The 62,489-nt window shown below is 32.3% G+C and overlaps 1 protein-coding gene and 2 long non-coding RNA genes across 3 annotated transcripts; 1 reads left to right on the top strand and 2 right to left on the bottom strand.

The window, feature by feature from the left end:
• Window positions 1-1,835: 1,835 nt before the first annotated feature.
• LOC127724832 (uncharacterized) lies at window positions 1,836-37,576 on the bottom strand. The gene is made up of 2 exons (XR_007992747.1): window positions 37,518-37,576; window positions 1,836-2,285 (listed from the first exon to the last, which is right to left on the bottom strand). It is a non-coding gene; the product is annotated as an uncharacterized LOC127724832 (long non-coding RNA).
• Window positions 16,796-23,923, top strand: LOC127724683 (uncharacterized). The gene is made up of 4 exons (XM_052231732.1): window positions 16,796-18,391; window positions 18,699-18,851; window positions 21,817-21,937; window positions 22,201-23,923. The coding sequence occupies exons 1-4, from the start codon at window positions 17,230-17,232 to the stop codon at window positions 22,292-22,294; spliced, it is 1,530 nt and encodes a 509-aa protein (XP_052087692.1). The 5' UTR covers window positions 16,796-17,229; the 3' UTR covers window positions 22,295-23,923.
• Window positions 37,577-45,722: 8,146 nt separating the features above from the next.
• On the bottom strand, window positions 45,723-52,271 carry LOC127724803 (uncharacterized). The gene is made up of 4 exons (XR_007992711.1): window positions 52,148-52,271; window positions 50,687-51,103; window positions 48,636-48,804; window positions 45,723-46,337 (listed from the first exon to the last, which is right to left on the bottom strand). It is a non-coding gene; the product is annotated as an uncharacterized LOC127724803 (long non-coding RNA).
• Between the last annotated feature and the right edge of the window lie 10,218 nt (window positions 52,272-62,489).

The raw sequence follows: 62,489 nt of genomic DNA, 5'->3' as shown, positions 1-62,489 counted from the left end.
ATGGTATAGCGCAAATATGAGGTGCAAAAATTTGTACACCATATCCGGATTTCGACAATTAATGTCTCTTCAGTAATGTTAGGAATCGAAACGGTATTTGGAAGGCCATTATAATTTACCTCAGTTTAGGATAGACTCTTGAATTTTGAAGAGTCGAAATAAGATGAACGGATCATATAAACCCGAAGGCAAATATAATACAAGCCCAAAAGAAAAAATATAAACAAGTCTAAATTGAAAACAATGTTCAAACCTATGATTGCGTTGGATAAAAACAGCAATTTTTATACGTGTGCATGCAAAACAAATTTCTTGGTATATATAAGTCTAAATTGAAAGCAACGTTCAAACCTATGATTGCGTTGAATAAAAACCGCAATTTTTATACGTGTGTATGCAAAACAAATTTTTTGGTAGAGGGGTCTAAATACAGCACAAACAACATTTTCCAAAAGACCAAAAAAGTGAAAAGTATATTTTAACAAAACGCATTTGACTAGTAGGTCAAACAACGGATGTTCTTAAATCCTGCTGACGGCCATGGCGATTGCCAAATATACGGATCACCAGATGTAACAAAATGGATCTTAATTATAAATTTTATACCAAATAGAAAACAATAAACTTGCGGAAAAGATTGTTTACCGCAAACATGAGGTGCAAAAAATTGTACACCATATTCGGATTTAGACAATTAATGTCTCTTCAGTGATGTTAGGAATCGAAACGGTATTCAAAACAAATTTCCTGGTAGAGGGATATATGTATATATATATATATATATATTTGGCACAACAGAATGATACTTTTATTGGTTTTTTGATGGGTACATGTTAATCTACTTCAATAATATTCTCAATGAAATTATTTTATCTCTAAGCTCATTTCTCTTATAAATTTTATTTAGCTGATGTCACTTAATGAATAAGTGATCCATTGTTTGTTCTTGGTTTTTGTTTTATTCGTGCTTTATTTAAGAAATTTATGTGTTTCGTTCAGATAAGTCAATTTAGGTAAACTTCAAGAACATGTAACAGACATTCATTTTTCCTTTAATCATAAGATATGTCAATCTTTACTTCCTACTTCACAGACAATTAATAAATGTTGTTTCCATTGCAGTTATCATATTCAATGCATGCCTAAATTAAAATTTATGATAAAAAAATGTTTTTAATATAAAATTATCGAGAACTGGTTACTTTTATATTATGAACCAACTTCACGTACGTTAATAATGTAAAGACACATAATTCATTCGTATTAACCTCAACAGCTATATTGTAAACAGATGATTAAAATATTGATGACAAATGTTGTACTGTTGTCGGGAAAAGGGGAACCAAATCAATTAAGCCAGAAGATGCGGAAAAAAAAAACAATTTGATAAGAATTTCGTTCACTGAAATTGCACGAGCAAACACAACTCTTCAGCTACTCACTTCTTGCCCTTTAGAGGATGTGCTGTACATATCCGAAGGTGACGGGTATATAATGACATCAGCCAAATGATTCACCTTTGCATAATATGGGGCGATTTAACATTTGACTTACCGTAAGTATGTTGTCCGAGTATTGACATCTTGATGTCGTTTGATGTTGTTTTTCTTTTAGTCTTTCTGTTACTTCTCTTATACTTTTTTTATTTTCTACCTTTGAAGATGTTCTGATTATTTTATTCTTCAGATATAAACGAATGTTTACTACATAATGGTGGTTGTGGCCAAACATGTGTGAATGAATACCAGTCCTACCACTGCGCTTGTAATAATGGATTTCAGTTAGGTTCTGACAGGAAACGTTGCGACGGTAAATACATATATAAGATCTCCACATCTCTTATCTTAATTTAATCTATAAAAAATATTTTTATTTTTACATTTTGTGGATGATTTTTGAGAGAGAAAAGAACAAATCAGAAAGCAAAAATTAAAAGAACTTTCATGTCGAACTTTAGTATTCAACATTCAGTAATCATTTATAGAATTATGAACGGTGCTTGAAGTGATCATGGGGTGTTACCAGGTTGTTAAAACACCTGTCTCTGTATATTTCATAAATGTAATATAATGTATATCAAATTATAGTCTGTTTTCAAGTTCTTTTTTATAATTTTTAGATATTGATGAATGTACAACGAATTCAAAATGCGCCCATTTCTGTTCGAACACTGTTGGCTCATATCGATGCAGCTACAGATCTGGATACCAACTCGCATTGGATAGACTATCTTGCTCAGGTGATTTTACGTTTATGCTTTGTATTGGCTATGCATTTTTTCAGTGCTGAAAAAGATATTGTTCCTCTAAAGTAATATGAAAGGAGTTTCCTTAAATTATACTGCTAAGAAAATTATTAAGCCAATGCATGTATATATACTTTACAAAGTCCTCTATGCACATTTATTTTTACATTTATTACGAATCCCTAACATGTAATCGACAAACTAATATCTCATTCAGTAAAAGCTTGCCTTCTCTTTAATTTTCGAGTTTTATTACCGAAGTTTACCGAACCTTAGTAAATAATAATCACGGAGCACGTGAAAAATAAGTGAGACGATAGACATGCAATAGAGCAATGATTGTTTTTTCCAATGCGTTTATATTTGTTAATTAAACTTTGTCATAATAATTGTGAAACATGTTAAATAATTTTATGTATAAAACTTTTTTCTTTCAGAATCAATTAACTATCTAACTTCTACCTTTGTTTACCTTTTCTTTCAGCACGGTTTTTTCCCTTCCCAATTACTATTATTAAAAGTATTAAAATTACCCAAATATTTTATCAATTTACAAAGCTACAGCTATGTACAGGATTTATTTTGTTTAAAATATGTGCTACTTTTCTGCATATTCTTCCTTTTTTCTTGTATGTTCTTTCAGGGTCCGAATAACTGGTTCTATCTCTATAATAATATAAGTTATCATTTAATGTATATCAGCCTTTATGGTCAAGCGATATCATGCACAGACCTAAATCTATGGTGACTATTGAAGAAAATGCAAGCAAGTTCGAACCCTCAATGGAATTTAGTTTTTGAGAGGTGAAAAGATCGTAAGTTAAAAGTTGAACTGAAGTTAACGAAGTAAACACAGAGGGTCAGTTGGTTCTACAGTTAAATCAAGAGATTAACGTCAGACAAATAGGTTAATGTATGCACATGACAAGTAAGAAAACAAGTATTTCCCCAAATTTCATATTGGCTTGTCGATTTAGATGCAATAACTATGCACGAGCATCGTTTGAAAAAAAAATTATTTACTTGGTCGTTATCAAATAATGTCGATATTTTATGGATGGTCTTGTTGTGAACATTTTAAAAAATAGACAGTATTATATGTTACACAATTACAATAACAGAAGCAATAACTGTATGATTCATTGTAGATACTGACAATTGTGCTGGTGTTACCTGTCTCAATGTTGGCAGTTGTATAGATAACATTGGATCTTACAGTTGTAAATGTGCTCCCGGGTTTGATGGACAACACTGTGAAAATGGTACGTGTTTCATGTTTTACTTATACAATTTGTTTGCTTTGAGTTTTGTATTCCTCTCTACTATCGTAAATGGTAGCAGACCAATCTATATTTTTTACAAAGTTATTTGGGGCAGAATTTAAGCTCACTTGAAAGATACAGTATACGTTTTCTGTACAATATTTTCAACAGAGGTAGCCTGAGATCGTATACCTCTCCTATTTGATATTGATCGGAATAATTGAATCATACTTTATGTAAAAGTTGCTTTAAAAGATTGTTGCCTTTTCGTTTTGAAATACTTAGACAGACACGGTATATGTAATCTATACTCTTATTAAATCTCTGTATTTATCAAAATTATATTTTCTTATTTTTAAATCTCAGTATCGACGAGTTCTCGTTATCATGATTATCATGATTTTCTCGATCTCTTTTCGATTTATGAGTTTTGGTTCTCCTTCATTTATCTTCTGTTCCTTTTAATTCCGAGTAGTCAGCGCAATCCTAAACTTTGTTCAAAATTGATTGCATTGCATGTAATTTGAAAAAAAACAACTTCTTTATAATAACGGTATTACTCAACTATAAAAAATGTATGTATGAGATATATAACTCTAACATAATGACAGTGTTAAGAAACCCACAATTATAGCTATGGGTAGTTTTGCTTGATAATACACTAATCAATACTTATGAAACATACACATCACAAATTCTCATTTTTTAAAAGTTTAAAATGAATAAAATTTCAATGCAAGGTTTGTTTTTTAGATGTCAATGAATGCTTGTTTATTAATGGTGGTTGTGATGACATATGTGTCAATACACCTGGTTCCTATCAGTGTCAGTGTCAAAAAGGACAATCGTTGAACTCTGATGGTAGATGTTCAGGTATTTGTTTTTACATATAAAAAAAAGAGCCATACATATTTCATCTGCTATTGTATAAATTTACAAGGGTATTTTCACTTTTTTCGAATGCAATACCTTTTTGCGTGGTGTTACACGAGTACGAGTTGCTAGTTAAATGCAGATTTACTCCTTACTATTCATATTGGGAATAGCGTATGCCTTGCGCAGTCCATCAATTTATATGATAGATTTTAACATCTGCATTAGTTTTACAACAAAAAAGTAAAGGTATCTTATCTATTCTGCTTTGACTGACTAACACGTGTTTTATTCGATATACATACACTACAAACCAGTAAAAGTCTGAAATGGCCTATATCTGTACTCGACTGTACTGATGTTTACTCGACCAGTCTGAATTGGTCTGAATTTTACTTACTATCACTCGACCCAGTCTTAACAATACTCCACTGTACTGATTTGTACTTGACCCTTATCTTTGCTATTGAAAACTATCTCAACTATTACTCGACCAGTCTGAAACAGTCTTAACCTTTGCTCGACCTGTACTCGATTAATACTTGACCAGCTCTCGACCTATTTCTTCAGTCTGAACCGTACTCGACCAAATGTCTGAACAATACTTGACCAGTCTGAACCATACTTGACCAAATAACCTCTACTTTTTCTAGTTTTGATTGTTAAAATAACCTTTTTAACTGACATGACAACAGCCACAATAAAATAAAGATATATATAAAACCAGATTTTTACATCCTTACATGATTCTCTTAGATTTATCAATTCGAGATAGTTAAATTATCTAATTTTAAAGTCTGAGTCTTGTTTAATAAAAAGACTTTCTTTTACCTGAAAACCACACCTATACTGAGGGTAATAAAACCTTATCAAGGTTCTTTGGCATGTGTGTTTTTTTTTTAAACAAAACTTGATTTTCCTAAATTCCTAAATAAAAACTACTTAGGTTGCATGGTTACATACAATAATGAATAATGAGGTAATGACAGCCAACAAAATCACTAACATTGTTTAACCTTACATCAGAAATAAATCTATTCCTATTTATAATTTGGGATATATATATATTTTAAAAATGGATAAAAAATTAAAGAAATGATTAGGGGTAAACTATAAAGTAATACATCCTGCTTGGGGCACACTGATTAAAAAAGATCACACCTGGTCAGAGAGTAATAAATTTTAAATAACATCCATAGATAATTACAACATCCTGTAAAACTTAAATAACAAGGCCTTTTGAATTCACTAGATAAGTAATACATGAGTTTAAGAAAAATAGGGTTTTCTTTTTACCTGTAAAACAACCCTGTACTAAGGTAATTAAACTTTATTAAAGTGCTTCTTGTATGCCATGTCTTTAATTTTGACAAAACGTATATAAATTTAATTAAAATAAATTTCTACTGCAACTTTGGAATGTATTTCCTTTTTTAAAAGGTTATCAAGGATTGCTATGAAAATATTATTATTATTATCATATTAAATTCTTGGTTTTACAAAAGAAAGGTGTGAATTTTAACATTTATTACTATTTTATATATATTTTGATAAATATAAATCTTAATAACATTTAAGATATTTGAATAATGGTTGAAAGTTCTAGTATTTTTGATGTACATAGAGCAATGTGAACATGATATCATGTATATAAAAATTCATTTAACGAAAACTTAGTTTATTACACGATATTTTTTTAATCCAACCAGAAATTTGATTACCTTGTTTTATTTTAATTTCAAATGTGATATACATTGTGTATATATATATATATATATATATATGTATAACAGTTCCTAAATTGATGAAATACAATAGATAGATTCAAAAAAAAGGTCTAGGTTAAGACTTGGTTGAGTATGGTTCAGACTAGGTCGAGCATGGTTCAGACTTGGTCGAGAATGGTTAAGACTATGTCGATTATGGTTCAGACTCGTATAAAATGGTTAAGTACTGGTCGAGTAAAGGTCGAGTACCAGTTCAGACTGTTAAGTATGGTTCAGACTACAGTCGAGTAATATCAAGTAAATTTCAAACCAATTCAGACTGGTCGAGTAAAAATCAGTACAGTCGAGTACAGATATAGGCCATTTCAGACTTTTACTGGTTTGTAGCGATATAAAATAAAACATAACATAAATCTGCTGTCGAAATATAACGAAACATATGGAACCAAGAAACGATGTATTCGATAACACTTCGGGGGAGGAAACCCTAAGTAATTAAAAGCTCTTTGCTTGACCCTGACACAATGATTGCTGGAAATTTTTTTAACTTGTACCAGAAAAAGTTTCTTCTTCTTTACACAAAGCTAGTCTTACACACTAAAACTAAACAATATACGATTTACGAAGCTTATCATAACATGACACATCCTTCAAACGATAGACTTAAATGTTAAGTACAACCAGCAGTACTCAAAACTTAGGCTTAGGACACAAATTGACCTCTTTGTTTTAACACTAGCATGTAAAACCGAACACCTGTATCGCTTAATATCAACAACTTGAAGGTAATTTATAGCTTTACTATGAAAAAACCGTCATCAGTCGGTAAAGCATTTTTTTCGAAATACCCTGTTCATATAAAGGTTTTTGGAGTTCGGTATTTTTGTTTTTACGTTTTTCAGTTGTTTAACATGTATAATATAATACAATATAAAGGTTATGTTTTAGAAACAAAATTGTAGAATTTTACTGTTCAATCCTATAAGTGAGAAACAACCAATACAAGTAGTTACATGGAGCTTTAATAGAAATTCACCAGGCAGATTACAATTTAAGCGTTTCAAGAATTGCCTTCCTCAGACTTAGTGCAAATTATGCTGAAAAAGTCAGTCAAATATACATTTAACAATAATAAAAGTACCTAAGCAGAGTAGGCGAAATCGTCAAAGGCCAATTCAGCAATATAAATTTGCCATAATAAGCTATAAAATATCACATGTTTGTATACTCGATGCGTTGAGGTCACAACAATCCTTATAAAAAAATTATATCATCAAAATAGTGGACCTTTTGATCGACAACATATATTTGTTAAGTATTGTTAAAGAGAGTCAGTATTACAATTTGTGATTATTATGCACCTCTATTAGAAGAATTGTGTTTGTACTCAAATGAAACAGAATTCACACAGAGCTTCCTCAAAAAAATGTTGAATTTTTTTCATTATCACTTCATGATATGTTAATAATGTCTATTTCCGTGAGTGGATGCATCTCATATATCCAAGTGGACTAGAAATTAAGGATACTACCGAAACTAGAAGGTTTGCTTCATATTTTAGTCTTTCCTTGATGTTGACGGAAAGAGGCGACTTCAAACTAGAATCTATTAAAAACTTGGTGATTTTCAAATTTCCAATTGTTAACTTCACATTTCTTAGCAGTAATTAACATGCCTGTTGTCCCTTTGTATGGCAATGATATATCACAATTAATACATTACTCTTGTGTATCTGACCACTATACGAACTTCTTTAACGGGATTGTGCTCCTGCTCCTACAGAGTTATTGGGTAAAACGATATTTTAAGAATGGACAATAATGCGAGATGATATAATGCGATTTCAGGAAACTCCGAAAACAGATATAAGTATCAGATGTCAGAATGCGAGTTCTTAATTATTGCTATTCTTGACCAGTCGCATTATTCGCATTGATAAAAATCTCGCAATAATTTCTGAATTTACAATATTTGAATTAGTCAACTTAGTGGTAATAATACGATTTAATGTATAAGAAAACTTTCATTAAAGTTGTGCAGTGTTCATTCAAAACAGAGAACCGGTTAAATTCGCATTTCTTCATTATGAATCATAATTATATATAAAAACACTTAATTTATTTAATTTTTTTTATTTTATTAGGGAAAAAACCCGCAACTGGTGGATTACAACACACATTGTTTGAAGTTCATAAATTAGCACGTCGTTTGCTACCCAAAGGATGTGCTGTGCTCGAATTAGCATCATGTGGGGAAAAAGGAATAACAAAAAATATTATTTTGTCTTCGACATCGTCTTGGTATAAACTATCAAATAATTCAAGCATATATTTTACCATGGGAATTGTATTTGTTGAATCTGGAGATTTCTCATTGCCTGTTTCAATATCCGGGTTAGAAGTGATTTCAACTATCTCTAATTTCGAGTTAATTTTCGGATCTTTGAAGTACTCTAAAGCAAATGGAATTGAGTTATACAATAGACGAAATCATACGTGTTTATTTTTTGAAACTACACCAAGGGATGTACATGCCTTAATTGCATCTTTTGTACCAACAGTATTTGACAAACTGTACGGAGTGTTACCAAATTGGGTTCGTTTCAGCGAATCTGGGACAAGAGGACTCTCAATCACTGATTTAAAAACGGACTTGATGAAAGGAGAAGAATTGAGAGCTATGTCTGACTGTAAAGTGGCTCCAGTTAACGACGAACGTTTATACAGTGTATTTAGGTTTGGAACTAATATGTCAATATCTTTATTTGAGAACAAAGTCCATTTACCAGCCCCTTTTGCGGGGAATAAATTTTGCTTTGTGGTTGACATTTGTCAGGATAATGGAGGAACAGCATTTTTGCTCATACCACCAGAATCGCGCAGCTTTCTTGAAAAATTTGACATCTTCAAATCTTTACATCAGAATAATGGAGTGATATTTAGACCTTATGGGGTAGGATTGTCTTTGGCTAAAACCATAGATGTCACTCACAGTAAAAAACAAATGGTTGCATGGAATGGAGATAATTTTTTTCAATACCCGTAAGTACTCGATCATAGTTTCAATCATTCATCATACATTAGTTGTTTTATATTTTATTGGTCCAAACCATACGTGCTATAGCGAAACAATATTTGTTGTTAATTGTAACTGATTATGTATGGGAAAAAAAATATAACGTATAACAAATATTGTATTCATTTTACATATTAATAAAATGAAATAACTCTAAGTCTTCATACAGTTGATGCTTCCGAAACATTTTATTAGATTAACCCTCAACAGGAAAATTTGAATACTAAAAAAGTATGGGTACTTTAATACGCGAGAAGCTAAGGAACAGTATCCCTTGGAGTTCGATGTTTCTGTAATTTTACTTTTTAAAAGAATAGTCAATTCCAGTTTAGGTTAACTATGCTTGAAGGAGTTGAAACCTTAGTTTTTTTTACAAATTTCTAAATTTATCAATGGATAATCAATGAAAGTAATGTTTAGAATATGACAGTGCCGCAGCACAGAAACTGGAACGCTCGAAGCGAGACATTTTAAAATGTACGATGTATAAATGCTTAACAACATAATGAGCTATATGTCAAAAAGTGTCCCAAATGTTTTTATTTTCATTTAAGTGCAAATTGTTCGAAGGAGCTGGAACTTAGTTTCGTAAAAACAATCTAAATTTAGCAACGAGAAATTTATTAAAGGTTCATGTATGATACAAATAATGTCAGTACCGCGTTACCTACTAAAGACCTTTTTAAATCCATGTGAAACAGCAGTTAACAAGCAGCAGTATCAACCTGGGCTAAAAAAAAAAAAAACACTTTATCGATTTGATGTTTCCGACTCGCTTTTGTTGATTTACTTCCATAAGGAATGCACAAAATGGAATGTTCAAACCGAAATATTAAAAAAAGTGTTTGAAACAAAATTAATGGTATTCTTTTTTTTATCCTTTGCTTCTTGAATGAAAAGCTTTCTATGGCTGTATTTGATTTTAATTTAATTTGACTTTTACTTTTACAGCATTTTTCCATCTGCTAACGTATGGCTTCATAGTAACTTCGAATGGGGATTTAAAGCAGACTTCTTCAGCTTAAAAATCAAAGGAAAGACGGAAATATTCTTAGCAGGGCCAAGTATATCAAATGTATGAAACTATAATCAATATTTAATTTATATAATGTATAAATTATACGAATAATAACATGAATAATAAGATACAGGTTCAATTTAAGAAGTATGAGAGTAAAAACAGTAGTCTTTCCAATATACACTTTCCCAAAATAAATTCTTAATTAAACGTTTTCCGAAATATAACCTAATGTGAATATGTGTCACTGCACTAAATAAAGTGATTTTCATATACAATTCGTATATGAAAATCACTTTACAGGACTACAAAAAAAGGTTTTTGTTGAATAATGAAATAAATTACGAACTAGAACAAACGAACATTAATAATATTCGTGCTGTAATTTCGTGTTAAAATTTATTGTTGTGTTATCCGTTATGACGTACGACGAATATGAATGAGAATCATATCGTTTAATTCATTTTGCCTATCTCATTACGATATGAAAGGAATACCTGTCCATTCGTTTGACGATGCTAGGTTAACGATAGCTAGCTAATGTTATCATTTATTTGCAATTTCGTCCGCATTAACTCTTACTTGATCGATTAATTTCATAGTTTACATAAGATTTGCATTCCAAGATGGTAAAATATATCCATATCAACATAAATTTTAGTGGTAATCACTTAATTCAAAACATTCGTAGGTCTCCTTATATGAAAAATAAGTAAAAACAGGCAAACATTCACAAACAAGTAACATTTCTAAATAAATAAAACCAATTTAAACTATGTGTAGCCTCTCAGACATTGGTCATTTTATATAATCAGTCTGGTTCAGAGTTTTCATAGCTTAAATAAAGGTATAAAAACCGGTTGTGACTATATTGTGAGTACTTTTGCAAAGTAAAGACTCATTCTAAAATCAAATGGAACTACTGTAAGCCAACTTATTTTCGCGGATATATTTTACTTCGCGTTGAGCCCTTTCTAGTAAATTTCGCGGCGATTTATTTTTGCAATTTTCAAGTTGCCTTGATGTAGTTTGATAAGGAAAGATCCATGATTTCGCGACGATTTATATTCGCGTTATTTTCTACTCGCGAAAGTCGCAAAAATAAATTGCTTGCAAGAGTTAGTTGGTTAACAGTATCCAAATCAATAATCTTTAACCTTTAAAATGGAAGCACTTATAGTTTACATGACGCTGGATCTTTTATTAAATATTTATATTACTCATGTCTCAAAAGTCCCCGTAACAAAGGAACTGCCAAAACTCGTAACAATGACAGTAGAAAACACTATTGATTACGTACACGGAATAAAATTAGAACATCATTGTAGTGCCAAGGTCCGTACAAGTTCGATCAAATCAAAAGAGGCAATGGCTTTATAATGAATAATGATTAAGCTTAATGAAAGAGAGGCAAAATATACCAAACGGACATTCAAACTCATAAGTTGAAAATAAACTGACAATTCCATGGTAAAAAAAGAAAAACGGAAAAAACGTCAACGAAAGAATGGTTTTCAAATATATAAAAATATAAGTAATGTTCTATTATTTTCTATTTGCTACGTCGCCATTGAAAGCAAATTGATTTGGGAAATGCATTTTTTTGAATGGACACACATGAAACGAGCTATATACATGAGATGATATGTTTAAAATTATTCATTAATAGTGTGTGTGTTTGAGAAAACGATAAAATGCATTCACTACACCCTATTCATTGGCAAAACCTTTCGGTCCTCTATGCTCTTCAGCTTCGTTCTTTATTTGGCCTTAATAACTTGTTTGATACGAGCATCTCTGATCAGTCTTTTGTAGACTCACTAAAACTACAAGCATTAGAAAGTGTGCAGTGTGTAATACGTTTTTATTTAGTTTTTATTTTATCTCTAGTTGCTGACGGGTTTATTTGTTGACGAATGGAACGCCTTATTGCAGATTAAAGAATTGGGTCTTACACCTGCATTCACATTCAAAATGTTTAACCAGAATGTAACCTTAGCACTTAACGACATAGTGACTGCCAGCATAGAAGCTTATTTGTCAATTGGAGGTATTGTCTTTGTTTATTTAAATTTTCGCTATCATAATGTACTACTCCATCAATAAATTTCTGGGTTGCAGTCAATTACATCGGTTCAGTCTTTTTTCAGACTGATCAGTAGTTGTTATTTACCTGTACACATTAACAGCATACCGAATTGTCTAAAAAGCTACTGAACAATATTGAATTGACCCCAAGGGAATGGTCTAAAAAGTACTTAATTTTACCACGGTCGATAAATGAGAAAATTGAATGAAAGATTGAACATGATTTAATATTGCATTGTTTTCAGATGTTGTTAAGATCAGAATAACCGTTTAAGAATAAAATCATTTATCAATTTCCTCCATTTAATGTGATCCTTAAAGTATTTTATGATAGAACTGGGTAGGGGCAAGCATATTAACCTCGCATTAAAGTCGTTCGTTTACATTTCTACTCGATTTCTTGATTTACAACAAATTTGTTACGTAACAAATAATTGACATTCCTATGGGAACCAACTGTACTCCTCTTATTGCCGACAAAACCTTTATTCATATTAGTCAGATTGCATACAGGAACATCTTATTTAGAATGGAAAGAAGCTAGCATTATCCTTTATCTTTCACTTTCCGCTTTATAGATGATATGCTCTCACTAAATAATTCAAAGTTTGGTGACTATGTAACCGCAATCACGTCCTCTTTTCTGGTATGTGAGATCACACAATGAGACGTATCACCGAATATGTACTAAAATGGGCAACATGACAGGTTCCATATACGAAACAGGATTTGCTTACTCATCTGATGCACTTGAGATCACCCTGACTTTTGGTAGGGTTCGTGTTGCTTAGTCTTTTTCTATGTTTTGTTTTGTAGACTGTTGTTTGCGTTGTTTTTCATTTTTTTGCTATTGTGTTGTCAGTTTGTCTTTGACTTGTGCGTTAAAATATCAATTTGGTATCTTCCGCCTCTTTTCTACATTTAAGCAACAGCTCAAATTTGCACTGCCCAAAGGTGTCTTTTTTAATCAATCAATGTTCAGTCAGCTCCTTTTCAATCTGCACAATACGAACTTTTATTTTTGCAGAGTTTCGAACTATATCTAGTTGCTATGACTGAATCTCATATTATTTGTATATCGTCAATTAAAAAGTCTCTTATCTTTGTTTTATCAGATTTTTCTACCATTCTACTTGGTTTTTCTAGTTCCTATGAAGAGACTTAAATTTTCGAAATGGTTAGTTGTTGCAGTAGAAATGTATATCGTTAATGTTATATTAACAATACTTTACCGATGTTCATTTCTCATAAACCGATTAAAAGGATATAAGTCAAGGTAAGAAAATGACTCTGAAGGAATCGCATGAACTCCAAAAGGAACGAGACCAAGTGGAGTCCTCATGGAGTGTGTCTTCTGCTACGCATGTATTACAATCAGTCGTAATGTTGAAATCGTCAGTTAACATTATATTCGATTTTGATTAATATCCCTTGTCTTGTTACACATTTTCTGCTAATAATTTTTTTCTTCTCCAAAATAACTCTCGTGCAGAAATTTAAACTTACTATATTTAAAATCAGAATAAAACAAATTAGGGAGTGACATTTTTTTCGAAAAGCTTCGTAGTTAACGACTTTAATGCACCCATCTAATATAGGACTATATCATATACCATTTGGAAGCTTATTATCCCGGTATGTGTACTTTTTACGATCGTCGATAATTCGTAAAGTGAAATTTCCGTTAAATCAAGGTCAAAGGTAAAAAATGAACATTCGTAAATTTTGCAAAAAATAAGCGAAACAACCTTTTCAGGTTCTTGTATATGTATGATAATTATTTTCCTAAAATAGTATGAATATAACAGATCTGAATTAAATGAGTATAAAACAAAAGCAAATTAAGGAGTTAATCTCGTGATACATGTGATATTTACCCCAACAAATCCAATTCTTAAATATCATCTAGAAATGATAAAATTGCTCTAAAAAATCCTATTATTTTGGGGAAACAATATGTATATGCCAAAAAAAGGCGAATTTATATAGAGATATGCAAACCTGACCTTGCTTTAAATCGATGGCTAAGTTGAAATAAGTTTTCGTTGCATTTGGAAGTACTTGGTCGTCCTTTCCATACTGTAAACTAACCAGAAATAATTCTACTGCTGGTTTGGTTGAATAAGCGTGAAACATTTTAAGAAGTTTAATCTTGTTCAATACTCGAATGAATATTGTTTTCGTTTTGCGTTTTTAATCACAAATCCATGTAAGTGTATATGGTAACACGTAGTTAGGCAGTTTTTTCCTATTAAAGATTTTTGAAACTTTGTAATTTTAAGGATTGGATACAATTCCTGAGCCCCTGTAGTGTTTGCTTTTATATTTCGTTGTAGTGTTTTGACATAATATGCAAAAATGATGATTTCTTAAAAAAATGTCCTTGACCTTTGATCTTGATATGAAATTGCACATTCCGAATATTTGAAAACCGGGCAAAAAAGATAGTACAGATGATATGCGTTCGAAAGGTATATGATTTAGCCGTATATTAGGTAGGTTTATTAAAAATGAATTCCATGGTTAATGTCACTGGCGTAATTAATTATAATAATGGTAAGCCCATTTCCGATGTTAATGAGTTCCATACTTTCGTGAAAAATACTTCTGACATTTTGTATGAGATTTTCTGTGATGAAATCTTATTCACGATTTACACAATGTTAAAAGTGATAATGACATGGACGAGTAACTCATTTCTCATTTTTTTCAATATTATCGTTATATTGGTTTTGTTTTAAAGATGTGGGCTTTGTGTCAATGAAACAGCTTCGAAACAAATGACACATTGCAAAAAGATAACTCTTACTGCGATCATTTATGATATAAAGTGATTTCAAAATAAAGACAAAAAAGTATTTATCTGATCAAGTATAGATCGTACAGTTTTATTTGTACGTGGTTAAAATATATCATGTACGTGGTGAAATATATCATCGATATATTTTATATATTTCAGGACAAAAGGAACGGACTTGGTGTGGAAATGGTGCTAATCCAGAAGGCGTCTTTTTATCTTTCATGACGAATTTAAATCCATTCCGAGATATTCCGCTTGTAAAAGACTGGGTGTTTGATATGAATGTAAGATTGCATGCATTTTTTACTACGAGTCCAAACCATATTCCGACAACAAACAATACGATAAATATTCTGACTGATATAGAGGATTTCAGTGCAGCAATACAAAGATTTGGTGATGTATTAATAGATTTAATTAAAAGATTTGGGAAGGACTTGTCTAATACCGTTCGCACATTTTTGAGAGACTTGCAGATGTTAACACTGTCATTTGTTCAAATGCTAACAAATGTTATAAAAAGTGGACAGCTTGATATAAAACACATATCTAATATTGCTGGTAATATATGGACCACTTACATTGACAGTTTTAAAAGAAAAGGACAGGGTGTTCTAGATTTGTTAGAGTTTGAGAAAGATGTCGTTGCCTCTAACATATCTAGGTTTATCAAAGAAGAACAAAAAATCATAAGTCATAATGTCGATAAGTTATTGTCAAAAGTTAGTGGTCAAGTTTTCACTGCCATTAAAAATTTCGATGGATTCGGCCTAAGATTTTCGGTCGATTTGTATCTGATAAGATTAGGATTTGGGCAAATGGACATTGAGTTTATATATTCAGTTGACCGACTGGGTCTTTGCAGTAAAAGGTTGTATGAACTTTTGAATGGTGAACCATCTATAAAAGTTCTGGGCAGAGCTACCATTCAAAAACGATTAGGGAAAATGCCGAGTTTAGGAAAGTACAAAAGTTTAGGATATTTTCTTAAATTTGAACTCAGTTCCTCTTTAAGTATTGCTTTGAGTACAACATCGAATAAGTTTGTCGCCCATTTACGCGCACATGCTGCAGTCTTGGGAATGAAGGCGTCAGGTGACTTGTTCATCAGCAATAATAAGTTGTTTATAGCACTTGACGGAAATTTATGGAACGTATACTTTGCTCGACTATCTCTTTCTACAGAACTAGGAAAACATTGGTACGATCTAACTTTTTCTGTTAGAGGAGAACTAGTGGTAAAAAGAGGAGAGCATGATTTTGGAGGAAGTTATCTAGACGGATTGCGAATTTTATCACAAAAGGCAGCTGATGCTGCAAATAAACGTTTAAATGCAGCGAAAGATAAGTTAACATCTGCACAACATGGCATTTCCAAAGTTCAAGGAAAACTAACAGGGGCTCAACAAAAGGTACGGAATTGTAATTCTGCTTTTGATGCGGCTGTGTCTTCAATGAACCAAGCAAAACACACTTTAGACCGTGCGAAAGGTCCTTTTGAAAGGGCAATCCAAAAACTAAATAAAGCCCAAAAACACTTGAATAATTTGTGCAAAATAAAAACTTGCCGTAAGATATGTGTCCCTGGAATAAAGTTCAGAATGTGCAAAAAGGGATGGTTCCGTTATCCATGCATCAGAACCACCAGTTGTATGTGGCGAATACCAAATGTAGCATGTATGCTTGCTAATGTTGCATGTCGAGCTGTACGGGCAGTAGCGTATGTTGCGTTAGAAGCTGTTAAACTTTTTGTCCGCGTTCCAATACTGGCTTTAGATGTAGCTAAATCTGCAGTATCTGTTGCTCAATTTGTAGTAGACAAATCAAGAGTCGTTCTTGTTCTGGCGGAAGGTGTCCTTGAAGTTGCTAAACTTGGTCTGGAAACCGCTAAAGCGGTTCTTGAAATTGCAAAGTCTGGCATTGATGCCGTTAAGTTTATTGTAGGAGCAGCATTACATGTATTTGATTTAATTGTGAAATATGGTCTTCAATCCCTACTTGATGTCAGGAACTGTAGATTTGAGGTTGAACTTTCAACTGAAGACAAAGCTGCCTTTGAAGTATCGTGCGAACTTCAGGCGTTCCACCTCCTTTGGCATGAATTTACATTTGAATTTGATTTTAGATATCCAGCAGTCAGTATGTGGAGAATAGCTAAATCTACAATTAAAACCTTGTTGGAATTCGTGGGAGACATATTTGGAAAACGCAAAAGAAGGTCAATTTTGTATAAATCAATGTCTAAATTGCATCACATAATACACATTTATAAAAGGGATGTGACAAATCAGTCGGAATATTTTTCTAACGAACAAACAAATGGTTCCTTTCAACATTTTGATGACAGTTCTGAAGTACACTTCAAAAGCAAATTTAAAACACAGATTGAATACTTTGCCTTTAATTGTGAATCATTTCGTCACACATATTCATTTTTATCAGAATCAATTGAAAGCCTTTATATGATGACAAATGAATCCACTTCTGCTCTTAATGACGTAATTAATCTACAAAATACGATCAATGACATGAATATCCCAATAACAGCCGACAACTTAACAGCGGAGTCTCTTGGAATAAGCACCGACTACGCACTGCGAGAATTCAACCTTACAGATGAGGATATACGAAATGCTATTGAAAATGCTACAGATATGTTGTCGGATGATTCGTCTCTCTCGCAAATGGCAAATGCTACCAGTTTTGCAGCAGAGCTTCTTGATACACAGATGGCAGATGAAGATTCCATATCTGTAATTGATCACTGGATTCATGGAATGACGAATACTTCAAGAGACTATTTTGACGAAACAGAATGCTATGATTTTAAGGACTGCGTTTTATACTCGTTTTCTAATCTCCATGATCTATTTGATGATGACACACTTCCTGATATAGAATACAGCAGAAATGCAACCGCTATCCTTGAAGATCAGTTTTCAGAGCTTCTATTTAACAGCAGTAGATCAATCAAAGATACAAACAGACTTCTAGTCGAAGTTTCCGAATGGTTAACTAGACTAAATTATTCTAACGTATTTTGCGCAGTACCTCCAAATGTTTCAATTGAGGATCCGAATCAAATAGCTCTTCTCGGATCATCCATCAATATAATTTGTAATGTAATAGGTGACCCAAGACCTAGAATTAGCTGGTATCACAATGGAACTCTCCTTATTAGTGCCAATCAAGATGTACTTCTGCTAAACAATATTCAACAAATTCAAGGAGGAATATACAAATGTTTAGCAGAAAATGTTGTTGCTAATGTCTCCTCAAATGACGCCGAGGTATTTGTTAAAGGTAAATTTACTTCGTTTTTACTAACACTGTGAAATGTTAATGTCTACATATAGTATGTTTTCGCCTAAAACGTCATAGGTTTTTTTGCTCAAAGATGAAAGAAAACAAGAATTAAGTAACTTAAGAATAAAAAAAATCTAAAAATCAATACCACAGTGACCTAAGAAACAATTAATTCGCAACAGATAGTAATTTGGTTAAATAAAGAACGTAATGTTACGACTTCAACAATACTAAAAAGATATTTGAAGTTACGTAAAGAGGCAAGACAGAAAATTTAATGCAAAATGATATTTTGTCGTTGCAGAATGTCCCCCTGGTACGTTTTTTGGCAATGGAATGTGTTCGTTATGCGATATTGGTATGTATCAGCCCTCAAAGAATCAGCAAAAATGTATTGCTTGTGGATCAGGACTTAAAACGTCAGCAACAGGATCAAAAGACGTTTCCGGTTGTGTTGGTAATGTATCATGTGTATTTACAAAAGTATGATAAAGGCGCATATATTCAAGGAATTAACTTTTGAACATTTATATAAATAAAGTCTGGTTAATGGAGAAAAACAAACATGCAAAAGTTAATGTAAATGATAATTACAATGTAAGTTTCATTAAAATCAATTTCAGTTTTTTAATGACCTTACTTACTGTCTTAATTTTGTATTTTACAAACCTATGGACATTTGAAGCTTTATCGTCGAAACAGTTTCGAGATATGAAATTAACAAAGTTAACCTTTTCTAGTTTATACATTAATTTTTCTTCTGGGTTGAAATAAATATTGAAAGTGGCAGCATTAGCTAGGTTGAATCCCCGGGGAACCTATTTCAAGAATAAATATATTTTAAATCCCGAAGATACAGTTATGATAATAATAATGAATGAAATGACAATTTAGCAAACAAACATACAACGTTTGTAAGAATTATAAAGTAAACAAGAAAAAAATAACTGTAAAATACCAAACAAGGTAACATTATTATTTGATGAAACGCTTTGCTGACATATTTGTCTAAATGATGCAAATCGTCCTAAATAATTGACCTTTGGATGACACCCACTTTCATTCTGCATGAAATAAAATGTGGATTACATTTCAGATAATTAAAAAACATGACCTACACCTTAATGAAAAAAAAACTCAAAATAGGAAAATAATGTTTAAACCATCTTTTGGTTCTTAATATATGTACGCCTGAGATATTGAAAATATATTGATATGAAATAGTTGAAACTATATTTTATGAAAACAACACAATCAATCAATCAATTATCAACCAAAATACCTTATTTGACTGCTTTTGATTCAACAATTTACCTAAATGTTTGGTAATGAAATGTTCAAATGCGAACATGGGTGTACCAATACAAATGACAGTTTTGTTTGTAGTTGCCGTGATAGATATACACTTCATCATGATGGAAAAACATGTATAGGTATTATTTTTTACTGTCCGTATATATATATATACTAAACATTTGATGGGTGAAACAGGTTTTTGTTAGATATTAAACTTTTACAGCTTCCCCTTTTTATTTTCACTCAGTGGACTACATGTACCACAATGTTAATAACAGAGCATAATACAAAAAACAAAGTACAGTAATTGATATAAACGGAATACACACACTATTTTGGATGACATAAAATGCAATTCAAAACAAGACAATATCATAGCATGCTGCCAGGTACTAAATGGAAGCTACTTTACCTGCTGATATAAAACATGCCTTTCTAAACTTTTATATAAGTGGCTGGCCTCAAAAGTAGATTTCGTAGAGGAAGACACGACGTTTTGCAATGCTCAGAACAGCCCTCTTATGCAGGGAGCCAAACAATAGACAACCATGTCATTAGTTTTCCACCTAGCAGATTAGAATGTTTAAAACTGTTTCCTTACGGGATTTCTTATTTTTCATATATTGCATATTGTATCTAAGGAGATGCTAAATAACTTGACTATATCAAATAATACACAGAATGAAATAACAGGAATCACCACGTATATTGAATAGTACAATAGTCCACACCAATCCACCATCACCAAACCCTTGGCAAAAAATGTAGAAACGAAGACCAACTTAAACGTAAAATACATAGTCTATTAGCCTGGCGTTGGTTTGAATATGATTGGGTCAAACCAGTTTTGCATGAGAACCAACCTAGTTTGTCCTAAAAAGACCATATGTCGTAAAAGTAAACCAGAAGAACCATTTTTATAACATATATTGTTTTAATATTGAAGTATTTTTACGAAATGAGAATCATAAATGCTAAAATAATTATTTTCGATAAATATCTTGTTAACAGACAGGATGTTGATAACGACTATAAAGATGCTGATATGTCACTCTATTTTCTATATGTTCTAAAAGTTTCAGTCAAAGAAATAAAAAGTGTTTTAAATTTAATTTGTGACTTATTGATGGATCTACATGAGACATTACTTCTCAATAATGAACACATTGGTTCCTCCTCTATATAGTATAATGTGTTTATGTCCTTTAACTGATTAAATGTGTGACCAACTAATTGAACTTAGCTCGTGATATGCAGACGAAACGCATGTCTGGCGTACAAAATTTTAATCCTGGTATTTATGATGAGTTTATTTACTCAAGAAACACTCGGCTGTGTACTTTCATATATCATTTTTTTTAAAGATAAACAGTAAAATCCTAATTGAGTAATAGCATTGATACTGATAGATATGCCATACAGTTTTCTAGAAGACAGATAAAGTATGCCCATATATCTAAGCTACTGGAGACTAAAACTGCTAGAAAGTTCTCGTCCTCGATCTTTCTCTTCCAATACCCGTATGTGCGTTTTCCAAAAACGAAATCGATAAGTATGACTAATTTGTTCAGCTGCTATTTTTCTAGGTTGTGTAAACAATATTGTATTTGGAAAATAATAACATCAACATTACAAATATGGCCGCTTTTTTAGAATTGGAAAACAAGTGAATTTTCAAATTCCTCTCCTAAGTTTTTTTTCTAATTGCAAGGCAATAAAACATCTCAACGTGGTACATTGACAAAGACTATAAATAAGCATGCGACTGTCATAAAAATGAGAGTTTACGCTACTATAAAACCAGGTTTAATCCATCATTTTCTACATAAGGAAATGTCTGTACAAAGTCAGAAATGTGACAGTTGTTTTCCATTCGTTTGATGTGTTTTAGCTTTTGATTTTGCCCTTTGTTAAGGAACTTTCCGTTTTAAGTTTTCCTAAGAGTTCGGTAATTTTGTTATTTTATTTTTTACAGATAGCAGTGGTGTATATCAACAAAACCTTATGCTATCTTGTGGGGTAGTCGAAATTGATATTTAAGAAATAACCACAGGCTGACATAAACTGGATGATGAGTTTTGTACACAGCATGATCGAATGTATTATAAAATGTATTTCTTTTGCAGGTCGAGTAAAGAGCACGGATAAAGCGAAAATAGCTGCCGGTGTCATCGTAGGAATTGCTGTTGTTATAGCTGTTCTTTTCGTTTTCTTCAAATTAATGCAACCAAAGAAGACGAAAGTCAAGTAAGTTTAACCATAACGCAGATATATTTTAAAATTCATAAAACTTTAATATTTCTTACGTTCTGGTCACGTTGCTTTATTTATTTGTTTCCACGAGTTTTTGTTATAAAAGCTTACATGACTAACGTTATTAAGAAAACATGTATACTGCGGACTTTAATCAATATGATAATTATGTTTATATATATATCAATCGTATCTTATATATTCGAATAAATTCAAAGATGACAAAATAGATTCATTTTAACAAACTTTCATTTTAGGCCATATCCAGATGCAGTAAAAAGACCGGATTCCGTGCAGAAACCCGTGTTTAAGCATGCGTTTGTTGACCCAGTTCCCACAGGCAAAAACTAATAATCTATATATCTAAAACCTTATAATAGGTGTGCGTTTTTTTAGAATAGCATACAAATAATTAGAGTTTGAATTTTCATTTTTATTCCTGACGGCATCTTTCTTTTCAAAAACATTTAAATGAACAATCTTTGCATGTAAATAAACATGATTCCCGTTGAATTGAAACTGTTATAGACATTTATTTTTAAAGGTTTTATTTCATTCTGTTTTATTTGATCTTAATTACACAGAAAATATTTTTTCATGCGACTGTTATTTGATCTTTCATCCTCATTATGCATGTAATACTTTGCCAGACATAACATTTTCTGTACGTTCTGTCAGTTAAAAAAGTTTGAGAAGCATATGAAATGGAATGAAACGTAATATTGTATTTACTTTACACCTAATGTAGTTGAAAGCACCTCACATTTTTTTTACTAGTTTGAATAGGGATTTGGATCATAGGAAAACGGGTAAGAATGTAAACGCAAATATCATTTAAAATAAATATTTTTAGAATAGTTGGCCTCTTTTAATATTGGGAACGTCAACTTACATTCACAAACAGTACAAATTGCAAAAGAACCTATTTGGATTAACAGATGCAGTTTTACATATCATTATTGTATGTTTACTTTGAATGCATATTTTTTTGTGGATTCGCGTACCAATACATATACTTTGCTAGGTCTGCCTACGGGAAGTTTATAAACAAAAGCAAAACAAAACAATAACCATCTGATTTATAGAACAATACATATGTATGGATCCAATAAAATTATTATAAAGCATTATTGAAGACAAATTTCCTACAAATGTAAATATCTATCTAAAAAGGATACATCGCAAGACATCCTTCACTAAAATTAATGAATCGTCATCTTAAAGTAAATATAAACATGATAAACTTAAACGTACAGAAGAATTAAATCTGGGTTAGAGTGTGTATCTTTTTTTTAAATTTTGGATGAGTATTCAATTACTTATATATAAAACATGCAGATTTGGGTCATCGTGTTGCTTGGTCTTTCATTTTTTTTATGAAGCGTTTGATGGACTTGTTTGCCTTTACGTCGTTTTGTCTTTTTTCGTTTTTTGGGGTTTTTTTTTTGCAATCGCGTTGTCAGTTTTTCCTCGACTTATGAGTTTGAATGTCCCCTTGGTATCTTTTTTTATATGTAATATAATTTGGGAATATGTCCAGGAGTACACAATTACGCTGTTAAAATCTCAGGGTAACAAAACACAATAAGCTGTGATAATGTGATAATTAGTTTCGATTAAATGACTTATTTTGAAAATGTTTAATTTAAATTGACCCAGTATGTAATAAATTCAAGGGAAATTGGTCTTATCTCTTTGACAGAATTAGTTGAAAAAATAATATGTATATTTGCGTATTACAAAGTGTTGTGGTGATCCGCAACTCTAATTTGCAAGATCAAACTTTTTTAGTATACAAAACAAAATGTAGGAAACATAAACATCTACTTATGCATGGAAAAAAAAGTTTCATAAAAAAAAATTAGCAGTCGTGTATATAAAATGTTTACAATTTTTAAACACAAATGTATGTATTATATGTTCATTTATGTCATGATTTCTTTTTCATATTCCGTCCACTGTTTTAATAGATGTTATCACTTGTAGTATATTTCTAGTTTGTAATGTTTAAATAAACTTTTCTTTTGCTATTGTTTTTGTATATTTTTCTTAGAGGTTGTCCGTGACAGAATAATGTTTGACAGGTTTAAAACCGAGACAACATGGAACATTACGCTTGTGCAAAACCATTGCTGGATTTCATGCACGGGGGTCTCAACCTACAAATTTTGGTACAGATGTCCGTCTGGGGTTTGAAAAACACCCCCATTCATATATTGATTTATGCGAAAATCCCTACCCATTTAAATATAGCTATCATGACATCTTATATCAACGAGATGTTAACCACATTGAATCCGTGATTCATATTATGAAATAAAAAGATCAAAGCATAGTTATTACAGACATCTTAACAGAAAGGAAGATGTACGACCCATTGACATATAGGTTTCTTCCTTCATTCCTCAGTAAAGGACCTAAATATCGTTCCCCGTCAATTATTAATTGGAATGAGTGTCGTAATATCATCCACGACTCACTTCGTGCTTACTGTTTGAAATGGATAAAACGGGGAAAAGCTGACAAAAAATCTTTGGACTCTTTTTTTAATTCAGTAATGAAGATAGTTGATATACGTATACAACATTTTAAAGAACATTTAACTCTTAACAACAACCATAAAAATCCTATTTCTCGTATCAAACATAAACTAAAAGAACTAGCCAAGGAATTTGTTTTTGTCCCGGCTGATAAAGCTGCTAATAATATCATTATAGTTTGACGTAGATTTTACATTGAGGTTCTGCAAAAGGAAATCACGAATTCACCAACATTCCAACTGACTTCATTTTCAGAAAACGATATCTGTAACAAACATAAACTATTAGCTACTTCTTTACAAGCAGAACCAAATACAATGAAAGTCCCAACTATGTACTGGCTTCCGAAGCTACACAAATCACCTTACAAATATAGATTTATTTCGTCTTCAAGTCATTTTTCCACTACTAAATTGTCTATTCTACTTACTAGTACACTTGGTACAATCAAAAACCTGATAATAAATTGTTCAAATAAGGCCTTTAAAAATAGTGGAATTAACTACTTTTGGAGTGTCAAAAACTCGTTGGAAGTACTTGATAAATTGCATGCATATATTGGTGATTTTGAATCTGTTCAAAGTTTTGATTTTTCTACCCTATATACCACTTGCCTCATATTCTTATTAAGAAAAAATTCACACACCTAATTAAATGGGCATTTAAAAAGTCGGAATGCGAATACATATGTTCAAATTCTTTTAGGTCATTTTTTAGTAGCAACAAACAAAAGATATGTCAAGTGGACATGCTTTGATACTATATCTGCCCTTGAATTTTTACTTGATAACATTTTTGTTCGCTTTGGAGATTCCGTATATCGTCAAGTTATCGGAATTCCAATGGGGACTAACTGTGCACCACTTATTGCGGACCTGTTTTTGTATTGTTATGAGTTACAATTTATGACTAAAATCAGCAAAGATCCATCGAAACAACATCTAATACAAAAATTTAACAATAATTTTAGATATTTGGATGATATATTGGCTGTCAATAATGACGACTTCAGTCTGTATACTAAAGAAATTTATCCTGTTGAACTTACTTTAAATAAAGCTAATACTAACAATGACCACTGTTCTTTCCTCGATCTTGATATCTATATCATTAACGGGAAGCTTAATACAAAAATTTATGATAAAAGAGATGATTTTTCATTTCCTATCGTTAATTATCCATTTTTAGATGGTGACGTTCCCTTGTCACCATCTTATGGTGTTTATATATCTCAACTTGTACGATTCGCTCGTGTATGTAACAACGTATTAGATTTTAGCGAGAGAAATTTATGTACTAGTATTACTGAAAAATTATTACACCAGGGTTTTCGATATCATAAACTAGTCAAAATATTTACTAAATTTTATCATCGGTATAAGGACATCATTCGTAAATATAACTCAACATGCAGACATCTTATACGTTCGGGTATTTCACATCCAATCTTTTATGGTAATATTCTTTACAAAGCACAAAAATGTCAGTATTCACCTCTAAAGCTAACAAAACCTTTAAACAGACTTATTAAGAAGGGATATAGTTACGATACTGTTGTCAGGTCATTAAAGATTGCATATTTTGGCTTTAATATTGATTCACTTATAGGGTCTTTGCATCAAAATTAAACATATTTATTCTAAAACCAGTTGTTGGCATGACACGGGTTATGTTCTTCTCATATATTTTATGATGGTATAATCTTAAACTCCTAACAGGAGGGATTGTGCCTGATATTCATATGATGAAGACATAATCCTTCAATCAGTTTAATTGAGGTCTGGAGCTGGCATGTCAGTAACTGCTAGTAGTCTGTTGTTATTTATGTATTATTGTCATTTTGTTTATTTTCTTTTGTTTCTTATTCTGACATCAGACTCGGACTTCTCTTAAACTGAGTTTTACTGTGCATACTGTTGTACGTTTGTTTTTTCTACATTGGCTAGAGGTATAGGGGGAGGGTTGAGATCCAAAAAAACATGTTTAACCCCGCCGCATTTTTGCGCCTGTCCCAAGTCAGGAGCCTCTGGCCTTTGTTAGTCTTGTATCATTTTTAATTTTAGTTTCTTGTGTATAACTTGGAGTTTAGTATAACGTCCATTATCACTGAACTAGTTTAGGGGCCAGCTGAAGGACGCCTCCGGGTGCGGGAGATTCTCGCTGCATTGAAGACCCATTGGTGGCCTTCGGCTGTTGTTTGCTCTAAGGTCGGGTTGTTGTCTCTTTGACACATTTCCCATTTCCATTCTCAATTTTATTCTTCCCATCGATATATTACCTCTGTGAAATTGTACCCCATTGATATATTTGACATTCCAAAACAATGACTCATACTAGCGGCACGTCTGTGTACACAGGAAGAGGCATATTGATGAAAAAAATAGTGTTAGCTGTGTTTTTTACTCTTTGGTCGGGTTGAAGTCTCTTTGAAACATTCCCCATTTCCATTTTTTATTTTATTTAAACATATTTTTTTTTTAAATATGCAAAAGGGATGAGACACAAGTTAATCAAACTTATAAAGTCTTTTCCCAGAAGGTTAATCCAGAAAAGTGTGAAAAATCGAAAAAATAGTATAAGTATAGTTAACATAATTCTTAAGTGATACATGCAAGCATTTTTTTTGTACAGAAAGAAAATAACACTTTATATCTTTGGCACTTTTATGGATTAATCTTCATCAGGAATGATCTAACTAAAAAGGCTAAGGGTACATAAATACATGAAACGGAAGCAGCTATAAGGTCACCTTATATGAGTAACAAGACCATTTTTGCATGAAGACATTGGAGAAGTATTTTCTACACATTATTCTGTTTGTGTAATTTTAAGATTTAAGTCGAATTATAAATAGATATAGGAACATGTGGTATGAGTGCCAATGAGACAACTCTCCATCGAAGTAACAATTATAAAATTAAACCATTATAGGTCAAGGTACGGCCTTCAACACGGAGCATTGGCTCACACCGAACAGCAAGCTATAAAGGGCCCCAAAAATTACTAGTGTAAAACCATTCAAACGGGAAAACCAACGGTCTAATCTATATAAAAACGAGAAACGAGAAACACGTATGAACTACATAAACAGACGACAACTACTGTACATCAGATTCCTGACTTAGGACAGGTGCAAAAATTTGCAGCGGGATTAAACGTTTTATAGAGGTTATTTATGCGTTAGTGCGTTATGTAAAATGAAACAGCATTCTCATGCACAAACATTTAATTATATTTGCATTGAAAAAAATCATAATTATTTTTGAATTTGAAGACCACAATGGATGAAACGATGGAAAATAGTTTTACAAGAGCGAATGTAAAAATCATGTTTACTTTATCTAATTAGAAACAAAAGACAAACTCCTGACTTGGGTCAGGCATATAAAGAGTTGTTTATTCTCGATTGATATTCGAGGTTCGGTGAACTGTAATTTTCGTCTGTCTTTCCGTCCGTCCGTCCGATTTAATTTTCGACATTTTTATCATTACGTTCTAAGAAACCAGAATCAGAGATTTATGAAGTAATTTGATACCAAGTTTAATGTAAACAGGCTGGATAGGTTTAATGAGCTTGAACTCAATCGCTTTTTAACATTTGGTTTATAGAGCATTTTTATATTCTACTACTTATTGCCATGTAGGCATTTTGTCGCATTTATTTCAGAAACTACAGGGCTTCCCGAAAATGGGTATACAAACTAATCAAATTTTCTAGGCTTATAATTTGGTACACAAGAAGCGCGTTTTCTCAACATAAGACTGACCTGTTAGCGGGCTTTGAAAACGATAAAAATATATGCCTTGAGGTAAACATCCGAGGATGTTACTGCATGATGCGTTTTCACCTCCATCTATCATTAACAAATTTGCATCTGTTTGAATATGATATAAAATTATTGAATAAGTGTATTGTTTTCATGACTACAATGCATATTTATCTAATATAAAAGGAAAGTTCACAATTGAAATTCTGGAATCGCCCCTTTGACTTAAAATTTTGTTCACAACCGACCTTCTTTGGCAAGCTCTAAATCGTCCCGAGTCTAAAAGAAGTTGAAATGTAAGTCAAGATACGAAACAGACTTTAACATGTGTAACCCCGCTACATTCTGTATGTCGCAAGTTTGAAGCCTGTTATTCAGTGGTTTTCGTTTGTTACTGTATTTATCATATTTGTTTTCCTTTGTTGTTGTGTATATAAATCAGACTGTTGATTTTCTCGTTTATTTTTATGTTTTTCGGTCTGTGCGTCCGTTCGTCCGTCCGTTCGTCCGTCAGTTCGTCCGTCCGTCTGTCCCGCTTCAGGTTAAAGTTTTTGGTCAAGGTAGTTTTAGATGAAGTTGAAATCCAATCAATTTGAAACTTAGTACACATGTTCCCTATGATATGATCATTCTAGTTTTAATGTCAAATTAGAGTTTTGACACCCAATTTCACGGTCCACTGAACATAGAAAATGATAGTGCGAGTGGGGCATCCGTGTACTATGGATACATTGTTATTTTTATATTTTGTTATGTTGGGACTTTTTATAGCTTGCTATGCCATATGGAATTTTGCTCACTGTTGAAAGCACTACGGTGAACTATACTTTTTTTACATATACGTCATTTGGTCACTGGTGGATAGTTGTCTCATTGGCAATCATACCACATCTCCTTGTTATATATCACTTATACCTGTACATGTGGTATCCTTTATTTAAAGTTCAATGGGAAAGATGCGTTCAATATAGGCTCCAAACTTTGTATGAGTTAATTGGAGGACATAATCTATATATCAGATTAAAAGTTAATGAATAATCCTTTTTTTTCATTCAGCAAAGTTGGTACCCATAGAAATGACAACTGTTTGTTGTAAAAACAAGTTCTCAAAAATTAACAAATATGTTATCAATCAGTTTCAGATATTTCTTTGTTTAATCACAGTGCGGTTTTACAAAGTATGATTGTCCCTCTTTAAAACAAGATATTAGCATATACTTCGAACATTCTTTTTTATCGAACAAAGTTTGACGAATTCTTTCAATCTGATTTTATTTCAAGTTTAGAGAGGGGGAAACTTTGGTAAAGGGTAGAAAAGTCAAATGTTTTTTTTTTAAGTATTCCAAAAAGACATTCACACAGTAATCAATTGAAAGCAATCCAGAGGCTGTGGCATTTTTTTTTTTTTTTTTTTTATATAATCTGTCATATTTTGAGATAAGACGAGTATCTCACATCCGTAATTGATTGATGAATGTGCAATATATTAGTCAAATAAACTGATATAAGTAATAGTAACTTGTTTAATTTATGTGACTATCTTTTGGTATACGTTAATGACAAAGTAGCCAAAATATACAGAAAGGCAAACACATATAAATTTTGTAAGTATGAAAATCTGTGGCGAAGCCTATAGTGTTGTAATGTCGTTAATTTCTCAGTTCATCAACTGTTGAATCTAAACTTGGAATATTGATTTATGGCGGCAAACTCTCAATGAAAATAAGCAATATTTAAGTGTCCAGTAAATACTGATGCTTCCAATTGATAGTATATAATATTTGATACAAGATTTCGTGTTGCCTCTCAGTATTCAATTGCTGGAGGATTGGTGCGCATACAGATTGAAAGTTATTTCTTCTTAAGTTGTGTATAGTCCATATCATGATTAAGTTGATCGTGACAAATTATTGGTGTTACATAGATCACGATCTCTATCTATTTTGTGTTTACTTGTTCAAACCTTATTGTTTAAGGGCATACGAATAAACAAAGATCTCCGTTCATTTTTCCCATAGAATTTTGACACAAAGTCAATTTTGATATGCGCTATTGAAATATGCAAAGAAAAATATACCATTACGGTTTATGAACTATTGTTGCCTTTATTTAGAAAATGTACTATTTCTTTTTATTTTCATGTAAAGTTATTGCTTCGATCTAGTTGTGTATTTTTATTGTAGACATCATAAATGTTGTTTTAATCTTGAACATTTGTAGTGTCTACCAGTCAGGCATGGGGTAATCGTAATCAGGAATGCAATGGAAACACATGTAATCAGTATTCATGCAATTTCGGATTACAAGTAATCGTAATTTAATCGATTTCAAGGTAAAAAAACAGGTGTAATCATGAATACTTTTAGATAACTTTTAGATTACATTCATATGATTACTTGCTGATTACAAATTTGTATATGAAAATATTTTTTGATATACAAGTATGAATAAGGAATTTATCAAACTAGCGCATAGTATTCACTATGAATGATCATGGTTCAATATGACTGATCCTATCGTCTATATAACAAGTTCAGTATAACCAAGCTTGGGCATGTAAAGTGAAAATGTGTGATTAATTTTATAAAAAGTTCACTAAATGAATTTACAAAATATGTACCTTTCCAAATGTTTCATTGTGAGTTTGCGTCCTTGTGATACAAGATTATGCCTTGAAAACATTTTACGCTTCTGATATTAACTTCAATTTTAATATTTTGATATAACGGTGTGGACATTCAATAGCATAGAACATTAATTTGGGAGATTTGATTCCAATTTTGACTTTGATGATCGAAATAAATGAGACCACTTACATAGTAATGGAATTTTGAGCCAAAGTCTTTTTTTTTTCACAATTTATATAAATTTTGTTTTCTATACATAATTTAATATGTGCTTTCTAACTATGTCAAGTATCTAAAATATTTATACAATCATATACATAATGAAAATAATCTACTTATAACTTTATTGATTATTGCAAAAATTAATTTTTAATACCGAAGCTCACCTATTGTTTGTCAAAAACTAAAGGTAGTGATTAACACCTGTAAAAAACATCTGTATGTGTCAATTATGTCCCCACAGACAATAACACTACTTTTTTTTACACTAGTAATTTTTGGGGCCCTTTATAGCTTGCTGTTCGGTGTGAGCCAAGGCTCCGTGTTGAAGACCATACTTTGACCTATAATGGTTTACTTTTATAAATTTTGACTTGGATGGAGAGTTGTCTCATTGGCACTCATACCACATCTTCTTATATCCATTGATCATTAATTTTTCATTGTTTGTTCAGTTCTTTTTGTTAATTGAAAATTTGCACTAGGCTAAAATTTTATAATTACAAAGGTTATTTCTTGTACAGTAAAAGGACACATGTCTATGCTATCAAACAATACACATGTTACATGTACATAGCTGCTAGTCTAAGTTCTTAATAACATGAATATTTTAAAGATATAAAAAAACACAAATTTTCACCAAAACTAGCCTTTTTAGGTGAGGATAAGAAGTTAATAAAAAAATCTTAAATTTTACAATGACATTATAAGCATGATAAGTAATCTAAAGTAATCGTGATTACTTTAACGAAAAGAAATCTAATGTAATCGATTACATTTGGAATAAGGTGTAATTGTAATGTAATCGATTACATTAAATAAGCACAGTAATTGTAATCTAATCAATTACATTTCAAAGTAATCGACCCCATCCCTGCTACCAGTAACTCAAATTCAATAGTTACACTGTACAGTTAAATGTTTCATTATGCAGTAAAGAGATAATTATTGTGTAGGAGTTCATTTATTACAAAAGTTTCACCAATTGCGAAACACTACAGTAATGATGATTATGAAATATTACCAATAATAATTATAATGATGATCAAATTAAAATATAAACTACAAATATTAAATAAGTAAACAAATAAGCACTGCGCTAATTTTAGAATGATAAAACCACATATCAAATCGGAATATATGAAAGGTTAATGGTTGAGCAGTGTTAACGGTCTATATACTCCATGCACTTATAGCTTTATAACTGTAAAATATGATCAAATTGTGTTGCCATGAAAGCTTTCATAAAGAAAGTTGAACATAATGTCGTGTTTATGGGAAGAAAGAAAACTTTCTGAAAGTACATGTATATCCGTTTTGAACAAAATGATTTGGAAAGTATAAGAACTTCTTCCAATTTGGTCGATAGATTTAAGCAAAAATTTTAATGCGGAATTAGAAATAACATTAAATTACTGCAATAAGAATTTTATCATTTCGAAAATTTGTATACTAGTATAAATGATTTATTAATAGTGCTTTCAATGCACGGGCTGCATTTGAATGTTTTCATTTAATTTGCTCTTTGCTTACCGTTTAGCGTGGTTTTTATATTCATGGGGGTGAACTGGTAGAGTCTGTTTCTACGTATTCAGATATACTGTTCCAAGCAAATTTGATGAAAAATCATCACATGCCATGTTATCAAATAAAAATATATTCAACTGGTCAGAACCGGTTTGAATTTTTTAAGCATTAGAGAAATTATAACTCGACAATTACCGTTTGTATATTATGGAAGTTATATATCATTAGAAGCTTGTGTGTACTCAATACGAATATTGCATTTAAGGGTACAATCAAAACTGAAAAACTGACGACTTCAAAGTAGAATCTATGATATTCGTGATGATTTAAGTGTTCACTTGTCAACTCCCCATTCCACAGCAGTTACATAACCTCTGTCCAAAAGTATGACATTTACCTATATTCATTGCAACGATACGTTCGTGCATATTAATACTAAAAAATAAAATAACAAAAATACCGAACTCCAAAGAAAACCCAAAACGGAAAGTCCGTTTTCAAACGGCAAAATCAAAAGCTCCAAAACATCAAACGAATGGAAAACAACTGTCATATTCCTGACTTGGTACAGGCGTTTCCATATTTAAAAAATGGTGGATTAACCCTGGTTTTATAGCTAGCTAAACCTCTCACTTGTATGCCAGTGGCATAAAATTCCATTATAATGATAACAAAACAAACAGACAAAAAAAGGTAAAAGTGTTAAAAATAGGGGTACAACAGTCAACATTGTGTTTTAATCTTAATCAGTATAAAAACAAACAAATATGTCAACAAAGAAAAACAAAATGGCATAAAGACAAAGCACATAAGCAAAAATGAAAGACAAGAATACAAACAATGACCATAGTACAATAACACAATGGCGGGATGTATAAGTACCGAGCCAAGGTAAAAGGATTTTACCAAAAATAGTAAAGGTTAATAATTTACAAAGACAAATAAAAGAACACTCTAACACGTAATTAAGATGATCAATAACGTCAGTACCTAAAATCTATACTTCAAGACCATCATGTTTTATTTGTGAAGTTTATACGGAATATTTATCAACAAGGTCTTGGTATCTTCCAATGAACTTTTTTAGAAAAAGGACGAGACGTTCTTTGACATAAAATTGGTTCATCAACTTTCTGCTCTGACACTGGCGACGTTTTATAAAGTCTGAGTTGCAGCTGCAAACTCTTGAATACCGAATGAGTTTGATAATGTATATCCCATATGCAGGTGAAGTTGGTATATTGCTACTAAGGTGGGGGAAATTGATAATTTCATTATTACAATCGTCTCGTTTGTCATAGATTCCGGTACTGAGATGACCGATTATGTCAAATTCGAGGTATAAGTCTAAAAATGAGTCAAAGGAATCCGTGTCTGTTGTTTCTTTAATTTCTAGTTCTGGAGGATATATTAATGGAACCAATTCAGAAAAGTTTGGATTGTTAATGGAAAGAACATAGTCAATATATCTGAATGTGAAATTTAATGATCTGGCTTTTTGATCTTCTTGTTTTTGACAAGTGTCTGAAGGAACTCTGACTCATATGAAAATAAGAAGAGGTCGACAAGGAGAGGCGCACAGTTCGTTCCCATAGGAATGCCGACAAATTCAACAAATATATCAAGTAAATCAAGTATACTGATCATGTGTTCCCCTGTGTAGCATGTTTTACCTTTTTGTTCACCATTAACAAAATATACCGTATGGTATCCCAAAGTAATGAATTTACAGTGTATGCTACCATTTTTATATTGAAAAGCATTGTGGATTATTTCGTTTAGACAATTTTTCTATTTCACATGGGGGATGATGGTATAGAGGGTTGAATAATCAAAAGTTTTAATAGAATTAATTTCAAAGAAAGATCGAGATTTAAATTATCCAGAAGTTCTCTAGAGTATTTTAGAATCCACATATGTTTAATACCACTACGCGAGTAAACAGTTTGTCAGTATTTCTGAAGGCCTTGTGTCACTGCGGACATAATTTTTGTCAATCTTATGGACAATTCCTTTGTAGAACATGCAGATGAGCTGTCAATGTACCATTTTTTGTACGGAATTTTATGAACCTAAGGTATCCAATAGAAACAAGGTAAGTCCTCAGATTTGCTTTTCAATGTAATTTTCATTGAAGCCATGAAGGACTTATGATTCGCCAAAATCTCATCCTTGTCAAATGATATGTTTTTGTATGTGGGATTATCCGGGTGCTCATTTATTCCTAATTCTTTTACAAGACACTTGTAGAAGTACGATTTACAAACAAAGACAATATTATTTGAAGCTTTGGCCGCAGGAAGAACAACATATTTATCGTGAAGAGATGAAAGACATTTAACCGCTTCTTTGTCTCTGAAAACGGACTTTGGTCTATCATTCACACAGTTTTTCAACTTATGAATTCCACGTTTTATCAGAGACCTGACTGTTTTGACCCATTCTGACAGAGTGTCCAGTTCAACTTCTTCTCGTTAAGCTCATGCTCTGGCGTAGTCCTTAATGGAATCCATAATTATTTTGAAGTTATGGTTCCAATTGATGTGTTGGGATTCTCTGAACTGAGGATCATGAGATATCACCATTCGGAGATGTTTACATTGTATGTTGAATTATGTTTAGATCCCCAGTGATAACATGGCCAGAGGGGCTGTAAATATATGGCGAGTGGGAACAGTCACATGTCAGAGGTTTTTTAGGTATTCTTCTTAATCAAGGTCCTGTAGTGCTTGCTTCTAGTTTAAGTGCAATGGTTTTTGTGTAACTGTAGGATAAAATAAGAACAGACTGATTTGAAAATAAAGTGGAATTTCAGATGATATCTCCTTGTGATGAAGAACGTTGCTGATGTTGATAGCATCTATTCCTTTATTAGAAAACTGAACTGAAATGAATTTGCTCTTTTCATCATGTAAATGTTCCGATCTTACTGGTTTAAAAGACGGAAAAGAGCTACTTCAGAATTTATACTGACTAATCTGTATATTGGAGAAAATGTATTTATGCATCCCTTGTCAAGTGCATAATCTTTCAAACATTTTAGAGAATTAACAGGCAGTGAAAAAAGATTCCAGCAGACCCAAAGAAATGGACTCCAATAACAAGTGTATGCCCCTGACACATAAGCTACTACAATAGGACGATAAGGAAGTACGACTAAATTCGGCACTGCGTTAGTTTCACGGTCACGAATGGGTTGAATGATAGGACGTGTCTATATCTTAACTCACTAGGGTGTTAGATATTTAGATACCAGAATCTTTAAATTTACATATTGTGATATTTTCCCAATGTGACGGTTTGCCTGAATATGGATTGGCATAGGTGATGATCCTTGCATAGCATGAGAACACAAGATTTACTATTTCCTCTAACTTGTATATTGTACCCTTGCATTTGAACAGAAAGTTAGAGTACTGCAATGTTAAAGTTAATAAGTTACCGCAACAGAGACACCCGTTCGTAGCAAATAAGAAAAATGGACTGCTATAGATCGTATATTTTTTTCCATTTTGATGAACAATGACAAAATATGTCTTATGTAATCATGTCATTGTCTGTCTATATATTATAGATTAAAAGGTTACTTTAAATGAGTTTATTGATGTATATACAGGTTTAATTCACTAACAAACATCATTAAGTCCGAATGACTTCATGTTAAATTTTTCAGTGAAAGACCAAATAAAAACATCTATAAAATCCACATAACAAAAAATCAACATTTTATACACATTTAATGAACTTTTTTCCGCATATGTACGATTTTATACTTGTACCGTCATACATTATTGAAATATAACCTCCCACACTTCATTGGAATTCATAATTAATGAAAATAAATTACAACGGTAAGATTTATTGTTGTCGTTTCTTTCTTTTGTTGAGAATGTCGAGATTATTTTTCATGTTTATCTTCTGAAACGTTCAAACTAGCAAGTGTCATGAAATCATAGATATGCGCAGTAACTTTAGAATGCTAACCACACCAAAAGATTAAAGCATCGAAGTAGATTGAATTAAGAATGATAATCTAGGTTTGTATATAACATGTTGTAATATTCAAGACCTGATCATCCTGATGTACATCTTCCCACTAACAATTATATTGAATCTATTAGTGAGAGGAATGAATGATGTGCGCAAAAGTTCCCTGGAAAACTTATTAGGAATTTTTAAATATAGTTTTCAAATACCGCATAAATAAATTAGCTGATATATTTTAAAGGATGCACACTCCTTGACATTTAAATTTTAAGAATTACAAATGACATGCTAGTTTTTCGTAATGTATAGAAAAAGGTATGTATATATTCATTAATACAATTCGATGAAAATGAATTCAGTTTGCATTAAGAAGTAAAAGTAGATGTCACACAGTGGAGTTATCTTACTACTGGGAAGTGTTAATATCATATCTTATCTATAGAATATGTGTACATAGGACTAAATATCCCTCCTTGCAAATGTAATATCCCATTTCAGTGCTCAATAAACGGCGAAATATTTGTCAATTTTCTTTAAAAGTTTCATATCGTAACATGCGTAATGACAATGTAAATTAGGTTTTGCTAGTTGATGTAAAACAACCTTAAACCAAAGCTTATTGAATAAGGAGATGTGGTATGAATACCAATGAGACAAACATCCAACATATTAGTAGTTGACATGACGGGGATTTTAGCAGCAATAGGTCACCGTAAGGCCTTATATGGGGTTAAAAGACAAACTAACAGACGGCAAAAATTGACAGGAAAAATAATGTTCCTCTTTTCAATTTGGCGAGGTACAAAAACGCTGATTTATCAAAATATTATCAAACTACTCCAAACAGTCATTAATTTCACTTTATAAGTGTCTATAACAAAATAGAAAACTATGTATTTGTACTCACCATACAGCACTTTTAATCTAGCCTGTATGTAAGGAACCTATTATATGCGCAAAACATTTCTAGGAATTAAATATAAGGAATTTGTAATTATAAACTTTAACTAACATAGATAGATTATATCAGCATGTTTAAAAGGACGCACACTCCTTTGAATTTAAATTCTAAATGTTATTAATGACTTGCTAGTGATCCTATGTGAACTATTATAATAATCTTCATAATTGAACAAAATGTATGCGGTTAAATAAAAACAAATTCAACTTGCAGTATCAACTATTAGTGATAGAATAAAAGTTGTTGAGATTGTTTCTCTAGTCACCAAATTAAATATCAAACTTTTAAAGGAGTAAGTTCACAAATCGTGAATAGTGACCCTAGCATTCCATGAAATAAGATTTAGACATGTCTCTTCAGTGATTGCTCGAGTGACAAAATATTGGGAAATCCTAAATCTAACACAAACGTTCAATAGTTGGTCGAAAACGAAACAAAGGCGATTAAAAAACCAATTCAAGTAAGGAATCAAAGCTCTGCTTGACGGGAGATACATTCCTTAATTCAAAATGATTTTCAATAATGTATAACAGCAAATTTGAATCAAACAGTATCCGTATGTTCATACCAGTAGCGAAGTGCTGGCAATTTATCTTGTGATTTTCTTTGACAAGATCGTCAATTTGCAATGTGCTAGGGGCCGTCCTAAGCCTGAAGTGAGGTGAAAATATTTGCTCCGTGTTAAAGGATGAAGAACAACAATAAAAGCGCGGTTCCTCTGCTCTTTTTTTTTTTTTTTTTTTGGCTGTACATTTATTTATTTTGTGTCATGGATGGATACCTCATATCCTTACTTTTCTATTAAATCATGTTTTCCAAGTCTAAAATTCAACAAGTACACAACTAACGACTTTAGAGTAAAGACCTACTCTGTGCTGGACTGACCAGCTGACCTGGATATAAATGTGCTAGTTTGCTTATAAGTATATAAAAGTTCGCAGGAAGACATTTCACCTTTCTCCGACACATTAGTCCACTCTGAGCCGTCCAGTATCTGGTCTTACACCTTTAATTCGCGTGTTCTTTAAAAAGCAGTTTCTAAGTAGTTTTGTTTTTCCAGGCCAGGGATCAGTTTGTGAAAAAATGTTTGAATAAAACTTTATGTGCAGTATTCCAACAAAAACTTAACATAAATAATAAACCCATGAATATATATTACAAGACTAAATTGCATACAATCTTCAATTATGAACTTAAATCATTGACCTGAAGTCTATTTTTAATTCATTTTTACTGTTACTTTTTCATTGTCTTATTTCATTCCTTCGAATCAAATAAGATTTGAAGTGTCGTGTCTTTTTCCTCCTTGTCCCAAGTATAAACCACGTTTGAATGATTTAACTAAAAATTCCAAATTCTAAATAGACAAAACCATTTAGATAACAAACACAGACAGGCATGGCAATAAAAAGTACCAATATAATGAGAAAAAAAAAAAACAAAAAAAAACAAAGACTTAAACTCAATGATTTACGTCGTCTTTACTATCTACAACTTACTTACACATATATGTATGAGAAAAACGAATTAATTTTATATCGCAGAATAATGGAGAGCCAGCTCGAAGTATTTTTTCTGCTGATATAGAAATGAAACCTTTCTCAAACTCTATCTATTGTCGTATTTCAATGCGTCTTTTTTAATTTGCAAAGGCAACGACCATTCATTTGTTTTAAGTGGAGTGAATTTTTAAATTAATAGTTTGATTCAAAACTAAATAATAAGTTTGGTGACTATGTTCGACGCATCTCTCCCATCGAACCTGAAATAAAGGATGCAACAGATACAGTTAAATCTGCCTCATATCTTGACTTTCATATGAAAAGTGACAATGAGATCGGTTAAGCACAATACTTTACGACACAAAAGATGATTTCAGCTTCCTAATTATGAACTTTCTCTTTCTATGTAGCAACATATTATGGACGTCATTACGTATTAACCAGGAGATTTTACATGTACAGATATATATATTTGATCACGAAATCATTCAAATTAATATGAAATAGTCAGTTTTAATTTTTTTTTAACTTGCCGAATCATATGAATTATTTTGGAGATTTCAATCGTGATTTGTTGCTTTAATTCTTATATATTTTTTTTTCCAACCTCCCCCTTATTTTCAAAGTGGCATGCGATGCAAAAAAAGTAAAATTAAAAATCATATTTACGACAAAAACTCAGAAAGGTAAATATAAGGGTTTGCTTGATTTTGTATCTATCTGGAAAGTATCTATCCTGTTTAAACAATCTATTAAAGATAACCCCGTAAATACTTTATTTAAAACTAATAACATGTGTTAACAAAAAACTAAAACAACAATCAAAATTATTAGTGAAGTAGTCCTTTTAAAAAGTTAAACAACCTAAGTGACGTCATAAACAATGTTCATTGATATCAGATCAAAAGTAACCCAAATATATGTTTGGTTCGACTTGACGCATAAGATATGTTTGCTACTTTGACATAAAATTTCAACTCCTGCTTCCAAATAAATATCCCCACTAATGTAAGTGTCATATTTATAGAAAATAAGATTCTCCGAACGTTCATACGGATGTTGCGTGCACATGATCTCGTCCTCTTTCTTTGAATTGTTCATGTTTGATATGTAAATTGAATGTTTCGTGTTTGGATTCTTAGAATGAACTTCAATTGTGTTGTGCTTAGTTCCCCGTATTAACTGATAGTTAAAATCAATAGCACTGTACACATGATAAAAACCATTGACCGGGACACGAACACGCCCTCTGTGTAGTTTGACACCGTTTAACAAAAGGCCATTTCTTCACCGGTAATTTATCTTTGTCCATGTCATCTAAAAATAAATCGATATCAATAAACAATTATTCGAAATGAAATTATGTTGTTTATGGCTATAGAAATTACAACGTCACTGAATGTTATGTTACATTTCTGTGTATTGTTAATCAATGTTCTAAAAGAATAACCGAATAGAAATTGGACATTTTTATTACTGTTTACCATATGAATGAGAAGCAAGGCAGTTTTCACTTCGAAATTTACTGAATTGTTTCAACAACAACAAAAAAACCCACTAAAATGTCGAGTATAAGTTTATAAGTATCTCTTTCATACATAATTTTTATTTATACAGTAAAATCCATAAACCCTGTATCATAATTGAAAAAAACAAAGGATATGGGATATCCATCAATGACACATAATCAGTACATAAACAGCAAAAAATACACAAAAAACAAAGGCACAACGTTTTTATTGTTGTTCTTCATCTCATAATGATAACATAATAAAATCCATGAACTTTATACTTGCCTGGAATATCAATTTGTCTTGTGGCCAACTATAAACTAGAGGTTCAAAAGAGACTGTGTCTCTCATCTTGATCGATGTGCATTTTAACAAAAGCCACTCTCCAAATGTAATTCATGTCTAAAATCTCTTTTTTTTCTTGTTGATTTTATAAGTGCTGATTTTTTTTCTGTTTATTTTCTATCTATCGACTTTTATTAGTTTTTGTAAAAAACACAAAATGAATAGAAATTATCATTCAAGGGCAGTTACTTCTATAAGAAGTAAACTAACGGTTTTGACTTTGTTGACCTATTTGTAGATCGTGTCTTGCAGATCATTTTACTGTCTATCTTCTATAGCTTTTGCTCAAAACACAAAAAGCGTAAACATTGTAAAATTCCATTTTAAGGGCAATAACTCCTTTAAAAAGTCGAGTGAAGCTTTTGTCATGTTGACTTTTATGTTACAGTAGTTCTTGTCTTGCTGATCATATTTGCTAGTTAACGTTTCTAGCTATCTATTATAGGTTTCAAGATTGTAGATAAAATGCACAAAATTGGTAAAAAAAACATTTCAGGGCAATAACTCCTATCAGGAGTCATCTGACGATTTCAGCAATATCTTACGTATTTGCAGATCTTCTCTCGCTAATCTTTTTTTATTTTAAAGGTTTTCTATTTCGAATAAAGTTTAAAAAAAAAAGCAAATATGGAAAAAGGTTAAATTCGTCATTTAAGGGCAAAAAATTAACTAGTCGTCTTACGATTTCGGCCATGTTTTCTTATTTGAATATCTTGTCTTGCTGTCCTTTTTTGCCATAAAATGTTTCTCTCTATATGTAGGGATTTTCAAGATGAAACACAAACTTGGATAAAGCCTATTACGTATTACGTGTTAAATAGCATGATGAATGATAAGCATGTAGTAGAAAATTTTAAAGTTAAATGTAATGTACCGTTTTCAGCATGTGTCCAATGTCTGTACAACCATATCAATCCTATAAAGATATGATCTATCCCCCTGTCATCCTTGAATAGTATATTTGTATTTTGGCAATATGACAACTAGACAAAAGTACGTATAGGTACAGGGAACCTTTAAAACAAAAAGTGTCTCAACACACCTTCGCATTGAATATTTTTTTTGTAGATGATGGAACTAAGTGAAACAGTGTATTATGTCGGAACCATGAAAACATTACAATAGAATCAGAATATAATATTAGATGGCGATATAATCCAGTCAAATACAAAAGCAAGAAAATAATCAACAACAGTAAGTATGTTGTTGAGGAACAACAAAATTGAGTGTTACTTATGTAACGTCCAGTGGCAAATATTTCATACATATTCAGGACGATTCAGCAAATAAATGTAGTACCCATGGAGAGTAGGGTACATGGAAAGCACGTCGGCGTCGGCCACATCAAACCCTAATAGGTAAATCAGATACCTTACAAACTAAAATAATCTCATTCACATTTATATCATAGGTAATGAAATATTCAACACATATTCATTCGAAGGTATATAGGTAGTACATCCTACCATTTTCAATATAACATGCTTTTATGTATGCTACATCATGCGTAATTGAGCCATGCCATTATTCATGTTGGTTTTATGTATAACTGTCATGTGTCTTTTTGAAAGTCAGTGAAATATGCATAGTATTGCGTATGATAGTTGTTTCATGTTTATCAATTCTGAATTTTGGTATTTTGTTTTCTTTCAGTAAAGTAGTAGTATAGATATAAGTCAACCTATTTTTTGTCTTAAAAAGATCACCATAAACCTGGTGTTAATGACGCTCGAATAAAAAAAAAGGCAAAGTAGAATACGAAATTGGAACTGATTTTCATAATAACACTATGGTTTGCACTTATCGTCATAAAGGAGGAGGAATGTGTTAGATAATTTGGCCCCTGAAATTGCAACAACAGTAAAATTATTGAAGACTTTCAATGGGAATTAAATGTGATCCTCTTCTTGCCGACTTGTTCCTTTATTCAAATGAGACTTACTACACACAGGAGCTTCTGAGGAAGAATAAAATAATGCTAGCATTATCCTTTAATTTCACGTTCCGCTATATGGATTATGCCCTCTCAATAAATAATTCAAAGTTTGGTGACTATGTTAAACGAATCTATTCCATCGAACTTGAAATAAAGGATACAAAAGATACAGTAAAGTATGTCTCAAATCTTGACTTACATCTAGAAATTAATAACGAGGGTTGAGAACAAAATGTAACTATAACTCATAGTAACTGAGAAATGGACATAATCGCAAAAACTTAAAATTGACAAATGAACCATGAAATGAACTCATCATAGATAACAGGATTAAAATTGTGTACACGAAACACGCGTTTTGACTACAAAAGAATCACCAGTGACGCTCTTATATAAAGAAGTTAAATAGATCAAGGAGTTAAAAACTAATCTTTCTGAAAAGGAGGTCAAGGTCAGATGAACCCGGCCAGATAGACATGTACACCTTACAATCATTCGATACACCAACTATAGCTGACCTACAACTAATATTATCTGAGAAACCGTCCTACAATGTAATCAAGAAAAGTGAACATTGACCACCGAACATAACAATAAATATGATGTCAAAGTCAGATGTATCTATGATGAGTTTATTATGAATCCTGCCATACAGAGATGTACACTTTAAAATTATTCTATGCACCAAATATAGTTGAACTACTGCTTATTCTATCAGAGAAACACTTCTTTTTTATAATAAACTAAATATTGACCAATGAACCATGAAAATAAGGTCAAGGTTAGATGAACTATGTCAGATGGATATGTAAACATTTCACAGTCAAATGCATTACTAAAACAAGTAACTTTTTAAAATCACCTCTACAAGCTATATTGAAAAGGAAGTACTTTAAAATATTATTTATATAAGTTACTTTTGTAGACATTATTTACAAAGGTGTCCGTTCATTCCGATTTTAATAGCAGAATCAAATTTTCTCAGAGATCTGGTTATTCTTCCTATGAGTTTAAAAACTAATAATCCTGAAACACTTATTGCTTACCAGACCTTCCAGATGCATTTACATTTATTATTGACGGTTCTGATTAAAACATTGGTCTTTTGGGACTATGAAAATATAATTTGCTTTAGAAATTATAAAAGATCTAAACAGATGAATAAATGTGATTTAATTGAGACATACAGTTACTTATAATTTGTAAAAGTTCATAAAATCGTCATGTATATATATATATATATATATATATATAATTCGTCTGAATAACAGCCCAACAATGTTAGATCTGTAAATTTGCGGAAGCAAATTTTTGTTCTTCCCTTTGCTTCTGCAAATTTACAGATCTAACAGACGAATTGTATATACAGAATGTGTTTTCAGCCTTGTATCACCATTACTGGTGATCCGATGGATAAAATCTGTCGTAGAGTTGTCACTGGTTCAGACGTACTTATATATATATATATATATATACAAATTTACAGATCTAACATTGTTGGGCTGATGTTTAGTCGAATCATAAACAAGTCTTAATTGAAAACAACGTTCAAATCTATATTTGCGTTGGATAAAAACCGCAATTTTTATACGTGTGCATGCAACACAAATTTTTTGGTAGAGGGGTCTAAATACAGCACAAACAACATTTTCCAAAAGACCAAAACAGTGAAAAAGTATATTTTAACAAAACGCATTTGACTGGCAGGTCGAACAACGGATGTTCTTAAACCCTGCTGACTGCCAATGGCGATTGCCAAATAAACGGATCACCAGATGTAACAAAATGGATCTTAACTATTAATTTAATACCAAACAGAAAACAATAAACTTGCCGAAAAGATGGTATACCGCAAACAAAAAAGGTGCAAAAATTTGTACACCATATCCGGATTTCGACAATTAATGTCTCTTCGGTGAAGTTAGGAATCGAAACGGTATTTGGAAGGCCATATAATTTACCTCAATTTAGGATAGACTCTTGAATTTTGAAGAGTCGAAATAGGATGAACGGATCATATAAACCCGAAGGCAAATATAATACAAGCCCAAACGAAAAAATATAAACAAGTCTAAATTGAAAACAACGTTCAAACCTATATTTGCGTTGGATAAAAACCGCAATTTTTATACGTGTGCATGCAAAACAAATTTCTTGGTAGAGGGGTCTAAATACAGCACAAACAACATTTTCCAAAAGACCAAAACAGTGCAAAAAGTATATTTTAACAAATCGCATTTGATATATATGGTTGATGGTTGAAATTTAAAATAACTCTTTTGAGTAATTTTTCTTCAAAAATTACATTTATAGGTACATTGTGTAACTAGAAAATTACTTGTTCCAGTAAAGTCCATTGTAAAGGAGAATGAAAATTCCGTGGTTGGCATTGGTTGATGTCTGTCAAATTTTTTTTTTTTTTTTTTTTCATACATCGGGTTGTTGGTTTCCTTGTTTATTTAAACAAACCTTTTACTAATGGAAGAACACTACAATAATAACAATTATAAATAAATAACAACTTCATATGATGATGATAAAAAAAATAATTCAATACATACCAGACAAAAAAAATATCGGAGCAGGGCAGGGTATAATAAGTATGACTCGATTGATTGACTGTACAACATGTCGAATCGGTATTTATATATCAAATATGATTGGTGAAACAGTGTTTGCGGTCTTGATACGTCAGGACCTTTAGCTTATAGCTTGAACGCGTACTACTAGGTTCGTAGGTTGTACTTAAAGATAATTGACACAAAATATCCCATTAAGAGAAACCTGAAAAAATGTCATCATTATTGTAAGAATAAAAGTAACCTTTTATCGAAAAAAAGTAAGAGCTTCTCCATACCAGATTGATAGATTGTAGCAATAGTTTTAATGAGAAATGTAAAAATAAAAACATTTTAATCCAACTGCAAAAAATAATTAAACTCTTTAATTTTAAAACTACAACTGACCATTGAAAGCTGCATAAGGTTACTAAGCCTATCTTTCTCACATTTACGTCTAATACATGCAGTGATCTACTTGGTTTAAATGTTTACAGAATTTCACGTACTTATTTTAAAGTCATCTAAAAAAGGAGTTCACGAATTTGAATGTATATTTATCATGTTAGAAACTGTTTTACTTGTTATAGTAACAGCTTTTCCTACACTAGTCCACTGCCTCATATTTCAAAGTTTGACATTGACGTCTTTTCTTTTAATTCCGTTAATGTATATGTTTCCATTCGACAAAAAAGATCATGGGCAATTTGTCCGATGGATACGTCGTAATGATCGGTTCAAAGTTTTCCAACCTTGCTGTGAGGCAGGAAATCAGTGTTGTTAAGTAGAAATATCCTAGGGCAATTAGTAAGTGGCATATACCATGAAGATACAAATGAGCAAACACATAAGTACAGTAGAAAGTATCGATACACCAGAGCACATATGCAATTACGACATACCCAGTGGCATACCTGTGAAAATAAAATTATATAATTTTTATATGATACTCATAATTAGAAAAACGTTTTCTTTGGTTTGGTTACTAGCGCTTTCAATAGCAAATTTTTCGGCAGTTTATCTATTGATTAATATTGCTAACCAATCTTAGCTAAATATAATAGCACCTCCTTTGACAACGAAGTTCGACATTTTCACGTCTTGTTGTGATTCTCATAACCTTGATACCAATAATCCGTTTTATATACCAATGATGCCTGCAGCCACTTTTTGTTTTGGAGGCCACTGTTTGTCTAATACAAAAAATGTACACTTTGAAATAGTTTTTCCTTTCTTTTTCTTGATTTCTTATTCCTTAAGATAAGGTGTAGAAAAAATGTAAGATAAGAAAAGAAAAAAATCTCAGTACAACTACTATAATGTTAATATATGATTTTAGTAAGCTGCGATGAATTTTGTTATATATATATATATACTCATTGAACTGAATAAGAAAGATGGAGCTTACGACAGAAAAATACATACAGGCTTTCAAATCACTCGGCATCTCAAATATCTCGTATTTCAGTTAAAACCATTTTTGATGTCTACATGTATTTTCTCTATACATGAAATAAAAACATTTGGATATACATGTTGTGTGATGTTTTTAATGTGAACAAGTACTTTCAATGAAAATTCTACGTGGACTATTTTGTCTAAATAGATTATACATGCAACATTACCAATTTATAAATGTTAACTTGAAACTTTCTTTGTCAAATGTGCCAGTACAGATAATTTACAGATGCCTAACACATTATTCAACCATATGATTTCAATACATGGTCAAAAGTTTCCAATATAACCCAGATTGTCAAAAAATTTGCCATGGGGACTTACCGAGGAGTTCAAAATGTGTGGTTGACAAGGAAAATACGTAAAGTGGCAGCTTTAGACCCCTGTAGAGTCCAGACGAGTCCGGATCCCAGAATGATATTTAAGTGGGCAATGGCCTCGGTCAATATCTTTCGAATGAGCTAGGTCTGGTTCAGAACTTTGCCGTAGGAAATTGGCGATGAGTACCGAAAGAATGTGTGATTGATATGAAAAATACATAATGGTCAACTTTGGACTGATGTGGTGCCCAGACGGGCCCGGATCCCAGGACGATATTTAAGTGGGCAATGACCTCCCTTCTCGATAAAAACCTTTGAAATGGGCTAGGTCTGGTTCAGAACTTTGCCGTACGGACTTGGCGAGGAGTACTGAAAGAATGTGTGGTTGATTTGAAAAATACTTAATGGTCAACTTTGGACCCCTGTGGTGTGCAGACGGGCTCGGATCACAGGACGATATTTTAGTGGACAATGACCTCGTTAAAAACCTTTGAATGAGCTAGGTCTGGTTCAAAACTTTGTCGTAGGGACATGCCGAGAAGTATCTAATGTGTGGTTGACAAGAAAAATACGTAAAATTCCAGCTTCGAACTCTTGTGGAGTCCAGACTGGCCTGGATCCCAGAACGATTTTAAGGAAGGCAATGGTCCCGGTCAATACCTTTCAAATGAGCTAGAAACTTGCCGAGGAGTACCCAAATAATGAGTTGTTGATATGAAAAGTAAGTTGAGAGGCAACTTTGGACCCCTGTGGTGTCCAAACGAGCCCAAATCCCAGAAAAAATATGTAAGTATAGAATGGCCTCGGTCAATTGTAGCTTGTTGGCTGTTAAAAATACCCTCAGTTCCAGTGGCAGTCCAAAATTATCGCTTTTTTCACGGTTGGCCTACCGTACAAATGCTATGTTTGACAGCCAACAGGTTACCTACAAAGAGAATTGTTGCAAGGACTCTTTAATGTGCAGAAAGCTTGACTTTCGATCTACACGAGGCATCGGATTAGACATCCCCCATACCGGACGTGGTGGCTGATTTGTACATTCTGCACAGCCAAACGACCGGCCCATTTATCACAGATTTTATTGCCATATAGGGAGAAGTCAAGGTGACCATATTTATATACTACAGTCAACCCTTGTACTTTATAAAAACTCCATTAAAAACCGAAGTACTCTGTATAATTTCTTATTCTTATATATGCTTTAATGTGTCATCCTCGTTTTATTGAAATACATAAACAGTATTTAAGTATCGAAAGTGACAGTTGATAGAAACCTTTCTCCGGTTGAATAATGTAATAGATTTGTAACTTGTTCTAATGCAATGCACATTTTGAAATAAATTCAAATTTCACACTTAGTTCCAAACTGTTACTTTTATTATTAAGGTTGATGTATTTTAGTTGTTTCATTATATATATTTTTTTTATACTAACCACATCTGTAAAAATGCATCAATCTTGGCAAATTTGTAGCTTTCTTTATTCTTCCATATTTCAAGACAAATAGACAATATGAAGAACCAGAGAACGTCAAAAGTCAACCAGCCGATCCATGCATTCCTATAGGCAGAACTTAGAACCACGGTTACCATTGGGTACATTCCTAAACAAAAAGAAATTTATAAAACAGAGAAATCTAGTAACATTTGGTTCGTATAATAATTTAATAAAATTTAAGTTCAATAGTCCAATTCCCACCAAACCAGAAGTGATTTTACAATTGTCAGTAAATGATGAAGTAGAGGACCAATATACTTTGAACAGAGATGCACTGCTAGTAGCAAAATTTACGAAGTCTACGAAGTTTTTCATTGGTCGTCAATTTTGATTTCTAAGGAGAGTTATCTGATTTTGGGGGAGAAGCTGAAGCTTGGAATATTTCATAAATATTTTTTCTAGACATTTTACAAGTTTATATATAGGCTGGGACTTTTATACTTATATTAGTATAATAGTCCCAGATACAGGGTATATTTTCAAGATGTCTTAATTGTTGTGATTCACCTTTAACGTTTTACGTGTAAACAATTCGTTATGTCAACTATAGAACTAAATAGGCAAACGGAAATAAACATTTCAAATAAAACACCGTGGCAATAGTGATTCGTTAATTTTTTATTCAAAATACTGATTGCATCCGGTATGTCTAACTTCCAAACGGCTACTTAACAGGTCCATCACATCACATCACATGTTACGTTCTTTCAAGATATCATACTCGTCTGGTATTTTGTTTAATGGTGAAATAAGTAATCATTTACAGCTATCGAAAGGAGTAACGTTACAAAATGAAGGATATTTACTTAAAAAGAATCAAGTTACCACATTATTTATGTGCCTGTCCCAAGTCAGGAGCATGTAGTTCAGTTGTTGTCGTTGGTTCATGTCTGTCATATTTGTTTTTCAAAAATTGTTTTGTTATAGATTAGGCCGTTAGTTTTCTCAATTGAATTGTTTCATATTTTCATGTCGGGGCCTCTTATAGCCGACTATACGGTATGGGCTTTTCTCATTGTTGAAGGCCGTACGGTTACCTTTGATTGCTTACATTCACTTCATTTGAACTTTGGTGGATAATTGTCTCATTGGCAATCATAACACATCTTCTTATTTTTATATGAAATATCCTTCTAATTGCCAGTATTATTCACCTGCTTTTGATCTGATTTTCCGCCTCAGTATACTGGGAGGCGCTCTCAATGTGTTTTCTACATTGAATATTAAACTGAAATTTTAATGCGTTTATGATCATAAATTGTTTGTAAAAGAGAGGCGAAAGATACCAAAGGGACATTCAAACTCATAAGTGGAAAATAAACTGACAACGCCATGGCTTAAAAAGAAAAGACGAAAAGACAAACAACAGTACACAAAACACAACATAGAAAACTGAAGACTGATCAACACGAACCAAACTAAAAACCGGGGGTGATATCAGTTGCTCCGGAAGGGTAAGCAGATCCTACTCCACATGTGGCACCCATAGTGTTGCCCATGTAAGTGCAAACCCTGTGATAAGTCTAATTCGGTAGATCACATTCGGGGAAAAGGAGGACAAGATTATGGTTACGATGATAAGAAAATATCCATCGTCGTCTGTAAAACTGATATTTCATAATGGTCAACTAACTCGTGATGGCGTTCGTAAAATTTTCGAAGGGATGACTTCAACTTCACCAATTGGAACTTGTTCATAACTTGGAAATAACGTAAAGGGTATTCGGAATAAATAAAATATTATATGAAATATAAATACGATTGCCTTACTGTCATTGTAAGATTGCATTTGTAGTTTTGCTTAAAATCTATCTTCAGCTGAAAATATACATATAAAATCAGAAATTGACTTCAATATTTAGCATTAAAAAACTATTGTACCTTTTTATTATTAAATTAATGCAGATGTGTAAGCATTTACTTCAGACACAAACATCTAAACATATTGTTTGAAAAATGTAAACGTTTAGACACGATCGCTAACTTACCGGCTATCAAAACAGTGGTGATGAAAATGTAGTGGTGTCCATAAAATTGAGAAAACCCAGCAGTATTTGCAAGAAATACCACAATCAGACTTTGTTGAAACTTGAGTATCGTCTCTCCTATTCGTCCAAACCCATTCCACAGTGTTGCATGGTATATGCCTTCCATTATTCCGTATCCAACAATGAGACCATACAAGTAAAGGATAAAGGACGACACATTATTACCAGATTTGTAGATGCCGAGAATCCCAAGGAAAACACCAGATAATAGACAAATAGCGAAATTTCCGAACTCTTTAAATGTGATAATGTTGAATAGATTGAAAGGACCAAGTTTCTGATATTCGCAGAATCCATCTGGGGGAGATATCGCAGTAAAATTGTAAAAGGATATATTGGCTGGTGCTGTCATCATGGCTGAAAACATAATGTATTTTTAATGTTAGAACATTGTTGACCAAAAGACCAAAAACAGATTTCAACGATGCATTGTTCGCTACTATTACTTTTTTTAATGTTTAATTATACCATAACAATGAATAGCCAATGTTTCTGAAAACAATTTCAAAGTGGAAAATCTATTGACATATAATAGAAGACGAACAATAAATAATTGTTTAATCTTTTATATGTATATTCCTGTTTCAAGTCAAGAAAATGACACATTTATTTGGATCGTAGATGTCTTTATAAAAAGGCTTTTCGAATCAACTGCGAAATGCACACCCAAAGGAGAAACCAGTTGAAGTCCCACCAGGAAATGGAAAATCAGGGAAAAGGAAAAAAAAACGTCAGTTTCTCATAATACATTTTTTTGCTTTATGAAATGTGTGCCCTTTGTAGATATTTTGTATGTAAACATGTAATCGTCCGGTCATCTATACATGATAGTACAAAAGGTTGTTTTTAAGAAATTAATTGACGTGTAAACTGGGTATTCTCACTCACAAACTAAATAAAGTCCGAGGAATTTTATATAAAAAAGAAGATGTGGTATTATTTCCAATGAGTCTTAAAGAGAATATTAAATTTGTGAACGATAGGCTGATATTAATCAGCAATAAATACAACGAAAATAACATTTATAGCTTTTAATTGTAATAGAGTTTACTGAAAATGTTGCTAAAATTTGTCATTTTATGAACACTAACATTTATTTATCCTGTGTAAAAATAAATACAAGTTACGACAATAAACGGGTTAATACTTGAATAAACGTTTTGTCATGACGCTGACCATCGAAATAAGACTCATACAACATTGAAACCTAATTCTTTGTTTGCAGAGATTGTAGAGATTATCCATTTTCGTTCAAATTAACAAGAGTATTACTTAATAAATCATCAATATATATGGGAAATCACACAACACGACATATTAAAAAAAGAATAAAAATACCAATATATTAACTTAACAACGTTAATATCTACAATAATCAAGACCTGCTGTAAATTTACTCACTACTAAATAATTTGCATCTGCTGTTTGTGTAAAAATCCTATGCATAACATTTCCTGGAAGGAATGTCTAAAAATAAAGTTTATATTACCTAAATAACTAAGTATTATATATTTCAAAAGATGTACACTCCGTGAAATTTAAATTTTAAATGTTACGAACGACTTGCTAGCTCTCTTTTGTCATTCATATAAAAGGTTGTAGGTTACAAGGAAGTAATTATTTACATAGGCGACAATGGTAGCCTTTTTTGGTCCTGCGTTTTCACTATCAAAGATCCATCGAAAAAATTTCGAATTCTGAATTATCAACACCTTTGGGTGTAATTGAAACGGCAAAACACATATGGTGCCGCAGCTTTTTTGATAGAAAAATTGCATTTTTTAAGAGTACTCAACGGTTCCGGAAATTTCGAAATAGTATGAATGAAGAACACCCCTTGCTAAATTTGGCACAGAAAATGTTGCTCGTCACAGAGAGTTTTCTCTAAATTTCTCGCTATTTCTACACCAATGGCCAACACTCATTTCTCACTATTTTAATTTTGATTTCTAATTACCAAGGCAGCAGAAAATAAATTTACTTCTACCTATTATCTTGGATGTGAAATCTAGGTTGCGCCAGTCATCTTTATTTACTTCCTTTTAACCTATACTGACACATATTGAAATAAAATCGGACAACCTTTACATTAGTCGATTACTATATACCCCTGCTGCTTAAGTTCAAATTTTTGGATTAAAGATACAATTGTTGACCATTTAAAATGACTTTCTTTACAGGTACCCCCCTTTGCAGAAAACGTTACTTTTTACAGACTTGGGGCCATTTACCAGCTTATTTTAAACTGTTTGGCTATGTTTTAAACACGGTTTTTGATTAATGAAGTTCGATTAAGGCCTATTAAAGACTTTAGGCTGATGATTTGATAAATGTATCCAACTTATATGTCTTTATCACGAATATATGAACACCGTTGCATAAGAGTCAAAATATGTTATGAAATAGAGTATAAAAATGCTGAAACTAAGAATTTATCATTGCTGTTATGTCAGTCGAGGCAAATAGGAAATTGCATAATATTATGAAATATCCTAATTAAACACATTATTATGAAATTCAATAATATTAGTTATTCGAATAATTTTGTTGCTATATTGTGAGATTTCGTAATTCATAAAATTATGGAAATCCATAATATAAGAAGAAATTTTGATTTTCAATTAATTTTTTCGTTCGTTTTTTGGACCCCTTGACTATTTTTGGGAAATTCTTCGGAGAAAAAAGTTATTTCTGAGTGGCGTTTATATCAGGGCGTTAGGAACAACAATCAGATTTTCTACGAAACGCCTAAAATTCTCCCGAATCCCCGACGAGACGACGTTCGGAGATAAACTCAGAAAAACAGTAAACAGTCTGTATAATTATAAATGTAGCTAAAAAGGATGAGCTGGGGCACCCTGCCCCTCCCCTCTCCCATAATCCGCCTTTGAAGGTTAATATTAACATAAAAGTATTAAAAACTAGAAATCAAGTTTTCACATGTATAAAGATATATGTCAGAAATCGTTAATTGATCAGATATTTGTAAAATTGCATTACCAACTCAAATTATATTTTAGTATTATATATTGATATGGCATTATATCAGAAGCGGATTCATGCGGGGACATAGCGGGCGTGCATCTACCTACCTAAAATGTGCAAAGCATGGGTTTTCTTCAGCTTAATAAAAGACATTTCGATAATCATAACTTAAGAAAATATTCGCATCGCTCCGCTCGGCGAAAGTTTAAGTTTGTGCCCCCCTCCCCCTCACCTAAGATCCTGGATCCACCAGTCTTATCTGCCTTTTGTAAAATAAACCACATACGAATACATTCTAAATATTAGAAAAAATATGATACGGCTGCGATAGCCTCGAGGGGAGGGGGGGGGGGGGGGGGGGGCACTTCAATATTTTTTTGGTAGGGGTGAGCAGCTGAGACATCAAGTACCCCACCCTTTTCATATATTTTGTTTGTCAAAAATATATACCTTGTCATATATCAATTAAAGAAAAAAAAAACCTATAGATATATTCGGATATTTTTCATCTTCTGGTACATTAGTATAGAGATTTTTTTTTGGTCCCGCTCATCATCAAGTTTATGTTAAGAAGCAACGCAATTGTACACACCTTGCTTTTCAGTTTCCTCTATTTGACCCTTTTATATCTTTCATTTTGAAGAAATTTCAATTTCAATAGACAATAAAATTTGTTTGGTAAGATAAATGTGGTAACACTCCCAGAGAGTTACACTTTCACAGGGTTTTATATTATATAATGAAAAACTGATAAAAAGTTACATTGCTCTTGACACTATGGAATTTCTTTTAATAATTGTTATCATGTTTCATTCATACAAACCTTTGAATGTTAATTAGATGTACATGTCAAAATGGTCGGATTTATAGCATCTAGCTATATTATAACTACCATCAGTGGAAATACCACATTGGAATAAATAGAGATTAGTGGATTGACAAATAACTGATGCATTTACTCTGGTTTTACCGCACCGAAATTAAATACTGACAACTGATTAGTTTCAAATACTTATGATATAATCAAGCAACCTATTGATATATTTAATCTGATTTTCTCACCCTTTTCATATATCATGGAGCATGAAATAGTGACCTATTCCAGCGGCTCATCCCTAACACTCATTACATGGTAAGTAATCCACCCCCCCTACCCACCCTAATCCTCTTTAAAACTTTAAAAACACAGTGTCATTCCTAGTAAAATCTTACAATACCCAAAGTACAAACGAATTAAATAAACAACACAAAATTACTAGAAGACACGTTTTTTTTTAATATATTATTCAGTTAATTTTACACATATTTAATTTTTTTCTCTCGAAAATCAATCAGCTAAAAATTCATTTTTCAAGAAGTAGAAGAGATAATAAAATAAAAGTAACGTAGTTGGTGTCTCTTGATCATGACAAGTTGTTTATGAACAAAATAAGTGTGTATGTTATATACTTTTTTACGATTCACATAACTAAGGCGGTAGTAAATTCTTAATGAAAATAAACCGAAATATTAAAGTTTGTAATAAAACACCCGTGACTTGTAAAAACTTTCTAACTACAAAGAAAGCATATGCCAAGTCAATCTTGGAAGCAGAATTTCTAGCAGAATCAATAGCAAACATCGGTCGAAACGTCATAGCTGGGTAATGAATATTCATATTTTAGAAGATTAACAAAACATGCAGCCATAGAAAGACAATAAAAACCGATACAAACTACAATATACATGTTGTATAAGAGATACAATATAGGATAGCTGCGTTCATATCCGTGGATATGGATATTTTAACACCCTGAAGTATCCAAGTTCACCCTGAGGCGAAGCCGTACAGAAGGGTGTTAAAATATCTACAGGTTTGAACCACCTATGAACATATATAACGAATTCATCCCCGGTCTTAGTCCAAATCTGGCGTTTTTTAGATACATTCGACCACAAAGTGTAACGTGAAAGCAACGTAGGGTACTACTTTTGGTACAACCCTTCAGATGGTCAAATATAAGACGTTTTTAATCTAGAGACAGAGGAACTGGAATGGGTCAATTTGGCGCCCAATGTTGTGAAAGTCAAACATCAAAGACAACAAGGAACAACCATGGAACTAAGGAAAACGCGCGTGAAGTTCCCCGGTGTAATAGGTAGCAACATCCGGGTATATGGGTTTGGAACAACCCGGGGCTATGGGTTTTGTGACGACGTGCGTTAACCAATAAAAATTCTAGAAATATACTAGTACCCGGCCATTTCCCCTCTTTGAATTTGTTAGATGTATTTCTATGTGTATCCTTCTGATGACTTAAGCCTTTTTCAACTGAATTTTTATAGTTCGTTCTTATGTTGTACTGTTACACCACTGTCCAAGGTTAGGGGGAGGGTTGGGATCCCGCTAACATGTTTAACCCCGCCACATTCTGTATGTATGTGCCTGTCCCAAGTCAGGAGCCTGTAATTCAGTGGTTGTCGTTTGTTGATGTGTTACATATTTGTTTTTCGTTCATATTTTGTACATAAATTAGGCCGTTAGTTTTCTCGTTTGAATTGGTTTACATTTGTCATTTCGGGGTCTTTTATAGCTGACTATGCAGTATTGGCTTTGCTCATTGTTGAAGGCCGTACGGTGACCTATAGGTGTTAATTTCTGTGCCATTTGGTCTCTTGTGGAGAGTTGTCTCATTGGCAATCATACCACATCTTCTTTTTAATTTAAGACTGGGATAAATGCTTATATTGTTGTTTCAAATTTTGAACAGAGTGTGATCAACCTTTGAGTTGGAAAATGAGTTCCAGTTCCAGTTCGAATTTAAGTTGAGTTCAAGTTCGTTTTCGAGTTTGGGTTCGAGTTTAAAGTTTAAGTTATACTTTGAGTTCGAGAAAAGGTCCGAGTAATAGTTCGAGTGAGAAATCGAGTAACAAGACGAAGTAGAGTTCGAGTTAAAAATATTGTCAGACAGTAACGAGATATATAGGTTTTGTTGAAACATGACTAGAATGAATACTAGTATATAAAAAGATGAAGTTGCATAACAAACAGAGAAATCGTCAATATTAACATGATTATGAAAAGAAAAGAAAAGAAAAATGATTCTAGAGGAAACGGGAAATACATACATATTAAACTTAATCGTTAGTCACTAAATAAGTCTAATTTATAGTGTGTTGGTGGTGGTGTTTGGGTCTCGTTTCTCTATTTTTAACTTCTTTGCCGAAATTCTCTATTCTGAATACATTACCACACCAGCATTCTCTTTTCTTTTGAACTATTTTAAAAAACTATACTGTTTAAAATTTTCGCCTTTTACTTTATTCTCTATTGTTTGCCCTGATATTCTGTAAACCCTATCCAGACTCTTTGATATGTATTCACGAAAGCATTATTTCATTTTTAGTTGGACTTGAGACTTGAAAACAATGTAATGATTGCAGAAGAAAATGTTGTTTTTTTTTTCGTCGTAATAATTATTAAACAACGTCAAATAGTACAGTAGCGACATTTGGTAACGAAAATAAATCTAGTATTAAAAACAAAATTAATATTATGTTAATTTTGAAAGAGTTTCCATGAATATCAAAATTAGAAATGCAAGTAGGCTACAATTGCAATTACAGTTTCATATAAACGCCTCGTTTTGACAAAGGAAATGACTTGTTATAGTTTTTTCCAGATTTTATATAGCTTGACATATGATATAGACTAGACTACATTCACTTCATTTTAACTTTGATGGATAGTTGTCTCATTGACAATCATACCATATCTCCTTATTCTTTTATAGGACTCTTATTGAAGACCATTTCCTAAAGATACTTGATAGGTTTTTTGTTTGCTTTTTGCCGTTGGATTGACTTCTTTTTTCATATAATTCATGTTTTGCAAATCTTCTTGTATTCATACCCTGAATTCTTCAGATTTAAGACCTCAAAGATCAATGTTTGCCACTTTGTGATTGATTGATAGATTTGTATTGGATAAGGTCACATTCAGCACTATTGACTATATCTTGGTGGCTGGGTTGTTGTCTCCAATATTGTATTAATGGAATAAACACATGTTATTTACTCTGTAACGCCGACATAATCTCATGCGAAAAAAAACCCTTTCTATTGAGGGGCTTCCGTTGATTGTTCGGGATATATAAAAGAGGGACAAAAGATACCAGAGGGACAGTCAAACTCATAGATCGAAAACAAACTGACAATGCGCAGCAAGGAAAACAGTCAGAATAAGTTAAATCAGATGTCTTGTACAGAATGCACTTGCATGTACTCGATCGTAGTTATTACTCTTTGACTGATAGGAGATGGGCCGGCCGGTGGCGAACCCCTCACTGGTTGGGGACGAACCAAGGAAGCAACAGATTTTACCTCATGAACCTGTTGAATCCTAAAAGTTCACCGGACAACAGTTACCGATAAATCAATAAATGAATGATATATACTCAAATCCGAACGGATGCTTACAGCTTTCAAGTGTTTACTAGAACCAAGCCTAATTACCAACTGTGAACTGTGAATCGTGGAAATGCATGCATTTTAAATGTTCTAAAACAACTTTAAGTTTACATTGTATTAATCGTTTATTGTTTAAACCTATATGCATAATTCTAATAGTATGGCAAATTATATAACCGAATATGAAAAAAGCACAAATCTACAACGATTGTATCTAATATGTTACTTATACTATCCTAACGTTGACTGATTGATGACTGACCGATGACTGATCGCTAATTCTGTTTTACTAAGTACTAAAGGTTGCCACAGTTCTAAGCGTATAGACCATTTTCAACAACTCATGTAGGTGGCTATTGCAAAGCAGCAGGTCCATTCCTGTAAAACTCTTATGTATACTCTTTTTAAATAGCAGTTTTTTTGTTCCCCGAAACGCCTGATTTTCTCTAGACAAACTGTATTAAGGGAGTAAACACATGTTATTACCTCTGTAATACCGAAATTGGTCAACTCCGCTATACAAAATAAAAAGTTTTATATAAAAACAGAAAATGTCAGCAGATTTGATAATTTCGTGTAGAATTCAATTTTGTTTGAAATGTTGCTTATGAAATACGTTCCCACCGTACTAAGTTCAATGTATATTTCTCAAATAGCTGTATACTTCGTTGGAACACGCCGTTTAAGGGGTAAAAAGCTTTATTATACTAAATACTAGAAAAAAACCGCGTCTTGAGAACTAATTGAAATGTCCAGTTAGTAGCTTCTATCTCTGTGCTACACAGGTGCTCCTAGAACGGAGGAAATAACTCAGAGAAGAAGACGACAACCAAAACACTGATGATTAAAACATTTCTCAGTGGTGCTAGTTCGTAGTATTTTTTATCTTCGAAAGGTGCGAGTCAAGTTCCGTCTCAGTGTGATACGGGTGCTCAAAGAACGGAGAAAATAACTGAGAGAAGACCATGATTTAAAACATGTCTTCAGTGATGCGAGTGTGTTGTAATTTTTTTTTTGAGTGGTGCGAGTTTTGTCTCTCTGACATGGGTCCTCCGAGAAAGGAGGAATTTACGCACAGAAGAAGAAAACAATTTAATGAATAAAAACACATTTCTTCCGAGTTTGAGTGGTGCGAGTTAGTGATGCAACTTGTAATAATTAGTAAGAGTGTTTGAGTATAGCGAGTTGGCCGTTGGCCGAGTTGTCATAAATTTAAAACAAATTGAATACAGAAACATTTCCGCCTGCTTACAATACGTAGACGGTAAGGAACCAGCTACGGAACTTTATTTGGGGTTGAATTAATTAAGCTACGCTAATTAGATAATAATCTATATTGTCATATAAACAAATCAAAAGAAATTACTATATGAAGTTATAAAGTACATTACATACACTAACTGTTTATTGTTATATAATACTTCAGACGATCGTCGGCTCGGAGACAAACCGGCTAAAAAAACATTTGTTAACAAATGTAATAGTTTACATGCAGATAATTATCATATTCCCCATTTCCATTCTCAATTTTATCAGGAACAGACCGAAACTTAATCACTAGACCAATGTGTTGTAGAAGCTGTTCATTTAAGGGCATATAAGTAAATAAACATTAAAATGAGGGGACAACAAAGCTAACAATGCACTATTTATGTGATTCAAGAGCTACACGATCTTCCAAAGGTAATTATTTGTCTATGTGAAACAAGTGTTACACGAGCTTCCGAATGTAATACGTACATGTTTGCTTTATTTATCATTATGCATGTTATACTTCGGTATTCAGATATGTAAATATTCGGGGAAATCATATGCTCTAAAAATAATCAAAAAGGAACGAAACCCCGGAAAGATTCTCAGAGGAAAGATTAGTTTCGTTGCCAAATTGTTTAAGGTCTGTTTGAAAAAGATTTTGATAATTCATGTACATGATAAGAGTGCACATCAGAATTCAGATGAAATTTGGGAAAAGGTTAATATTTACATTATATTCCTGGTATACGGAAATGACCCTATATATATATGTAGGACTCTGAACCGCGATGATACTCCGAACTGCGATGGTCACGCTGAAGTGCGATGGTTTGACGCTGAGGTACGTTTTTGATCACGCTGAAGTGCGATGGTGGCATTGTGACGCTCTCTTGTTGATAGCTACGCGGAAGTGCGATGGTGGTTACGCTGAGGTGCGATGGATTACCTAACCTTTATTGTTAATGTGTCCCATGTCGACGAAAAGGTAAATTTGTTTGCTAGAAGCAGCGTTTCATGTTTATTAAGTAAATTATCGAGAACAGTAACCTGTTTAATTAAAAACAGTCATAACTAGATTTGTAATTGCGAGCAATAACGGATGGCACCCTCCTCCCCATTGCCACGGTAACGGCAGCCATTTTGAAAATTCGAAAGTCAAAGAGCGCATCTACACATGCCAATAACATTGTTGTAAAGTTTCATTAAGGATGGAGCATTTTGAAAGTTTAGACATGTTTGCTGTTTCCATGGTAACGGCAGTCATCTTGATAATGACATACCCCGATTGCAAATCTGCACATGCTGGTTAACATTATGGTATAGTTCCATGACAATTGGTTCATACAATTCCGAGATATAAGCTGGACAAAAAAAGTGGAAGAAAAATAATAAGAATTAAAAACCAATTGTTCAAAGAACAATTGAAGGTCTTTCCACATCAATTTCCTAAATAATTGATGAGAAGCTAATTCTGGTCTACTCAAAGCTACTATTGGCGTCCAATCATAGGTTTCTTTATACTGATTCAATAAACATATGGTTTCTATAGACTTTTGCCTGAAATAAGGGAGATAATTGTCAACTTCCGGTTTAGAAAATGCCACTTCAGGTCTCATATGATAGCTTTATTTACACTGATTCCAAAAATATATGGTTTATATATACTTTTGCCTGTAAAAAGTGAGATAATTGGCTACTTCCGATTTAGAAATTTCACTTCCGGTCTCATATGATAGATTTATTTACACTGATTCCAAAAATTTATGGTTTATATATACTTTTGCCTGTAAAAAGGGATATAATTGGCTACTTCCGGTTTAGAAAATGTCACTTTCGGTCTCATATGATAGATTTATTTACACTGATTCCAAAAATATATGGTTTATATATACTTTTGCCTGTAAAAAGGGAGATAATTGGCTACTTCCGGTTTAGAAAATGTCACCTCCGGTCTCATATGATAGCTTTATTTACCCTGATTCCAAAAATATATGGTTTATATATACTTATGCTTGTAATAAGGGACAATATGCTACTTCCGGTTTAGAAAATGTCACTTTCGGTCTCATATGATAGCTTTATTTACACTGATTCCAAAATATATGGTTTATATATACTTATGCCTGTAATAAGGGAGATAATATGCTACTTCCGGTTTATAAAATATCACTTCCGGTCTCAACTGATAGATTAATGTATGACCATTCAAAAAATATATGGTTTCTATGTACTTCTACATGAAATAAGTGCAAAAATGACTACTTCCGGTTCACTCAAGGTCACTTACGGTTAACATTTTGCAAAAGATCTTATGGCTTTATCATGTACCAATATGAAGTAATAATCAATTTACCTTAAAATAAAACATTGCAGGGGCAATAACTCCAATAAGATGTCGCTGGATTGTCTTAGACCAAATGTATCATATCTTCATCACAAAATAACAAACATTTTGCACTTGTTCTTTAATATATAACATTAAAAATATCGGAGAAAATGCAAAAACAAGCAAAAGACAAAATTCAGAACATGACCTTGACCTTTGACCTTGACCTCATTTTCGAAGTTAGGATCCAAGGACCTTAAATAAAAAGACTATAGGTTTATACAGCTTACAGTTTATAAGTAACAAAAACATAACGACAAATTTATTTCATAAAGGTAGATAACTCCTATAAAATTTCATCGAATCGCTTCGATCCAAATAAGCCAAAAATTCCTGAGGATGTAACGAACAATTTAGAAAAAGAATTTTGTCGATATCTTTTTTTGTTACGAAGGAGATGCACACACTTGATAAACAGTGAATAGGGAGATAACTCTTACAAAGAAAATTGTTCGTCTAAGCAGGGTGAAATTTAAAAGCGCATAAACTATACGATACAATATGAGAAATATCTAAGCGACATATTGCGAAACAAATATTTATCGCAAGAACAAAATTTGGCGGAAGAAAAAAAAAAAAATTAAAAACCAATTGTTCAGAGAACAATTGAAAGTCTTTCAACATTATTTTTCAAAGTTATTGAAAAGAAGCTAGTTCCTGTTTACTCAA

Source organism: Mytilus californianus, unplaced genomic scaffold (genome assembly GCF_021869535.1).
Source record: "Mytilus californianus isolate M0D057914Y unplaced genomic scaffold, xbMytCali1.0.p SCAF_14, whole genome shotgun sequence".
NCBI lineage: Eukaryota > Metazoa > Mollusca > Bivalvia > Mytilida > Mytilidae > Mytilus > Mytilus californianus.
This window is presented reverse-complemented; position numbering and strand designations above follow the sequence as displayed.

Coding starts and splice junctions, on each gene's coding strand:
- LOC127724683 (XM_052231732.1), top strand. CDS start 17,230: ATGTGGAGAATAGCTAAATCTACAATTAAAACCTTGTTGGAATTCGTG. Junction 18,392..18,698: donor CGCCGAGGTATTTGTTAAAG/GTAAATTTACTT, acceptor TTGTCGTTGCAG/AATGTCCCCCTGGTACGTTT. Junction 21,938..22,200: donor CCAAAGAAGACGAAAGTCAA/GTAAGTTTAACC, acceptor CTTTCATTTTAG/GCCATATCCAGATGCAGTAA.